The sequence below is a fragment of the Cucumis sativus genome, chromosome 3 (assembly GCF_000004075.3).
Source record: "Cucumis sativus cultivar 9930 chromosome 3, Cucumber_9930_V3, whole genome shotgun sequence".
NCBI classification, from domain to species: domain Eukaryota; kingdom Viridiplantae; phylum Streptophyta; class Magnoliopsida; order Cucurbitales; family Cucurbitaceae; genus Cucumis; species Cucumis sativus.
In genome coordinates this window covers 15,358,994-15,430,435 of record NC_026657.2, presented here as the reverse complement: position 1 = coordinate 15,430,435, position 71,442 = coordinate 15,358,994, and the positions used below count along the sequence as shown (strand labels likewise).

Below are 71,442 nucleotides of genomic sequence, written 5' to 3'. Positions count from 1 at the left end.
CTTTTTCTTTGTTGTGCCTGTTGTCCTCTATAAATGAAATGGTTCGTCCCATGAATGAATTTGAGAAAGAATATTGACAATAAATTACATACATATACATATGTATATGTATGTGTATACATATGTATATGTACGTATAAGGATGGTTTGGTACATCAAGATTTCGTGAGGGTTTATGATACGATGACAACAAAGACTGAAAAACTACGTCGATCAACTAAAACTGATCAAATCAAAGGTGATCTGTCACTCAAACATAATGAAAAGAGTTTCGAAAAAGCACAAACTAACAACATTTTAAAAAAATTTCAAAGACTTCTATTGATGTCAACCAACTATTGGTTTGTATTCCTTCATAAACAAACCTTTGATTTGAACATTTATTAAAACCAATCATAGTCGTTTCGGTGTCGGTTGTATTGAAAACCGAGTTATTTGATAGGGATATTTAATGTGCTTACGTAATAACAATTTTTATTTTTTTTCTATTATTCATTTATTTTTAATAGGAGAGAAATGTATAACCAGAATAAAACTAAAACTAGTTCAACTCACCTAGTTTTCTTATTATCATTATCAATTTTAGGACTTAGGAGTACGATTCCCATCCACCTATTGTGAAAAAGAAGTGATAAATCACTAATATTTTAGTTACATATATTATTTAATTCAACTTTACAAATGAAACACGATGCAATTACACTTACTTTAGTTAATATGTTGATCACTTAAATTAAATCTCTAATTACTAATATAAAAAAACCTATAATTAGAGCAATTATGATTATTGTTACATTCTCTAAAAACAAGTTTAGCTGGGAAGGAAAAACGAGGTAAAATGAGACTAATATAATAGGTTGGCAAAATTTAAGTCTCCATCTTCTTTAGGACCACAAAATATCATCCCAAGAAGTAGTCTTTATATAATCACTCCAACCCCCACAAAATTCTTGCATAAGTTATTTTAAATGATAAAACTTTTAGAAGTATTTACAGTAAAATATTATAAAATTTTTATGTGATAGACTCTAATAGATCGAGATAAATTATTACTATTTGTATCTATTGTGATATAGATAAATTCTTAAATACTAATTAAGTAGTATATTTTATTTTATCATAGTCCATTGTAAATAAATGTATTGTGATATTTTGCTACATTTAAAAATAGTATATCCTTAATTTAAAATAATTTTAAAATTTTAAAATGATACAATAAAATATTAACTATACAAACAATAAGGTAGGAATGATATATAATATTATGAATTGAAGTATTTAAAAGTTGAAAATTAAAAAACTCAAACATAACAAACGAGTATACAACTAAACTCAATGCTATTAATACATGGTTGATAATAATTTTAAAATGGTTAAAATAATGATGGTCATCATGTTTAAAATCATTAGAAAAAACAGACTTTTAAATTGATAATGATGATAGATTTTTAAAATTAAATTTTACACTTTAAAATTTTTTATATTAAAAAAGAATTTTAAAGATTTAGGATTTGAACCACTCTACCTTTTATTCTCAATACATAGCCGATTTAAGCTTTTAACAAATATTTCAATGATTTAAAATATTTTCTAAAAATTTTAATTTGGTTAAAATATGATTGTAGTTAATGTATTCAGATTTTGTTCAATTTTAGTGATTGTATTTTAAATAAATTTTAAAAATATATTTAACGAATTTAACATAGATCCAAAAAAGCTCGAACCTTCGTCATCAACATTATGCTCCCTATATTATATATTACATATAAAAAATAAAATAATACCGATTCTAGAGGTTAGTTGAGTGGTAGTATGTTTTTTCTTGAAAAATATTATGGTTAATTAATAAATTTGGATAAAAATGAGCGTAAAGGAAGTAAAATTAAGATTTAGTATAAAAAAAGAAAAAAAATAGTAAAATAGATGGAAACTAAAATGGTATTTTAATAATTTGAATTTTGAAGATATTAAAAAAAGTTGAGGAAGTGAAAAAAAGCACGCGCTAAAAGTGGAGAGTGGGATATGAAATAGAAGCCAAGTTTTTATTTTTATACCAAATATTTGCCGCCAAATATGTACCCTTTTTTTCTTTCTCTTTTTTTATTTCCCCCAAATTTATCTTTTAATCTTCTCTTCATTTATTTAATATAAAATCTCATATTGCCTTTTTTTTTTTTTTTTATCATTTTCAATCTTTTACAATTATTTAGAAAACATTTAAATTCTTAATCTCTTTTACCTTTTTTTTTTCTTTTTTAAATTTTATTGATTTTCATATTTATCATTTATTTCCTTTCATATTCATAAACCCTAATTTGAAAATCCCTCAATTGAAAGTTCTTGAAAAAATTTTAATGTTACTTTTTTTTTTTTTTTTTTTAAGTTTCTTGAAAATTCCTGCTTCTACCTACAAGAACAAGTTTTGAATTTTTAGAGAAACTTTCTTTATTTAGGTAAGTTTTGAAAAGAAAATGGGTTTTAGAATTTTATGAGAAACATTCATTACATGCATCTAATTTTGGTATTAGTATTATTATTTTCTAAAAACAAAAATGGAAGGGTAAGGAGGATCAAATTCATCACACAAGTAAATTAATTTTTTTTATGTATATCATTTTATTTTAATTTTTATAAATGTCATATTTTTAATCTGTAATTTGAAATCAAACATGACAAAAATAACACATAAAACATCATTTTGTAGATGGTAATTGCTCAACGTATAATATACACTTAAAATAAAATTTAAATTACAAGTTTCATACTTGAATTGAATTCGTATGGTTTGTGTTGTTTAGTTTCTAAACGTTTAATAAAGTTTTATAATTTATATAATATTGTGTCTATTAGATCACGTATATTATTACCTAATCAACCTTTTCTAAAATTAAATATCTAAATAGGTATAAAGTTAAATTTTATATCAAATATGTCTGGTAAAGTTTGCCTCCACACATGGGACATATTTAGTAGGACAACTAAATAAGCTACCCACTCGATATATATTTAGTGTTTATTTTAAAGATTATTTGATTTTGTGGACATTTGAATTAATTAAATATTTGTTGATTAAATATCTAAATACAGTCTATCAATCTTATCCATATACTATAGACCCTTTAGGTTGATCTTAAATATTGATCAATGTATGTCTCTACGTATTATTCATGACTCATTAAACAACTTAAGATGTTATTTTATTGGATTTGGGTCATTAAAACAAAACTAATAATATAATCAATAACAATTATTATAATAATAACACTTTATTAATGACGGTCAATGGATTATATTTACAATATAATCTACGAGTTTTAGGACAGAAATCCCAACACAGTTTACCTCTGTTCTTTTATTTTCATTTTGGTTATGACATTTTCTGAAAAATGGTTTGATTGTTGATTGTAATGGAGTTTGGGGTTGATGGTGATAGTGAGGTGGTGGGAAATTCGAATCTGGTGGACGATAGCAAACCTCTTAATAAAAATGAAGTAGGAGTAAGTTCTATTGGAAGGATTTTTTATCAGGACTAGAATGAGAAATTTTTTTTGCCTTGAGATAAATTTGAATCAATTTTGACGTTTTTTTTTTCCCTTTTCCTTTTTTAGTGACTTTGCCTTATGAGTTTTTCCCCTTCCAATTTGATTTTCTTTTTTCGTAATGGAATTAGTTTTTTAATTTATTTTGATTGCAGGAGCTTGGACTTAGTAGGCTTTTCAGGACCGCTTTCTCCCTTAATTACCAAACTGAAGTGTTTGGTTAGCCGGTAAGCTACCGTATGCATATTACTAAACTCTATTATTATTATTACCATGCATTAATGTGGAAAAGGCTAGGTAATAGAATTCTTATTAAAGAGAAAAAATAATCTAGGGTAGATTTTGTTTAGCTTGATTAAAACTTCAGTCGAGAAGCGTTTTTTAGCATAAAATTTAATTCTTTATTTATTAACTCTTTTGCTTATTTCGTTTCATTTTGGGTTTATCCTGAATATATTCTTCCACCTTTATAATCTACTTGTGAAAATGGATGTGGAGTTATTCAATTCCAACTCACCAGCTTGCTTTAACTTTCTTCAACGACCCCAACTAAGTAGAAAAACAAGGAAGAGGGCGACGAATATCTGCCGACCCAAAGATAGAGGAAACAACTTTCTGGAAGTTGGTTGTTGTGCACCTTTACCAGATACTATAAATATTATTGTTTCTCAAGGTTATCAATTTGATGACTGTGATTGTGCTATTGGTAGGGATGTTGGCAACTATCACTTGGTTGGAGGAGGGCTGAATATGCTATCACAAAAGTTTTGGGCACTCTAGTTATTTTTCTATAATCTCACTATTGTTTTTTTTTTTTCAATCTTACATCAATGGGAGTATTAACTTATGACCTATTGACTGAAGACATGTTTTGTGTGTGCTATTTTCATTGCTTTTTGATTGTGTTGGGAGGGGGTTGGAATGAAGGGTTGGGAGAGGAGGGCTGGAAATTTTATCACAGAAGTTTAGGCACTTTAATTATTCTCCTATAATCTCACTATTATTTTTTTTTTTCTTTCAATCTTACATCAATGGTAATGTTCCTTAATTACCTTTAAATAACTTTAAGTAGAACCTTCTTATAGGTAATGTTCTTTAGTCATATTCTAAAATGAGATTTTGTTTTCGTACTAGGTTTGGAAGAATCCATTGGAGCATTGAAGCCAACTTGGAGCAATTGATCAATAGTTAATCTTTTGTATGGTTGGTAGCAAACTTTTGCTTCAAATGTATTGATTTTAGGCTTCTTGGTAGATAAGGATGTCAATGTATATTTTTTTCTATGGAAACTACCTTTTAACAAAAGCAAATGGTTATTAGTCAATAGGTTTACGAATTCTAAAAAGTGTATCATTACATATATATATATTAAAGTGTTGACTTATTGTTTTCATATGGGTGTGATGTATTAGAACATTGTTGTTATTGAAATTGTTAGTGTAATGGCATAGCAGCAAGAAAAACATAAATTGAGGAACATACAACAGAGAAAAAATGTCATAATATACAAATTCGTAACATTTTTTACTGTTATAAAAACTGTCATGATTGCCTTATATTTGACAGGAAAAAAATGTCGTCAATAGCAAAACAATAACATTTATTTTTAAAAAAACTGGCACGAATGACATATCCTTGATATTTAAAAATGTCATAATAAACGAATTTGCGACATTTTTTAATTGTCGTTAATACGCAAATGATGACAGTTATTTGTTGTCATAAAATAGTAATTAACGACATTTATTTTCTGTCATGAAAAAACTTATTGCGACAGTTTTCGAAAACTGTCGTGGAAGGACTTTTCATGACTCCCGTTACTATGACTGTTAAATAACTGTCGTCGTAAACCATTATTGTTGTAGAGTTACCAAATTCTTTCGGGTTTACTGAGAGCCCAGATGTGTCCCTACGAGATCATTGGATAGCCCTTTCTAACACTTTTTTTTAATATCAGTAATTATAATTACATTTAAGCCCCTCAAACACTCATAGCTTAAGCAATGTCATTATAATTTAGAAGTTTGTACCCCATTATTTGTCTCTTGCATTTTCACTCTCATGTGTTAGAATATAATATGATTTTGATTTAGTTTTAAAGTTTTAAAATTTATATTTGTTTTCTTCCAATTTCACATTATTATTTTTCTCTTGTAATAGAAACGTTTTAATTTTGTTAGTCAAATATATCAAAAGCAAATAGGTTTTTTGAAATTTTAGCATGAATTCTAAACTAATTAAAAGAATTAGATGATTATCATATGAAACCCTTAAACTAATTATATATAATTTAACATGTTGTTATATATACATACATGCATACTTATATTTTGAATAAACACAAAACATATGTTATCTAACCATGCACAAACATCATATTTAATCTTCTGCTACATATCTATCATTGTATGCATAAAAGAAATCTCTTCTGACAAAAGGAATACACAAAGCCCAAAATTTTTGTAATTATATAAACAATATTAACTAATTTGAATTCCCATGAATAAAACTGGAATTTTCAATCTCTAAAAACCCTAACAAGGAATTAAGCTAACGAACCAATCCATAACATCGATGGGAAGCTTCAAAAGGCTTATTGACAAATCTGAAAGTACAGCAAAACATACACAGCAAGGGCAAATGCAGCTCAAAAGAGACCTATATATATGTATATATATATCCAATTATCAAAATCATACCAACGTTAAATAATATTAACCAAAATAAAACAAAAATCCAAAAAGTTACGATTCATATGCAAATACTTAATAATCGATTTTGAGAAGGGTAGAGATTTTATTTTTCCAAAACGAAAAAGGGTAAAGAGAAGAAACTCACCAAAAGATCCAAAGAAGAGCACCAATGAAGGAGAGAACCAAGGAAAGAATGGCAAAAGGAAGGCCTATCAAGAACCCTAATGGTCTGCAACATGCCATAACTTTTTCGGATCAAAAAATATTTATGAGCATTTTTAAGAACCTTTTTTTAATCTCTTTTTGTTTGTGCATAGCAAAATTGAGCCTTCATTTGGGAAGGAGGAATAGGAAAGAAATGTATGATGGAGAATAAAAAACACAATTGTAGGAAGGAGGTTTTTTTTTTTTCTTTTCTTCTTTGTCTCAAAAGTCAAATCTTCTCATTTTAGGATACTTTAGGTTTTGTTAGATAATGATTTGCAAGTTCCATTTGATACCCATTTACTTTTTTTTTTTTTTTTTCTTTTAAAAATTTATAAGCTTATAGACACTAGCATTCGTTCATAAATTTATACAATATTTTATTATCCATTTTCTACTAATGATTTGAAGTTCAAATATTTTTTACAAAACGTGAAAAATGTAAATTAAAAATAAAGAGAGAAAACAATCCTAAATATTTAATGCAAAAAATGAAAAGTTACATTGTTATGGATAGCTATATCATATATGCATTTGCCCCTTCTAGCCGTAGTGTCAAGAGTCAGAGAAAAAGACTTACACCCATCCTTAAGTTTGAAACAATTTTTATGATAGTTATTAAATTCACTATGAAATGTGTTTTTAATCCTTTGAAATAAGTTTTGATTGTATGCAAATTGCATGTAAAAGTGTAAGATTAAATGTTAAGTTAATCGAGAGATCAAAAATATATATTTAAGTTATATTAAACCCTACAAAATTCGTTATATCAATTTCAAAATCACTCTCTCATGTGCGGCTCTATTTAAATAGTGATTTAAGGTTTAGTTTAATGTTAAATTTGAAATTTAGGTTTACTTTTTTTTCAAATCCTTTTATGGACTATTTTTATATCTTTCTTGGCATTTAAATTATTAATCAAATTAAAAAACATAGAACATACCTACCCTTTTTTAAAGCTATATCTTTTAAGTCTCGTTTGGTAACTATGTCGTTTTGGTTTTTGGTTTTAAGAATTAATTGAGTCTATTTTCTCTTCATTTCTTACAGTAACTTGCATCTGAAGTTTTTTAAGTACAGTGATGAATTCTTATAGTCAAATTTCAAAAAGAAAAACAAGTTCTTTATAAGTTACTTATTTTTATAGTTTTCAAAATTTGACTTGATTTTTTAAACAATTGGGAGAAATAAGATAATAAAGGAAGAATTTTATGGAGGTGGAATAGTGTCTATAGATTTAACTTTCAAAATCAAAAACAAATTCAACCCTCCTCTCCTCAAATTCATCCAACAGGCTTAGTCTAGAAACTAAACTCAATTTGTAATCTTTTGAGAGTAATTTCAGCCAAAACGCACAAGTAGATTGGGAGAAATGTTCATGATTATATGAAGTGACCTATTTATACTGAATCCTGCATGAACCTTTATTGACACATCCTACTAGTCGAAATCTAAATTAAGCATGCAAAATCATTGTAAAGCACTTCACTGACTCCACCTTTTTATCATTTCGTCCAACCAAAATGCCAAATGTTCAATGACAAACCAAAACGCCTTGTCAAACCATTGCTAACCTTCATGACTTTCTTGTGTGTCATGCTCCTCACCTAACACCATGTTGCCTAGCCTTCTCGCCTAACCTCTCAAGACCCTAAATAACCTCTAAGTGACAGCCTTCCTCACCTAGTCATAGCCACCCATGACACCCATTTAGAGGTTCTTCTCGTCTAATGCCCAAAAACAACAAGCCTTAGTCACTTACCAAGCCTAAACGCCTAATGAAACTTTTTTAGAGGTTATCCTATGCAATGAGTTTGCATAAGACTGCCAACAAGCCTTAGCCACTTGCCATTTACCAAGCCTTAGCCTAAATTCCTTTCTTTTGATTGCTTATATTGTCGGGATTTATGTCCTAAAACTCATAGATTGTAAATATAATTCATTGACCGTTATTAATAAAGTTTTATTATTATAATAAATGTTATTGATTATATTATTAGTTTTGTCTTAATAACCTCAATTCAATAAACTAACATCCTAAGTTGTTTGATGAGTCTTGACCAATATGTAGACATATAGAGATCAATGTTTGATATTAGCTTAAAGGGTTTATAGTAAAGGCATAAGGTTAGGTACTTTATCCTTGTAACCTATAGATATGACTCACTTTGTATTTAATACAAACGCAATGATCTAACGAGATCGTGTAGGGATAAGGCTGGGTACCTTATCCTGGTAACACTATTGATACGACTCACTTTGTATTTGATACAAACGCAATGAGTTTGCATAAGACCGGATCGTGAATTAGTAACCACTAGATGTAACTTCGTTAACTAATTAGGTTTCTATTTCACTAGGATGACCTAGGTAACTTAGTCTTAATCCTGAGTGTGCTATGAACTCCTGTTCACGAGAGATTGTCCTTTGATTTGTACGGGTGAGAGTAACCAGATCGCCGACTCAATAAGCTTATCATTTTGGGGAGAAGACCAAGTGGGGAGTTGGAAACATAATTACACAAGGTATAATTAACTTTTTCCCTACTTTAGGGTAAATAGATGAGTGTTCCCTTAAATGGTATCTCCAGGTCTTGAACAAAGGGCCCTACCCTCTCCATGGCACGAGAGAGGTTTTTGATTATTGGTAGGACCATAAACAAGTTGTTCATTGGAGGAGCACTGGTATTTAAGTATTAGAGGTAACCCAGGGATAAAACAGTTAATTGACCCAGCTGGTGTTACGAACACTCGTGAAAGACTAACTTACTGTTATTGGTCTATATCCATGGACACAGAAATATATCTACAGTGAGAAGAGTTCAACTGTGAGTCTTTAGTGGAGTCTACACACAGTTAACGAATATTGATTAATGTGGTTAATGAGTTTAGCCTGTTAATCTCAGATTGTTGTAGCTTCTGATCTGTAGGTCCATTAGGTCCCCTTCCTAGCTCGTAAAGGGTAATGAGATTTATTTATTTATATTGGTTGTAATTTGAAATGTTCAAATATACTTAGGGAATTAGTTTAATGTATAGTGATACATTATAATATAAAGTTTGCAAAACTTTATTATAAATTTAATTTTGGATATGATTCAAAATTAATTTACGAGAGATAAAATATTTGAATAAGTTCAAATATTAATGTGAATTGGATTCATATTAAAATTATTGGTTATGAGAGAAACTTATATTTGAATATCATGCAAATTTAATTTAAGTTAAATATCGTATATTTAACTTAGCTATTAATTAATTAAAGAATTAATTAATAATTTAGTTTTATTAAATTAAATTTATAAAATGATATTGCAGAGATATATTAATTAAATATGATTTAATTAATTATATTAATATAAATGTATAAGATATTGGAGAGATATTTATCCAAATAAGATTTGAATGAAATATTAATGAAATATATTTTAATTAATTATTAACTAATTGATTAATTGTTAATTAATTAGTAGATTTGATATTAAGAATCTCATAATTCTCTTCTACTCCTTTTCCTATTCCAAAAAGGAAAAAGAGCTATAAATATCTAGAAGAAAACAATTTTCTTCACCGAAATTCATTAGGAAAAAAACAAAAACTTTTTCTCTATGCAAAAAGAGTTTCTCACAAATTTCTCCAAGTCTTTTCCCATCCCAATTGGTTCCTACAAACCAATCTCATCCCAGAGGATAGGAAGGTTTCCGACGGGTGGTGTCCCAATTTGGAGATTGATTTGTAAATTCAGAGACGTCATCGAAAGCCAGTTCTTGTATCTTATTCTTTAAAAGCATGCTTGGAATTTATTTAGAATTTTGATTCTAAATTTTTGCCAATGTACCGATATTTTAAGATTCCCGAATTAATTTGAGAAACAGTTCTTTAAATTATTCCGCTGCCATAGGGCTTTTATCCATTCCTAGCTTGTAAAGGGTAATGAGATTTATTTATATTTATTGTAATTACAACCAATATAAATAAATAAATTTCATTACCATTTACGAGCTAGGAAGGGGACCTAATGGACCTGCAGATCAGAAGCTACAACAATATGCGATTAATTGGCTAAACTCATTAGCCACATTAATCAATATTCGTTAATGTTGGATCGGTATGGCAACCCTAGAGGGGGTGAATAGGGTTTAAATAAACTTTTTGACAAATAAAAAGTAAAATCAACTAATTAGATATTTTTTAAAATTTAAATAAAAAACTTTGTAAACTTTGTTAAATAACAAGATTGATAAAAAGATATGAATGGAAGTATGCAATCAAACTCAACCAATAAGAATATGTAACTAAAATTAAACTAAAAAAAAAATTAGAAAAGAGTTAGAGAAGAAGACACCGTAATTTTATAATAAACAACACAGTTCGGTTAAACTCAACCTACATCCACTTTCCCAAGCACCTCTTGGGATTTTGATTGAAAATCTTCTTTGGACTCTTTCTACGGATTTGAGCCGAATCGATTCTTGCTCCTTTTTCGGGTTCAAGAGCAAACTCGATCCTTTCCACGGGTTAGGATCCAACCGTTACAATATGTTGAAGTTTTTAAATCACGCAAAAGAAAAACTCTCTAAAAGAGTGAGTATACAATTTGAAGCTCACAAATTTAATATTCACAATATAATAAGAAGCTCTCAAGAATAAGATGAAAAGAATAAAAATTGGAAGCTTTGGAGAGAATAACAATGTTGGCTTTTTGCACTTTTTGAGGATTGTAAAGATTTAATGATCTTATGTAAATGTGAAGTATTTAAAAAGAGAGGAAAGATAAATTCAAAATCATTTGGTCATTAGATATAAGTAAAAGAAAAATGAATGGTTGAGATTTAAACTTAATTAGCCGTTAGACACAATACAAATAATAATATAATAATATGTCTTTTCAAAATACTTTGTTTAAAAAGAAATCAATAAAGCAACTTCACCATCTTTTAAAAAACTAGCCGTTAGACACAAGGAAAAATAATAATATTAAAATCATTTTCTTTTTAAATTCATTTTCTTATAAAAGCCAATAAAACATAACAAAAAGCCACATTTGTTACTCCTTCATTGCTCCAAGTGGCTTTCTCTAATTGGTTCAAATTGAATGCTTTGTCGTCATATCACCATCTCGGGTATTTTTCCGTTAACCTTCTTTTAGCAATATTTTCTTCATTTGAACTTCGATTTGGGTGATTCAAGAGGTGTTAGAATCATTTTTCCAAGCTCTACGATATGGTCTATTCAAATTAATAAAATTGTCAATAAAAAAAATCAGATTTGTTATCATCAAAACATAAATTAATTGAATAATTAAAATAAATTAATTTGAGATTAAGGGTCAAAAAGCCAACAGCTAACTGTGTGTAGACTCCACTAAAGACTCACAGTTGAACTCTTCTCACTGTAGATATATTTCTGTCTCCACGAATATAGACCAATATCAATAAGTTAATCATTCATAAGTGTTTGTAACATCAACTGGTTCAAATTATCGTTTTACCCCTAGGTTAGCTCTAATCCTTAAATATTAGTGCTCCTCTAATGAACAACATGTTTATGGTCCAACCAATAAACATAAACCCTTCTCGTGCTATAGAGAGGGTAGGACCATTTGTTCAAGTTTCGAATACTCTATTTAAGGAAACATTTATCTACTTACCCTAAAGTAGGCAAAGAGTGAATTCCATTTTGGGTAATTATGTTTCCAGCTCCTCACTCAGTCTTGTCTTTGAAATGATAAGCTTATTGAGTTGGCGATCTGACCACTCTCACCCGTATAAATTAAAGGACAATCCCTCATGAACAGAAGTTCATAACACACTTAGGATTAAGACTAAGTTACCTAAGTCATCCTAATGAAATAGAAACCTAACTAGTTAACAAAGTTACATCTAGTGGTTACTATTTTGCGATCCGGTTTTATGCAATCTCATTGCATATGATACCATCACTCACATGTCAACTACACGAACGCGTTGGATCATTGCGTTTATATAAAATACAAAGTGAGTTGCATCCATAATGTTGCTAGGATAAGATACCCAACCTTATTCTTATACTATATACTCTTTAAGCTTATCTCCAACATTGATCCTTGTATGTCTCTACATACTGTTCAAAACTCATCAAACAGCTTAGGATGTTAGTTTATTGTATTTGGGTTATTCAGACAAAATCAATAACACTTTATTAATAACAGTCAATGAATATTTACAATGTACGAGTTTTAGGACATAAATTCCAATCGTGTTACTAGTAAATTTAGTTGGCTCATCGATCATTGCAATATTTTGTTTCTATAACAAAAAGAAGTATTATATATTTACCATCACATATACATAAACACATATATGTATATTTAATAAGCAAAAAAAAAAAAAAAAATCAATTTCTTCAACTTTTGGAGTTCATTATTATGTTAGGATGAAATATCCAACTTTTGATATTGTTGATGCCAATTTTGGTTTAGAGAGAATGCCTAATATCAATAGTAAATTTATAATTTAGAGAAGAAAGAACTTGCAAAATAAAGAAAAATAACTATGATGCCTAAGCTAGTAAGTAAACTAGACAGTAGAGAGAACAAATAAGAATCAAAACTTCTTTGGTGCCTGTCATGAAACCATAATAATGTATTTAAAGGGTATTTGATCTAGCAAATGGCTCATGACGTGCATTTGGCATGCAATGCTGATCTTCAAATTTCGAGGCTCGACCTCGACCAGGATGCGTTGATATCAAGGAGGTTGGTTTGAGTGTTTTGACCTAATTAAGTCATCACTTCTTGAGGCCTGATAGACCATAGTACTCTTTGTTCATCAAAATAAGAGAAGGTTGACCTAGGTTGAGACTGATCGAGCTATTTTGACGCAAAGTTTAAGTAACATTTTTTCTTTAGTCCAATTTATCCTCCCAACCCAGTTGTTTATGTTCTTGTTATAACTCTATTGGTTATACTTTATAAATTTACACTTTTTTTACTAGAACACGGTCATAAATAGTACAGTTGAAAAAAAAACAAGTTTAATGTTTAAAACATATAACTTTTCTCATATTAGTGGCATTGGTTTGACCTTCATTTGAATCTTGGAGATAAAGTGAGTTTGAATTAATGGTATTGACGTGACTTCGATCATTCGAGTCTTACTTTGACTCTTTATTATTGGTAATATCATCAAATTAAAAAGTCTTATTAGTACAATTACATCTAGATATCATGTCAATAACCACTTAGCTAAGCTCGTTTTAAAATTAGAAAAAAATAATCGAGTTATGGACCTTTTTATAAGCATTGCATTTATTGAAGAATTAAGGTTAGAAATAGGTCACTTTCAAAAACCATTTACAAAAGCATATGAGTTGAAAACTATTTATAAAAATAGTATGGTTTTTCGGTCTTTTACTCAATTCAATATTTTTAGAGAGACTTGAAGTTATATTTACATTATTGAGAAAAATTGTTTTCAATTTTAATTACTATAACTTGACCAAGTGTGCATGTATGCACATCACTGCCCTAAAGCAAATTGTTTGCTCACATTACCCCTACAAAATTAATTTTCTAATATATTTATAATACACAAATTACAGTTTTACATTTAATTCAATGATTTCTTTTCTAAAAAAAATTAGAAAATTATCTGACATTATGTTAAAGTGATATATATATATAACTTACTATTCAACACACATATAATTTATTACTTCAAAACTTAAGCATTAAAGTTCATGTAATATTATTGTTATTATTATTGTTATTATTGCGTGCTGCTTTTAAGATGTTTTTAGAAAATTGTTTTAAATGTAGAAATAGCTAGAAATACTTATATATATATTTATATTAAAAAATATCATTTTTTTTTTATCATTTCATATGTTTGGTTTTGTTTATATCCACTAAATGAAAAACATTAAAAGAATAAAAAAGATAAAAGGAAATTTATTATTTATTGACCTTTAGTGGAGTTGGGCCATATGCATATTTAATTGAATTTATATATATTGAAAACGAATATTAAATACTTTTGGGACATTGAATATCTTAGACGTTTATCAATAAAATTTATAAATGTCTCTCTTACAAATTTAAATCAGCATCATATATCCTCATTATAAATTACTTTTTTTTTATATATATAGAAATCATGAATCTCTATAGGTGATATAGATTGTTTGATAGGCAAAGTATATGAACCAAAATTTCTATACTTTTTATCTCTAAAATTCAATTTCAGTTTTTAAATAAAATGTAAAAGGATATTTATACCAAAAATGTATTTTAATTTTCTAAATTTCAATACTTAATTATTATTTAGAATGTAAAGTTAAAGGTTAATGGATATATATTGTCTTTCCAAGTTTCAACTACGTATATGAAGGTTAATGCTCGAGTATTTATAGTGTAAATTCAACTCAACTCAATCAATTTTTTTTGTTACCTTGAATTGGTTGAGAGACTTCTAGTGATTCTTTACGAAAAGAGTTTCAATGACCACTTATTTAATCCTCGTGATGAAAAGGTAACCTTTTTTTATTTTATACTTTATTTTTCCTAATAGGTTGGTTGGCATATCCAACATTTGATTTTAAATTTATTTATACATATATGCTCGTTTTAGCAATATTTAATTGATGTTATTATATATAAACATGTAATAAATTTGGAAAGAGAAATATAATTGTATAAATAAAAAGGTGAAAAAGATAAATTTGAGAGGTAGCACATAGAATTTAGAGAGAGCCTCTCTCTGATAGCTTAGAGTCCATCAAGAAAGCTTAGAAGAAGGAGTTTATATTAGTATTGATGAAAGACCTTTATAGAGAAGATATTTGTGAAGGAATAGAATTCTCATAGCGGAAGCGTGCAAATGCCGTGCAAAAGAAATTCAATTTGAAACACAGAAAAAACACCTAAACATGCTCCTATGGAGGATAAAAAGAAAGAAAACTAACATTTGTAGAACCTCCCAAGAAGTCTCGAACTTCCCAATGAACACCACGAGGAACACCACATAATCTTATTTGTTATTCTCAAGATAAAAAAAAATACAGAGAGTTTGTGGGGCTTCTGTGTTTTTGTTTTGTTTTAAAGGGAAAAAAAATTTGTAGAGAGAATTCTAGAATTTGTATATCACTTCCCTTCTATATCTTAACGAGAAAATATGAAGAGAGATGGAGAGAGAAGTTATCAAAATAACTTCATCCCTCTCCCATTACGTAGAATAACTCGCTTGAAAGTTATTCTTTTAATTAAATTAATATTAATATAAATTCAAATTATATTATATCTTATATTATATTATATTTTATACAATATTAATTTTATATATATATCTTATATAATAAAGATCTATAGTTCTAATATGAATCGAATCCATATTAATTTTTAATATGTAGTTTATTTATGAAACTTCTTCATATTATTATTATTTGAATCATATTCAAATATTAACTTCTCTAATAAAAACTTTATAGTATAATGTATCAAATCCATTATATTAATTGTATCATATATAATTTATCAATTTAATCAATATGAACGATTCAAATTAAACCAAAATAAATTTGATTCTCGTTTATTTTTATTGAGCTAACAAGAGGACCTTATGGACCTACAGATTAAAACTCCAATGATGTGAGATTAATTAATTAAACTCTTTAATTAAATTAACCACTATTTATTAACTATCAGTCATTCCACTAAAGACCAATAGTTGTAGATATATTTTTTTGTCAATCAGATATAACCAATCAACAGTGCAATGACCCTTCACAAATTGCTCATAAGTACAGTTATGCCAAAAATTATTGTTTTGCCCTTGTAGTTACATCTAACTCTTTAAGTATCACCAATCCCTCTAATGCACAATAGTTATAGTCCCAATATAACTAAACTGCTCTCGAGCCAAGAGAGGGTGTGGCGTCACATTGTTCAAGCCTTGGAATCAGCCCTTAAGAGAGCAATTTCTCTACTTACTCTATCTATAGAGAATGAGTGAATTCTTTCTTGTGTAGTTGTGTTCTCAGCTCCCTAATCAAACAAATCTCCAAAATGGTAGGCCTATTGAGTCGACGATATAGGCCACTCTCACCCATGCAAATCAAAGGACTGCCTTTATAGGCAGGAGTTCACAACTCACTCAAGATTCAGGTCAAGTCGCCTATGGTTATCTTGGTGAAATGTAGTCTCAACTAGTAACAGTGTTAATAAGAGATACTATTCATTTCGTGGTCCGATCTTATACAAACTCTTTGTATAGAATACCTCTACTCTAATGTCTCGACATAAATGATTAGGATCAAATCATTTGTAGCACTTTAGAACAATTGTAACAACTACAAAGCATGTCGTATTCGTAGTGTCACCAAAATAAGGTATCCAACCTTATCCATCTACTACGGACTATTTAGGTTATCATTTAAACATGATCCACTTGTATGTCTCCACATACATGTTTAGGTTATATAACATAATCTTGGATGTTAGTTTATTGGTTTTGTGGGTTAGTGCAACTAAATGTCAAATAAAATAACACGCTTTATTTTATTAGATAAATAAAATGTTTGTATAATATATACAATTACAAACTACAAAACCACAAGATTTAGGACATCAATTCCCACAATTTGCATGGTGGAGGACTTAGAAGTCACGTGGAGAAAACCTTGGAGGATCCATGGAGGACTTGGATATATGAAAGACCTTTGTAGGCCTCGTAAAAAAGTCCCTTATAAGACCTATGTCACAAGTCTACAAGTAAAATTGAATTTGAAACCATCTAGATTCTTAGAATGATCCATAAATGTAACTCTTGAAAAATTAAGTGGGGATGCACTTAAGCATCGATTACCATCACAAGTTGTCGTAGATGTAATTGCCCAACAAGTATTAACTCAATAGTTTCAGAATTTTAATCGAGAGAGTTATGAACTCAAGTATCAACTATACATTACATGATTCTATATAAATTATATATCAAATTCATTGGTATAAGGTATGCCTAAAATCCTCTATAAATTTTGGATCAACGTCAAATTACGCACAAACTCCGTGAGCATGTCGGAGTGTGTGTGACTTAATAGCGTACTAGTGCACAATTTCTTTTGCCTTGCAAATATTTGGATTGTTTTCAATCTTTTTTTTTTTTTGGCATCAACCAACACATTTTCTTAAAAATTTTCAAGAAAACAAAATTAATTAGTGTAATAGAGATCAACGAAGACAACTAGGAAACTATTTTTGCAATATATAAAAAGGTTACTTGAAAAGTGATTGAAAGCACTTTCTTTTTAAAATAATTATGGAATTAAGATAAAGATCCAGACCTTCTAACTTTAAAATTATCGTATATCAATTAAGATATCGTTGGATTGTATTGTATTTACTCGCCAAACTAAGGGGAAAAAACATTATATCCCACTGTGATTTTGTGAATATTATATATGTTAGAGTAGAGATGAAAATGTGAAAATGCCCATGTCTTATCCACTCACACTCATTACTTTGGCAGAGATGAACTCAGACACATACAAAGAATAAAGATAAAAATGGCAGACTAAAAAATATAAGGAAGAAAAAAAGTAAAAAGAATGATGTAAAGATTATGCAGAATGAAGGATGTATACGATGGAAGAGACCTTTAGCTGCCTCACAAGAATTCCAAATTTGATTATAAATCGTGTAACATCCAAATAATCTATGCATACTACTCTAACTCAAACTAATATAATCTACCTATTAAATACAATGTATAATATAACTTAATTTTTCATAAATTACTCATTATCTCAAACATTTTATGAAAGATCAAAATTGCCTATTTAATTCTTCTACATCCTTAGCATGGTAAAACAGTATTGAAATTGATACTCTTTTGAGAAAGGGTGAAAAGAAAATGTATGAATTAATATAAAGGTGATTTGATGTATTTGTGTGTATATATGTATGTAATGGTTGTGTAATATTAATACATATGTTTGTGAAGGACAGTGCAGTAAAGCATTTATTATTCCCTTTCAAACCCTTACAATTTTACCTTTTCTTTCTACTTCTTCCCAACACGCAATCTTCCATTTTCTCTTCTCTTTCCCTATCCTTTCATTTCCATTTTCTTTTCACCAAAATTTATATTTTTTTAATAAAAAAATTAAACTTTAGCTTTCCATCATAGTATTGAATTTTCATTATTTATCATATGTTAGTATCATTTTAAAAAAGAATATAAGGTGGATCAACTTTATATGGGGATGTTTTTGTGTGTAAAAGTTAGAATAAATCATGCCACCAAACACTAATTAATTTTGGAAAATGAAATTTTATGTAATCTGTAAGTTGTTTGTTATAATTGCTATTTTTATAAAAATAACCATGTCGTTTTTAAAGTTAAATTTGTTTCTTTAGCTATTCTTTTTTCTATCTTTAACTGTTTTCATGAACCTTTTATAAGAAAAAAATTTAATTAAATAGTTTAATTTAGGTTTTTTCATTAAAAAACCATGGTTAAATAGATTGGACTAGAAAACCACACATCACACAAGATTAAAGTTATAAAAGTTAGTAGATGATGCAATTTTATCACCTTGAAAATTGAGATAAGTTATTTTACTTTAGTGTTATTTAAATGTCGGAGTTTCAATCTCCCATTTCATAATTATTGTACTAAACACGTGTAACTAATTATAAAGTATTTAAATATACAACAGTTCTTCAACTTTATTACATATAGGATAGTAGTACTTGAGTGTGGTCACTGTCCAGGTTGCACATCTATCTCCCTACATAATTATCGATTCTAAAGAGTTTATCACATAATAACTAGAGATTAAAAAGTTGGATATACAAACAGTTTGTGTGTGTATATATATATAAAAAGAAAGCAGTGCTAGGTAAGGATATATATAAAAAGAATTCTGAGGCTTTCTTGCACTTTCATCAATAATTCCCTAAACGCCAATAACACACATACTCTCTCTCTCTCTCTCTCGGTCTCTATACTCCGACTAAAACTTCATGGAAGGTGGCGGCGGACAGCGGAGCTCCGACGGGTACTTGCCTCCGGGGTTCCGGTTCCACCCGACCGATGAAGAGTTGATCGGGCATTACCTCTTGAAGAAGGTTCTGAACTCCCATTTCTCTTCACCGGCCATTGCTCATGTCGACCTCAACAAGTCCGAGCCATGGGACCTCCCTGGTCAACTCCTCTCTCTCTCTCTTTTTCTTTTAAATTAAGTTCTGTTCGTATTTTTTTCGATACCTACAATATTTTTTTTTCCCTTTTCGAATTTATTTTGAATGAAAATTTTCAAGTCTTTGTTTGATAACCAATTAAACTTTTTTTTTCTATTTTTAAAAATGATATATATTTTCTCCTATTTCATATTATTACCATATTTTGAAACTTCATTCTGAATTTTTTTTTTTTATTCAAGTACATTTTATTACAATTTCTTACTATGATCGACATAAATATTAAGTACACTGTAGTAGTCAAATTCATACAACACATTTTTAAGAACTACTTTTTAAAATCTAGTTTGGTTTTTTAAAACGTTGATAAAGTTAGTTAACAAAAATAAACAAATGAAAACATCGTTATGAAATGTAAATTGAAGAAAGTTTTGAAGTAGTAGTAATAATATATATATATATATATATATATATATATATATAAAACTAATTGCAATAGTAATTGAATTAAAATAAAAAGGTTGAATTAATTAATAAATTGTTGTTGTTAAACATAAACAGAGAAAGCATTGATGGGGGAGAAAGAGTGGTATTTCTTCAGCGTGAGAGACCGGAAATACCCAACCGGATTGAGAACAAACCGGGCGACGGAAGCCGGGTACTGGAAAGCGACCGGGAAAGACCGGGAAATAATGAGCTCAAAAACCAACTCCTTGATTGGAATGAAGAAGACCCTTGTTTTCTACAGAGGCAGAGCTCCCAAAGGCCAAAAATCCAATTGGGTTATGCATGAATTTCGTCTCGCCGGCAAATTCTCTTACCATTTCCTCTCCGCCGCTACTTCCAAGGTTCCTCTCTCTCTCATCTCCACCCCTCGCCGTCGATGTTGACAGTTTCATTAATTCACTTTATTTGTTTTTTAAATACAACCCTTCCTCATATCAACGTCAAATCACCCATCTCTATTCTAATTTCATGCTTCCATTCAATTAATACTTTATTTATTTACTGCTTTTCTTTTTCCTTTTCCTTTTTTTTTTATAAAATAAAGTAAACCCATTTGAATTCTCCAAATTTAGTAAAAAACATTTAATTTTTTTATATTTGAAAACGTTTCAATTTTGTGTAATTTTTGTATTATGGTGGGTTTTTTTGTTTTTATTTTAGAAATATACCATTAACTTCTATTTTTAGAAAATATTAAAGAATTTTTTATTTAAAGTTAGGTTAATTTTTTAAGTGTGTTTTCAAATATATTGAAAAATCAATCAAAATATTTATTTAAATATTTATAAATGTAGCAAAATATTTATAAATGTAGCAAAATATATTTGTATTTAACAAACGATGATTTGCTTAAAAAAAAAAAGTTTAATGATATATCTTTTATACCATAATTTTTTTTTGTTATATTTATAAATATTTTAAACAGTTTTGTAATTGATTTTTGTTAATTTTTATTGTAATTAAATTTTTAGATTAAAACTACAAGTTTAGCCTTTTAGTTTCACGTTTATATTTATTTGATATTTTGTCCGTACAATGTCGTACTTTGATACGTCGTGTCTATAATAAATTTTAAAACTATTAATGTTATATATAAATAATAATATTTATTATTTAAAAAATATGATTGATTTATTAATTAATGTAAATTTGAATCTTATATCTAAGTCTAACAGTTAAACGTCAAAGTAAATGGGTGAATTTAGAGTAATTTAGAGTGAAGATAAAAATTGGAAATTTAGAAACTTTGTTAAACTTAATATTACTTTGGAAGTTTAAAGTTGTATTGAATATTTTTAAAAATGTAGAAACTAAATGGGTACTAAGAATAAATTAGGAGAGATTATTTTGAGGAAAGATCGATTATATTTACTTGATTTACTAAATTAGGAAGCAGTAAATAATGTTTTGAGTAGGTGAAGTAATTATAATAAAGATTTATTACATAAATGTAATTTATAATATATGGTATTTCAGTGCATTTATTGCACATTATTTTGATGGATGAGGACCAATTTGAATGAAGGGATTTTAATGTTTCTTTTGGATTAAATGTGGTTTATTTAATGTTTGGGAATAATAATAATAATTTCATAAATGAAATTTATGTTATGTCCCATTCCATTATTTATTTTCCTCATCAATCATACAGACCTATGGGTGGTGTGTATTTATTCTTTTATTGTTGTTATTTATTTTCTTTTTAACCTTCTTAAATTTTGCTACACCAAAGGGAACATCATCATCCCTTGTTTTTCTTTCATTTTATTTCGTCCTCATTTTAATATTTTCAACAAAAATATTTATGATCAATATATAAAAATATATATTGATCATAGACTCTACCAAAAACTATTTGTGTTTATTTGGTTTTCAAACTTTTTATTTGGTATTTAATAACTCACCTTAAACCCCTGTATTTAGTACATATGTGAAAGCTTAATTTATAATACTAAAACTTATAAGGACTAAAAAACTAAAAATTTAAAACTTTGTTTAATTAATTAAGTATCTTCTCGTCAAAAGTTTAAAAAGTATTACTACTTTCAGATTGGTTTGCTAATTAATTGAGCTTATTTTTCTTTTCTTTTTTTTTGAACAAATTAAATCTAGCTTATAGATTTTTTACAATATATGTTATAGCTTTTTAATTATTATAGTATATATATGTTTGTTGTTTAGAAAAATAAAAAGAGGTCAATTATCATGGAGTTCTTTATGTTTTTTTTTTTTTTTAACATGGATCGGTTTATTATCATTTTTTATAATTTCAAATATTTTACTTAAGCATTTTTCTGTAAAATCAATTAGTTTCGCTAAGACCAACAGACTATTAATCTTCTTTTTTTTTTTTTTTTTTTTTTTTTTTTTTTTTTTTATAAAAAGTGACATGTTAAAAATTGAAAAGTACTCATGTACATCATAGATATCATCTATTTTTATATTTTACTAAATTGTCTAACTATAATATAGTAAATTTTGTTATTTTTTCTTTTTAGAATATTTTTAATTTTTTTATATGAATGTGAAAATAAATTCACAAAGATAGGTGATATGGAGATGTATCAAATATTACCAATATTACATTTAAGAAATATTATATATAAAAAATATTTTGGGGTGTTAGAGAAGGTTTTGATGACATTGAAGTGGTTGGGAAGCAGGATGAATGGGTGATATCAAGAGTTTTCAAGAAGACCGGCTCTGGCAACGGGGCTACCATGCACGGCGGTGCAATGAAGAAGACTTGCCCGAATCCCGAACCCAGTTCCCCTTCCTCGGTATCTCTGCCTCCTCTTCTCGACTCATCCCCCTACCCCTCTGCCGCCGTCGCAGCCGACGCTACCGTCAGCTCGGCCGCTTATGCGGACGGCGACGACACAAGGGAGCACGAGCTGCACGTGACCTGTTTCTCCACCAACAACCTCAACTACTGCTCCGCTTCAGCCTTTCCGAGCTTTCAGGAGAATCTACAGGCGCCGTTCTTGATCTCCCCTGTGGGTCCGTCGCTGGTTCATCTCGTGGGGGAGGCAGCCAATTTGGATGGGTATGGCGGTGGTCCGACACCAGAGGGTTCTGCCGACGTGAATGCTTCAGCTTATGTGTGGAGATTCTGAGATAAAATTATTCTCAATAGAATCTGATATATATAAAATGTGCTTTTAAAATCTCTTTTTGTTTTCTTATCAAATAATTTTGTGGACAAATGAAGAAACAAACCTTTTTATTATTATTACCACTTAAATATTTGTATATTATTTTATAATTAATTCACCCTTTTAGATGAGATAATCCAAAAAGATAAAAAAAAATATAAAAAGAAAGGAGATTATAATTTAAATTTTAAATTTTAAACTTTTTAAGTCTTATCCATTTAAATCCTAAACTAGTATAATTTATCGATTTAAATTTCAAACTAAGTATGAGTTTTAAAAATTGTAACAATTTAAACTTTGAACTTTCATAATTGTATCGAAGAAGTAAGAGAAGAAGAAAAAACTAATTATTTTTATTGTTTTGTTTGGATACACTTATAAAAGTCTTAAGAGTTTAAATTGATGCACTTATAAAAGTTAGGATCTAGTTTGATCAATATAACTATTAATTTGAGGTGTTCGCATGAGATTTTTGGAGAAATTTGATTCGTAGAGTTGAACTTGAGTTGATGTTGTATTTTTGTTAATTTGATGTGATGTGGTTCGATCTCTATAATTTGATCTTACGAGTCTCTCTTGATTGGATTTGCTTACGCTTGATTTGAGGACGCGGAGCACGTGATGTTCTTGAAGTTAGAGTCTTGGAAGAAAATTTGTACATTCAAAGGAACTTCAATCTTCGAGGGAAGTTGGATGGAGTCTTAGAAGAAAGCTTATAGAAGTTGAAGTCTTGGAAGAAAGTTTGTATCTTCAAAGGAGCTTCAATCTTCGAGGACAACCAGTTTTGGGAGTTAGGGAGTCTTCTTGTTTCTTTTCTCCTTTTTATGAGAGTTACTTCCTTTTCCACATGCTTCTAATGGAAGTGCGACTTCATTTGAATAGAATTTTGTGGTCTTCCTTTTTTACGAGTCACGACTATCTATCCTTCGCAATCATCTTTAGCAGACTTTTCTTTGTTTTGAGAGTCCAACTTCACGATCTTTTGTTGGAATCGAATAAGCTAAGTATAGAATTGAAAGTCCCAAACTGAATCAAGTTTTTCCTTTGATCATAAGGCAGTGTTGATGGCGGAACACTTGAAGTCATCTCAACTGCAACATGATTCGTCTGAGCTACTTCATCTATATCCAACTCGATCTTCTTTACACGAGCAAACTTTAGAATCAGCTCCTTCAACACAAAACATTTTCCAACTGGATGACTAATGACCTGATGGTACTTACAGTAGTTAGGATCATCTACTTTTCCTGTTTGTTTCGGTTATTTGCATTATGACAGTTGAATAAGTTGTTCATTTAGTAGCTGCTCTAACATGTCTGCAACATCAGAGTCAAAAATTTAATAACATGTCTGCTCTAACATGTCTAGTAGCTGCTCTAACATGTCAACATCAAACAATGCTTCTCTTTGTCATCATGCTTTTATTCCATTTTTGTTTCTTTTCTTTTGGAGAAATATTTCAATGGAGACTCATGAACAACCATAAACTCATTAATGACACTATTTGTGATCTTTCTAGTGTCGTTGATTTCATTCTTCCCCCTTTTTACTTCAGAGATTAAGAAATCTTTAGTTCCCCTAGCAATGCTCAACTCCATGTCATGGGCGCAAGTTGCTAATTCATCAAATGTATGAGGTTTTATTTCATGTAAAATATAGAGAAGTTCCCAGTGCATGTCTTCGGTGCACATCTCCACTATAGACATTCTTGTGAGCTTGTCTTTGCAATCCAAGCTTAGAGCTCTCCATCGGTTTATGTAGTAAATGATTGGCGCTCCATTTTGTTGTCTCGTATTTGTAATCTCTATCATGCTTACAGTGCGTCTGGTGCTGTAGAAGCGGTCAAGGAACTCCTTTTCCAGTTGTTACCAACTGTCATTGACTTCTAGCTCCAGATCAGTATACCACTCGAAAGCATTTTCCTTCAAGCTTCAAACGATCTGCCTTACTAGTTGGTTTTCTCTTGATCTTGTGTTCTCATATGTTTCAACAAAGTGAGCAATGTGCTGTTTTGGATTGCCCTTTTCGTCGAATTGTTGGAACTTTGGAGGTTGATACCCAATAGGCATTCATAGGTCATCGATTCTCATGGTATATGGCTTGGACTACATAAAAGAAGTTTGTGGCGATCCTCCATACTGAATTCTTATGGAGCTTGTGATCATATCCTGTAGTTGTTAGACTGATAGGGAGGTGACAAAAATGGACTGTTGTGTTTGATTTTTCTGCAACATAGCTTTTCCTTTATCGCTAGCTTTGACAACAGGAGTTTTGCTTGACTCGATAGTTTCACAGGAGTTTTGCTCGACTCGATAGTTTCACAAGCTTTCATTTGGTCTTTCAAGACAACAATTTCATGTTCTGGCTCCTTGACAGCTTTCCTTCGAAAATTTATTTTCCTCTCCATATCCGTCATGGCGGCCTCAACAGTTACATTGGCCACCATGATAGACACTACTTCAAGGTCTAATTCTTGCTCTGATAGATCAGACACAGAAGTAGAGTTGTGAAACGAAAGAGTTTCTTTGATGATGATCCTGCCTTTAGAAGATTCCAACAATTGCTTAAGGATGCTCTACGCGATGATAGAACCTTGATTCTACCCTTGGATGATCCCCTTTGAACGACTACAGATGATAGATCCCGTGTAAGTGTCGCTTGAAACATGAAATTCAGATGCAACTTTCTTTAATGCCATTAGTTGGTTTGTTGAGTTAGTTTTGAGAGTGAGAGATGAGAGGTAGAGATGTTCCACCAAACGTGCCAATTTGTTCGCATAAGATTTCCGAAGAAATTTGATTCGTGGAGTTGAACTTGAGTTGATGTTGTATTTTTGTTAATTTGATGCGATGTGGTTCAATCTCTAGAATTTGATCTTTTGGTTCTCTCTCGATTGGATGCTTACGTTTGATTTGAGAAGCGGAGCACATGATATTCTTGAAGATGGAGTCTTGAAAGAAAGTTTGTATCTTTAAAGAAGCTTCAATCTTCGAGGGCGATCGACTTCGGGAGTTAGGGAGCCCTCTAGCTCTTGGAAGAATTCTCTCTAGAGCTGAATAAAAAAATTTCTGAACTCTTACAAATGAGGAGAACAGAGTTCTCTGGTGGATTTTATAGGTTTGAGCCTGGTTGGACAATGGACTAGACCCATGGGCTTATTTACATGGATTTGGGTCATATTTAGCCTTTAGCCACAATTAAGCTCATTTTTTTGCACAATTGAATTTAGCTCAAGTAAATAATATTTAATTGAACCAAAATAATTAACTTGATTCAATGGTTACCATGAAAACATGTGATATCATCAGAATTGGCCAATTTACGTTTTCAATTTTAATTGGGACACATGTCAATTTTTAATTAGTTCCAAATTCAATTATTTATACTTTTCATCATTAATTTAGTAAACGATGTGGCAATTTATAATTGGTCTAGAAATTTCCTATTCAACATGAAGTTTAAATTGAGACAACTTCAAAGTTCATGATTTAAATTGATATGATTGTTCATTTATTGTTATTGATATTACCTCCAAACTTTAAGGTATTTGAACTCTCCCCGAGGAAAAAATCTCTTTGATATAGAGGCAATCAGCCATATAACTCAACTTTTTTTTTTTTTTAATATTTAAAATTATTTTACAAGGTAGAAACATAATTTAAATTGTTGTTTGAATTAATTTAAGTACGAAGGAAGAGTTTAATAAGGTTGACTATTAACATTTATTTGATAATATTATCCACGTCACTAATTGTTGAAAGAATGTTAACTTTAAACATACATATATTGCTAAAATTTAACATAACTCAATTAGAATTAATATTTTTTTTTTTGTTAAACTTTTTGAAACTTACAAAACTATATCTTTCTTGCTTACATTCATTCTTATCAACCAAATTATTTTCTTCTTCTTAATTTTCGTGGCTAGAGTGTGACAGGAAGACAAAGAAATTCGACGGAGGAGCATGCAAAATATAGGTGATAGGAGATCAGGACAAGGTGTGGCTAGCTAAAGAAGAGCTCGAAATATTAAAGAGTCGTTTGGGGCAAAGGTTATCTAGGACTATAATCACCAGACCTGCTACCAAAAATATTATTTAAAAGTCTCATAATTAGCTACATTAAACATTATTTTAAATCTCTCAATTTGCTTCCGTATTTACTATTTGATATTTATCACTTTTTATTCTTTATTACAATATTTACTATTTCCTCATGAAACTAAAATAGTTTACAAAACTTTTTTCTCAAATAATGTAAATGTATAAAGTAATGACAAAAATAAGGTTGGGCAAAACTATTGACCAAAATAGGATAGTTTTGGACCTCATATATTTTTTTGGGTGTCAAGAAGAATAGCAAATTATGAGTTTTATTTTGAGAAAATAACAAAAGTAATTATAAATCCTTTGAAAATAGTGGATTAGTGATTGCCACTATTTTCAAAATATTATGAAATCTAAGGAAAGGGGAACGGTTGAAAATCTTTTAGGGAAAATATTTATTAAACATAAGTTTTATGAATTAAATAAATAATGTTAATTAATTTGATTTGAATATTAAAAATCCAATTTTTTTTTTAATGAATTATAGACATGTATTTAGGAGATATTGAGAAAATCTGGTGAATCTCGAAAATATCTTAAATTAGTTAATATTTTTCAAAAGTTTGTAAATATACTATATAATATGGTATTTGGTCTCATTATTTGTATCATGTAAATACAAGTAAAACACGTATTATCCTACATAAAGAGATGTAACACATGTATTATACTTCTTGATTACACATGCATAACAATGATGATTGGAAATAAAACGTCACATACAAAATAAAACGTCTAATTAAAATAAATATGAATATTAACGTAATTAAAAAACACAATGTGAAAAATAATTATCTGATACAAGAGGCACAATAAATTATATTTTTAATAAAAATCAATCAAAATAAGTGTATAATCATAAATTAGCACGATTGTAATGATGAAAAAACTTTGTTTTTAAATTATTATTAACTATATCTACTATGTATTATCTAATAATTTTATTTAAATAACTTGGTTAATTTATGTTTGCTATTGAGAATATGATGTAATATTTGAAATCAAAATACTATCGAATATAATGATTTGAAAATTGTTGAAATTCTCATACCCATTTTTTTATTAACCATAGGTATTATGTATTATAATATAAAAATAATGAAGTAGTGATTGTCATTGTTTTAGGGATTAGATTTCATGATATTATGAAATCTAATTAACAAGAAACTTTAGCAATTTTGTAGGAAAAATCTTTATTAAACATGAAATAAATAAATAAATATTAATTAACTTGATTTAAATACTAAAAATTCAAAAATTTGTTATGAGTTATAGGGATATAGGAAAAATGTTGTTAATCCAAATTAGTTAATATTTTTCAAAACTAATTAGTTTGCAAATATACTGTGTTCCTTGACAAATACATTGTATCTATTTATCCTAGTATAAACGGGTAAAAAAAAATTTAAAAAATTCTATAATCACTGGTTTTGCTCAAATTCTTAATATTTTTTAGATTTGTTATTTTTAAATTTGTTATACTAAATTTTGCTATTCTTATCTCAAAAAATAAGGTGTGAGGCCCAAAACTACTATATTTCTGTCAATAGTTTGACGAAACCTTATTTTAGTCGTTACTTTCTCCATTTACATTATTTGAGAAAAAAGTTCTAGTTTTACACACCAAACAGACTATTTTAATATAATTCAACTATTTTAATATAATTCAACTATTTTAATATAATTCGGCGAAATAGTAATAAAATAATAATAAGCAAAGAGGTTATGAAGAGTATGAGAAGGAAGGAAGGGTTCCTTTTCATGGAAGAAGATGGTGACAACAATTCAAAGGTTTTGTTTGGATTTGACGCTTTCTTGTGGAATAAGGAATCATTTTCTCAGTGATTCTTCGTCTTCACCTCCTTCAAACTTCATCACCTTCAACTCTCCCTCCTTCTCTGCTACCCTCTCGCTCACGCTCACCTTCCTTCCCAATCTCAAAGGTATTTCCCAACACGAGAAAGATCGGGAATCAAGAATGAGTGAGTATCATAATCGAGAATCTCTGTGGGGGAGAATTCTTTTGGTGGGGTTTGTTTAAAGTGTATTTTTTCTCCTAACAAACCAAACAGAATCCGGACAAATTTAACATTCGGCGGTCTGTTGGAATTTTCAGGATTGTTGTCACAGAGGGCTCTGGAAAGATCAATTCGCTATGAATCCGTAATTTGCATGGCCAAAAGATATGCTCCTGAGACTACAAAGAGAAAGGTATGACAATTGTTTCTTTTGGATTGATTGGTTCTTTATCTCGACTATGTGTGGATTATCATCGTAATTTGCTAATCAAGAGAAGAGTGATGGATGGTATATGTTTTCGTATGTGTCTGTACATGTTTACCCCATTTATGCTAACCTATATGATATCCTTCAAAATTCCCGCATTCTGACTGGTATCAGTTCCGTATGGTATACAAAACATATACTTATCTGATTGAGATTGTATCTTTGAAATGAGATGATGGTGAAAATCTGATACATCTTCTGTTGGGATTATTCTACATGGAAGTTTGGTACATTTTCTGTTTTAATTTTAATTTTTACAACAATACAAAAGTCATTGGGAATAATGTTTGTGTAATTTTTTCGTTATGTTAATGTGATTGTTGATTTGATCATGTAACTAATTTCGATTGCATTCAAATGCAGAGGTTGAGTAGGAAGCGGGGTGGTGATCCAGCCAAGAAAAAGAAGACAAGGAGGAAAGGGGGAGGGAAAGATTTCAAAATAGTCCGGCTCTCCTCAACTGCTAGGACTGGTTTTTTCTATGCCAAGAAGAAAAGTAGGAAGGTGGCTGATAAGATTGAGGTCCAGAAATATGACCCTATTGCAAATCGCCATGTTCTGTTTACTGAAGTCAAGTGAGTCAGATTGTTCTTTGTGATGGATATATACAAAAGATAGACAGATAGCTGGATGGATAGATAGGTAAAACTTTGTTATTATTGAATATGAATGCTTAATGGTTTCGTGAAAACACTGCTTGCTTCACATTTTGAATTCAAAGCTGAAAGTTAGGAAAGATGTTATCGAATGCCGAGCACATTTCCATGACCTTATTTGAATAAGATTTGTTCAATAGGTTTTACAGTTGTCTTTGAATTCTAAGAATACTGAATACGTAGCCATATATAGAAACATACAATTGAAGGAAATACAGAAGAAACTTTTGGACACCGTATTAAAAAAGATTCAATCTTTGGCATTGGTCACGTCTCTTGGATTTAGTTGGGGGCTCATAAAAGGTCGCTGACACATTTTGAGTTATGGCTACTTTGATTACTGTAATCTTTTGTGCTAGTTGAAATGTGAACTGTTGACTATTGAACTTAGCCTGAAAGATACAATGCTGTCAAAATGAAATCTCTAAGCAAAGAAACTTACATTTCTAAAATTGACCCAAACGAACTGATTTAGTGGGCACCTTCTAAACATGTCTATTCTAAATAAATGGAAAACAGAAAAACATGTTAAAGAAAAAAAACTTCGTTTTGGACTCAGTTACAACTGTAAGTATTCAACCCCCACCCACAAAAAAGAAAAATACATTCATTGTACATTCGTCATTCGATGGTGTTGCGTTGTGCCTCATAGATTTCAATGGCTTAGCTGTACAAAATTCAGTTTGATACGAGGGATGAAATGCAAACCAAACATTTAATGTTAAAAAGACTTACGATGTTACACCATCTAGCCATGAAGAAACTTCTTCAATCGAAGGTCTCTTCCTTGGATCTTGTTCTATGCATTTACAAGTAATACCAAGAACCTCTAAAATCTGTTTTTTGCTATTTGTATTCCAAAGTGCAGGATCAATAATCTCCTCTTCTCTCTTTTCTGATTTCTTTTGAATCACCCAAGACACCAAATCCCTGCAGGCTTTACCTTTGCATACCTCTACAGGCCTACGACCAGTAAGAAGCTCAAGGAGAACAACGCCAAAACTGTAAACATCACCCCTGCAGGTTGCAGTCAATGTCTGGCTGTATTCAGGAGGAATATAACCCAAAGTCCCAACCAAGTCCGTGGTAACATGAGTGTCATACGGACGGAGTAATCGTGAAAGACCAAAATCAGCTAAATGAGCCTCAAATCTGTCATCTAGAAGTATGTTGCTGGATTTTACATCTCGGTGAATTATGTTGGGCTGACATTCCTTATGCAAGTAAGCCAATCCGTGAGCAGCACCCTGTGCAATTTTGAGTCTTGTTTCCCATTTTAGTATTGAATCATTATCAACAACCTCGTGAAGCCAATAGTCCAAACTTCCATTTTCCATGTAGGAGTAAATTAATAGCCTGTCATTTCCATGTTTGCAATAACCTTGAAGAGAAACAAGGTTCTTATGCTGCGCTCGAGAAAGAGCTTCTACTTCAGCTTGGAATTCCCGTTCCATTTGACCACAATCTCCTGTAAGCCTCTTGACTGCAGCTTTTGAACCATTGGGAAGGCTGGCTTTGTAAACCAAGCCAAATCCACCACAGCCGATTATGTTTGCTTGGTTGAAATTGCAAGTGGCTTTTAACAACTCAGCAACTGTAAGATCCTTGCATTCTGAATTCTGAAAGAGCACCAACTTTGACGATCCAAGAGCTCCAGATAACCTGTCAGCCCTGTCAAATTCCTCATCAAAACGATTATTTCGTCTATCTCCAACATCTTTTCTGGAAATTTTGAGTAGAACCACTGTAAGCAGCAGGAGGATTGCTGCAGCTGCACCGACTGTAAGGCAAAGAATGAAATTGACTCTTCTCTTTGAAAATTTGTTGGTTTCGGGTTTTGTTTCTAACCCATCACCAGAGTGACAAGGGTTATCAATTTCCCCACAAAGTCCTATATTACCGTCAAAGCTGGAGCTGGGAAAGCTTAAGAATTGCCCTCCACTAGGAATTGGTCCCACCAAGTGATTATTTGCCACGCTAAACTTTGACAAGAATGTGAGCTTGTTGAGTGATGGTGGAATTTGTCCATAAAGGTCATTATTTGACAAATCTAGTGTTTCCAAGTTCTCCATTTCTGATATGGTGCCTGGGATGAAGCCAGTAATATTATTCCTACTCAAATCCAAGACGTGCAGCCATTTTAATCTGCCAATTTCCGGAAAAATAGTTCCATTAATTCTGTTGTAGCTCAAGTAAATCGATGGTGGAAAGCTTGATGCTTGGTTGTATTGCAGACCAGTGGCACTTTGATTTCGTTTGACAAAAAGGGGGATTCCAGCAGAAGATGTCGAACCCGACAAGCTGCCATTTTTGGAAATTAGTGCTTTCATCTGTGTCAAGCTTTTTGGGATTTCTCCAGTCAGTGAATTGTTGGATAAGTCCAAGTAAAACAAATTCTCCAGCTGACCTATCCAAGCAGGGATACTTCCATTTAAGTGATTCCAAGACAAGTCGAGGATGCTTAGTTTCTTGCAACCAACTAACCAACCTGGAATTTGTCCTTTTAGACCACAGTTACCAAATGCCAAAAGCATCAAATTGTTGAAAACAGTTTCGCTCTGTGGGATTTCCTCATTACGAAAGTTCTTTGTAAGAATGAGAACAGTGAGGTTTTTGCAATTCTGTAAAGTAGATAGTGCACCACTCAAATCTATGATACTGTTGTTCGACAAAGATAGAAACGACAGAGAGGAGAGCTTTGCATAATCTCGAGGAATTTGACCAGTTAACTTGTTCCTGGCAAGGCTAAGAGTTTTCAGTTCATGGCAATCAGATAGAGAATTTGGTAGAGGGCCGGAAAAGTGATTTGAGGCTAGATCAAGCATTTGAAGATCTGGTAGCGTAGAAAAGTTAAGATCTACAGTACCAGTTAAAGAATTATTTCTAAGATCAAACACTCTAAGCTTTGAGCACAATGACAGAGATGAAGGCAATAATCCAGAGAACTTGTTGGAGTGTGCAACTAACTCCTCTAATTCTGAAAAATTACCAAATACATTTGGAAGTTCACCAGAAAACTTGTTTCCAAATACTATAAAGGATTTAAGCCTAGAAAGCTTACTCAGTTCCATGCTTAACTGGCCAAAGAAGCTGTTCCCAGGAATTGAAAAATACTCCATGGATGATAATGAATACAACGAACCTGGCAGATGGCCGGTAAGTAAATTACTGTCTGCACGGAAATGTTTGAGAGATTTGCTGCAACTGTCAACACCTCGAAGATTGCCGGATATTTGGTTCAGTGAAATATCAACAAACTGAATCATGTTGGAGGAATTGCAAATCTGTGATGAAAGCTGGCCTGTGAAAGAATTGTTACTTATGTTGAAGGCAACAAGATTTTGAAATCCCACAAGCTGAGGAAAATCCCCAACGAATAAATTGCTGGAAATATTCAGAACACGAACAGATATCAATCCTGAAGTTGCATTTGTGACTGGTCCTGACAGTTTGTTGTAACTTAAATCCAAAACCTGGAGTTGCTTCAAGCTTGAGAATTCTGTTGGCAATACACCTTCAAGCTGATTGTATGATAGATTCAGCCAAATTAACTGATCTAAACCACCAAGTGATTGTGAAACCTTGCCTTTCAGATTCAAATTAGGCAGTTCCAACTTGGTAACTCTGTTAGTAATCGAGCTGTTGCCATCATATCCACAATCCACACCGTCCCAATTGCAGCAGTTGGATTCATTTAACCAAACAGAGAGAACAGAATTATTTGCGAGGCTATTCACAAAGCCCCTCAATGCCAATAAATCTTTTGAATCACAGATTTGATTAGACTGTTTCAAACCCAGAGAAAAAGAGAGCAAAGAACTCAATAATATCCATACGAGGAAAGATAAAGATGGTTTGAGAAGATTAAGCACCATCACCTCTGAGACCAGTAGAGATCTCATGTTGAAAAATAAAAAAGCAGAGCCACTGTAGTAAACTCAGTCAAAACTCCATTTGGTCATACTCAGCTTTTCAGGAAAATGAGAAGAATCCAAATAAAGAAACCTTGCAAACTCAACATGAGAAGGAGGAGAATCCCAAGTTGGGCAACTTGCAAAAGAAGCAAAAAGTGAAAAAGGTAAAATTAAAAAAAAAAAAGAAAAGAAAAGAAAACTGGAATCACCGATCCCTATTCGATACCAAACCCTTTTCCCAATAAACAAAAACAGATGAACCCAGAATTGAACTTCAAACTTCAAACTGAAAGTTTTTTGTTTTCTATGTTCCAGGGAGAAAGACAAATAAAGAAAAAAACCCTTCAACAGAGAGGCAAGAAGATCTCAGATCCCAAAGACAAGAGAAGAGAAGAAGGAGAAGAAGGAGAAGAAGAAGAAAAAGGTTGAAAAGGAAGAGAGAAGGAAATAAAGAAATGATTTCCTAGTTTCCCAGTAGCAACTCCAGTGAAAATCATGACTTGCAAATGAAGTAAAGCAAGTAAAGAGGGAGCAGCGTCAGAAACGCCTTCTTTTATGGGTTATCTGTTTAATTTTAGAGAAACAATGTCAAATCTGGGTTTGGGAAAAAAGATATGGAGACATTGTCCATATCAGGAGAAACCCAAAAGAGAGGGGAAAAGATTAAGAACAGTGGCTGTTGAACAGAGAGGGCAAGAGCAGTGTACTTTACAATATATAATTGGAGAGGCAAGTAAGGGATTGGGTGAAGCTATTTTTTTTTTTTCTTTCTTTCTTTTTCTTTTTCTTGTTCCAGATGAAGACAGAGAGAGCTGACTTGAGGAAAGTTTTGTGTGTTCTTTATGGAGGTAAAATTTCTAAAAGCTTGTCTCTTTTTTATTCTATGGTTTGTTGTGATTGTCAGCACCTACGACGCTAATCAGTTTCTCTCTCTCAATCTCTCTAGAAGAAGAAAAATGCAGAGAAAAAGAGGAAAGGTTGAAAGTGGAGATGGAAAAAAAAATTGGGAAGCGCAGCGCAAGGACCGATGTGAGTTTTCTATTCTTCACGCCTACTCCATCTTTCATGCACGTGTTCACACCAATTATGTCCCTTTTTTTCATTTTCTTTTCTAAAACAAATAGCAATTACGTCTAAAATATTAACAAATATTGTACCAATACAAAATCATTTAATAAATATAATAATGCCACTTCATGATTGACTATACAAAATACTCTCATACCCTAAATCACTACTAAAGTCTATGAATTTTAGTATATTTTTAATTTTTAAAATACTCAACTAAAAATTAAAATATCATTTTTAGTATTTTTATTTTCTTGTTTGTTTGATTTTAATTTATCTAAATTAGAAAAATTGTAAAAATTCCGAATTAAGTGGGATGAACTTTTGTCACTTAGTAGTTTTTGTTAGGTAATGTAAATTTTAAATTTAGTTTTTCTTAAAGTTTTTTCTTCTTTTTTTTAAGTAGAATATCTTAATTTGTTTTTAAAAGTTATTTGACAAATTTTAATTAAAAATTAAAACAAAACTAATAGTGAGTAAATTAAAAATAGAGTACCAAAATAGTAGATTAACCAAAAAGGGGAATTGCTTTCACTTATAAACTTCTCGTCTTGTATACCATTTAGATAAGTGTTGTAATATTATATATTTAAACATGAAAAGACATTTCAATTTTTACACTTTAATAAGCTTTCCTCATTTCAAAATTTACCTTTTGCTTTTAATTTTTTTAATACCATCTTAAATTAAAAAGATTTCGACCAAAGTTGCTTAAAATCTTTCCCAAAGTTAACTAAATAATCTTTCCCAAATTATTTTTAGATGGAGATGAATGGATAGATTGAAAAATTGAGTCGACTAACTAAATTCGATCAAATCAAAAGTTGTCGATTAAAGATAAGAAGAGATTTGATTGGGACGTTTGGAAAAATTTCAAACCAACTTGAATTGTGGTTGGTTTAATTTGATTAATGTTGAGGTGCAGTATTAAATAAAATATATGCGTAGAAGAAAAGGCAATGTAATATATAATGAAATGTAGAAGAAGAAAATGAAGGAAATGAAATGTTAGTTAATGAATGGTAATAATGTGTCCCTAAGTGAGATTAATAATTCTTTGCTTTTCTTTTCGTAAAAAGAAAAAAAAAATAATAATAATAATGGAGACATCATAAAGATCTCTCGACAAACTTAAAATAATTATTTTAAAACGACAATAATAATAATAATAATTAAGAAAAGGAATAAATGGTGATTTGAGGTGATGTCCACGCGATTGGAAAGCGCGAGTTGGGGGGGGAGAGAGGATAAAAAAAAGTCAAAAAAAGAGGTTTTAGCGGTGGAGGTTGACCGGTAATAGCCGGTGGTGGGGAAAGAGCTTTAGGCGAGTATCACGGGCTATCGGCCGTTTCCTCCCTCCCCCACATTAATCAGATTTAGGTGAACTGCCACGCACTTCTTCCCCACCCCACCCATTTGTCCTTTCTTCCTTTCTTTCTTTCTTTCTTTCATTGATAAAATAAATATCTATACTCTCTCTCTCTTCATGTGATCTCACCAAACCCTCTCCTCTCTTTCTCCATCACAATTTAACTGAAGAAGCTTACTCTAACTCTCCTCTGTTTCCATACTTCATTTATTTTCTTAATCAACTCGGTTGGTTCATCATAATAAAACCATATCACTACTGCTTCCAGTTTCTAACTCATACACCCTCTATGCTACTACAACTCTACTACTAATAAAGTTTATTCTACTTCTTCTTCGAAATATTACCAAATGCAATTCTCATGGAATTAAGATAAAATAAAACTTTTAGGTGCTCTTTAGGGTAAAGATTCTTTATAATTATTATAATTACTCCTTGCTATAGTAAATGTTATCTAACTCTCCAATCACTTGTAGTAGGCACCGTTTCAAAACTCCTAATTTCCTAACATATTTGCTATTTGACATTTTTTTTATCCTTTACTACAATGTTTATTATTTTTTTATTAAACTAAAATAATCTACACACCAAACACATATTGTTATAACTCGAACTAAAACAATCTACACTACAAACATCAACTATTTTAATCAAACACCAAAAACGTAAGAATTATATTTTTTGGTTTTGTAATTTTTCTCACCTCAATATTGATATTAATTATATCTATATTTTTAACACAAAATTAAAAATTAGTATTATGGTGAAAATACATGCCTATTATTATTTATTTTGTTATATTTAAAAACAATTTATATTTTAAAATCGAGAACATTGGAGTTGATCCACAAAAATAACTCTTTTCCATACCCATACCTAAATTTCTAATCTTATTGTATTGCATCATTAATTTATATTATATTGATCAACTTCAGCTTTTTTTTTTTTTGGATTGAATTGAAATATAGTTTGTCCCTAAACCAATATTATATTTTTAGGCTTTTAGGGGAAATATCCATTTTTAGTTTTCAACTTGGTGAGATGTATTATTTTTACTCCAAATATCATCTCCACTCAATTCAACTTTGGATCTATATTTTACTACTAAAAACCAAAAAAAAAAGAAAAAGAAAAAGGATCTATTTATAAAAACGGTGCAATTTTATATTATTATTTTTGTTTAGATTTCCTTTATTTTCCTACTAATTTTTAATACACTAATAAGGTTTTTTTTTCTTTCTAAATCTGTTGTTTCTCAACAATAGTAAATTATTGCACATAATTAGTTTTAATCAATCGCACAGAATTGACCACTCAAAACCTTTTTTAAAGAAAAAAATGAAATTTCTTTTCCAAGTCATCAAAGTTGAATAAGATATATGAAATGGCAATAGGGTGAAAATTTTGAATAATTATAAATAAAAAATCCTAATATAAATATCCGTGGTTTAATTTAATTTCATCCATATAATGGTTTAGGGTTAAAATTGATTTTTTCCCCTCCATTTTTTGAAATTAATTATTTAGAGAAAACATTTAAAAAATGAAAGATTTAATTGAATGAAAACAATAATTAATTAATAAGATGAAACAAATAAATTATTCGAGTTTAAAATATTAGAATGAAAATTATTGCATTACATATATTACAATACAGTGGAGTATTAACGTATTAATTCAATAATTTAATTACTAGAATACCTTTTCTTCTATCTCTTTTTAAAGAAGATAATACGAAAACATTAAAATTACTATTAAAAATTTAATTGAAACTATAAGATTTCACGTGTACTACACATATTGCTTAACTAGTCTTTTATAAATGCTTGTAAAACCTTAAAAACGATGATTCTACTCGGTTTAATACTAATAAAAATATTCATAAAGAGAAATATCTATCAATATTGACATGTTATCGATGTATCTATTATAATGAAATCTTGATATTGATATTGACATTGATATTGTAATCATTTTTTACACTTAAGTATGGACATTACTTTTCTGGGTATTAACGTAGTTTTAACCATGCAATTACCAACAACTTGTTATGTTAATGTTACAATTAATTAAAATTGGAAGTTTGTGTGTATCACTAACTTTACATAATTAAATTTGTTTCTTAATGTTCAATAATTTGTCTTTTGAAGTATAGAAAAAATCCCATCTGTCATTAATTTTCTTTTGTATGATATTTCACAAAATTGGGATATTCTCACACATTTCACTTTTGCAAATACTTCCAAAATCTTTAACTATAAGGAATTTTATTAATTAAATGTTAAAATCTTTTTAATTTGTCACAGTCTCTTAATTCCATTTCAAGCATTGTTGTTAAGAGTGACAACATCTTAGAAAACTAAACATTTGAAGGTAAAATCCAGGCTTTCAAAACATTATTATAAACAAAATCAAGAGAATAATGTTACAGAGTAATTATATATAGAAAATTAGCAACGGGGAGCCTATAATCATCAAAGATATTATAATTATAGAGTAAGCAAAATGTTGGGTTTAGAAATGCAGTCGTCCCACGTCGAAAAGCTTTAACAAAGTCATATGGACTCCGAGCGTTATAAAAATAATCCATACCTTGGATTTTATCAATTATTTCTATTAAAAACACTTAAAATCCTGATGTATTATGTAGTTTGAGCGTGAGAAGAACGTATGAGCGAGTAGTCAAAGGCTTTGAAAAAGTGCGCTATTATAATTAAAATCGTAAGAGAGGATTACATGAGTAAATTAAATTTGCTTTATTTGAATTTTGTAAGAAAGAAGTGGGGTTGTTTTTGGGAAGAGAAAAGAAGAAGTAGAATTTGATATAATGATGGATAGAGAGGTTTGAGTGAAGGTAATGATAAAGATGATCACAAAGAGAGAAAGGCATGAGAGAAAGAAATTGATGAAAGTTAGGCACTTATGCTAACATATGGCACCACCACTTTCCACTTGACTCTTCTTTTTACTAACTTCTTTACCTACTTTTCATTTCTTATCATTATTCATCATTTAACTTTTTGACATCAATGGACTACCTCTCCTTTTCTATTTCCATCTTAATCCATTTCCTTTTTGTTTTCATGCTTTCTTAACTAAGGATTATATTTTAATTAATACTTAAAAGTATCATGTAACGTTTCAACTCACAATTTACTATATTTTTCTTTTATTCTCGTTCACTTGTTAATACTAAAACTTTTAGCCAATTGAAATTGACATCGTTTTTAAGTTGGGAATCCTTTATTACCGATACCCAAAATCAATTAGCACAATAACTCCAATGAATGATGGATTGGCGATGAATCTTTGTCATCGATGTAAAGGAAAATTATTTGAATTTTGTTATGTACAATCAACCTAATGATGACTTTAGACATTTTTTTTGTCAAAACCCTAATGAGCACACTTTCTCTCTTCGATATTTGTGTTCTTCACTCGAGAAATAGAATTTGAGTTTTTTTTTTTTAAAATGCAAGTCTTGGAAGAATAATGTTTTGTATCTTAGGGAGTTTACGGTGGTTGATATGAATTCTCTTTATGTCTTACTTTTAAGCTTTAAATTTATGAACAAAATAAAAAATAAAAAATAAAATAAGGAAAATTCCTCTATTAATTACATCCTTCAAGGGAATTAATAAGTACATGGGTACCACTCTAAGTTCTCTAATGCTTTATTTATCCGGTTAAAATAAATTACATGTACTTATTTAGATGTCAGGCTTAGTTGAAATAAATTGTATGTACTTATTTAGGTGTTAGAAATTTGTCTAACTCAACACAACACTAGTACGAGTTATTTTACAAAGTTAGGTTAAGAAAAAAAATAAAATAAAAATGTGTGATCGACATGTTGAGATGTACGTGCTTAGTATGTATATCATTATTATTAATAAGATATGTTAAACATGTAAGTTATACAAGTAATTACTCTAATTTCAAACATAAAATGTGGAAATTGCACATTTATTAGATTTAAAATATAGTTTTAAAATTGTGGCCTTTTTCTTGTTCATTGACAACAATATAATCTTTTTCACCTAAAAAATAAAATAACAATCCATAAAATAAAATTAAAAAAAAGCATAATTTTTCTTTAGACCATCTACAATTTTTAGGGTTTCAAATTTTCCAACAATATATTATTCCAACTTTCTTCTTGTCTTCTCTAAGAATTGCATAATTTCTTTTTCATGAGAATTAATAAATTTAAAAGTTATTAAAAAAAACTTTGGATAATATGAGGTTGTGAATATATTTATTATGAGAGCTAATGGTTTTTTTTTTTCAATTTAGGACAATTGTGAGTGACAGCAACATTTACCTAACAAATGTTATTTAATTTACTATAAAGTTCCCTTATATCATAATGCTTCATCTTTTCATCATTATTGGAGCATTTCTTTTGGGTCAAAATATTAGTTGGATGGTGTTGAAAACAACTTATTATTGGACTAAACAATCTAAAAAAAATTTGAGAGTTGAAACGATCTAAAAAGACCAAAAGACAATTTTACCATTAGAGTATTAGTTATGATAGTAATTAAATACATACTATACTCATATAAAACTAGCATGCATATATTATATTATATGACTACACTAGTGGTTAATTAGATTAAAACTAACATCTCAAATATGCCTAAGTAGTTGGGATATTTGCCCTGTTAATTTATCATTAAAAGTAAATTTTTTTTTTAATACTATATTTGTAGAGAAAAAAAAAAACTATTTTAATACTATTTATTGTTGAAAAATGAACTATTAAATATTAAACCATAGGTAGATTTATAAGATATAGTATAATATAAAAAATGTACATTTGGTAGAGAGCATGCAATGAATTAATATTATAGTTTTAATTAAGTTTTAGTTAAAAGGGTGTGGAGAATTAAGCTTGAATTAGTTTTAATTAAGTTTAATATGTTTGTATAAATAGTAGTGAAACTAGCTAATTCAAGTTTAGGGCATATTTCTAATTTATGTTTAGGACTAATTAATAGACATCCTCTTCATTTATCTTTTAAATAAAATTTAAGATATTTGTTAGTTTTATTTTTGTACGCACGACAATTTTTTTTGGTGTTAAGAGATATAAATTTTCCGCCACCGGTCCATTTTAGTGTTGGCTTTCTTGATGATCAAAATAGCTACTTATTGATAAAAAGAACACATTTTTAAATCTAAAAGGATCGAACTCAATCTACTTTTAAATATTACAAAATGAACAAAATATTTACAAATACGATTTAGGGTTGAGGGTTTAAGCTTTTTGTTATTATTTTTAAAAATTGTTTTAATATTTTGATACTTTAAAATAATGCCTCTTTAATGAATGTGACATCTACCCTTCTTTCAATTTTACTATTGAATATTGTCAACACATATATGATATATCAATATTTCTATAAATATATATGATTTTTATATAGTATATTCTGCCTAATGGTATACCATCAATCATTATACAATGATGTAAATTTGAATATATGATTAACAATAAAGATTATCAATTAATTTTGATAAAAATTAATTTCAACGTAAAAATATGCAGACTAAAATTGAATGTACCAAAATTATAGTTTTAGAGATAATTTTTAATAAAAGAAAAAAAATTAAAAAAAATGCATTTGAAATATAAATTTATCCCATTTAAATTAGGTTATAAATTTAGTGCAATCTATTTTCTCATTAACTCCATTACTTAATAATTTAGTTTTTGTAGTTTGAAATTAATAATAATTTAGTTTCAATGGTAGAAATTAGTACTATGGTTTAATGAAATTTGTTGCATAAATGAACTATAAACAAATTGGTTAAGACTCACTATTTTTACAATAGAAAATAATAATTAATTATGGATAAAAATATTTTTTAAAATTATAATTTTGGTAAAGTCAATTAGTGATAGCCTATTATAAACCAGTATTTACAATATGATCTGTTAGTAATAGATTTTTATCGTTATAGTCTATGATGGATTTTGATGTGTTTACAACTTTTTTAAAATGTTGTTATATATGTTAATGTTTTGAATCTAATTGCTATATTTACAATTGTCTCTTCTACCAAAGCTAGCTAGTCCACGTCATAAAGTAATAAAAAAATTATCTAAAATTAAAGATTTTTTGGTTACAAGTTTAAAAATATAAGGATTAATTAAATTGTTATCTTCAAAAATAATTTTAAATCAAATAAACTCCTTTTTTTCTTAAAGAAATATTTGAATGTGTAACGTTAAACTCTTTCATGTATATTTGAAAATGTATTTTTTAAATAGTTTGAATATATTTGAATGATGATTAACAATTTCGTATGGACTAAGCAATTTAGGGTTATTACCAATTTTAATTTGTAAATACTAATCGGTGGCATTTTATTTTGTCCTTATCAATCGAGCTTTCAATTCCCTACCAACTGTTCCTTCCCCGCAACAAATTCTTACCCGAGGCTAATCGGATGCGATCTCATTCATCGTTGCCTGAATTGGATTTTCTCGATGACGGAAATCAAGGCCATTGGAGTCGTCGGCGGCGGTCAAATGGGCTCTGGAATTGCCCAACTCGCCGCCACATACGGCCATCAAGTTTGGTTAATTGATTCAGACTCTGCTGCTCTTGCTAAAGCAACCGATTCAATTTCTTCCTCAATCCAACGCCTGGTCTCTAGAAACCTTCTCTCTCGAGTAAGAATTCTTTTCATTTACTCCAGGGCTTTGAGTGTAATCGGATCCTTTATTAGTTTTTTTATGTTACCCTTGAGTTATCTTTTATTGGGTGTTTTGTGTTGTTCATTTTATAAGAATTGCTCTTAACTAATCCAATTGCAGTGTTAGGGATTGTTATGGAGTGATTTTGAAATGTTTTTATCCGAATTGTGCACTTAAACGCCAGTTATATAGCATTAAAATTGATTTGGAATTATTAAAGAAATTTTTCGAAGTGATTTTGAGAATGACAACTAGTGATTTTAAACTATTGCCAAATCAATCTCAAGCACCCTGTTAATAATGATTAGGGTGGAAAATGCTTGATTTAGTATTATTTGGTTTACTTATGAACAACCTATAGCAGTAGGAGATTGCAGTCTCTTGGCCCTGTTTACCTTTTCTACTCAGGATAGCACTGATCTACTGTTTTAGGAAAATGAATCCTAGAGAATCCTTTCCATATTTCATGTCTCTGCAGAGAAGCTTGTGATATTATTGTACTCTCCTCCCTTACTGATGGACTAGGAACATCTGGTTTAAAGAATTTCGATCAGCTGTCGTGATGACTTCATGTTTCGATGCCAGTGTTCATACCATAGATGACAAATATTAGTGAGAGCTTGGCTAAATCATCTTGAATATAGATCAATAATTGGATTTGAAAATAGACTCGTTCAATGACATTTGATCACTGGGGAATTGGATTTGATTGGAGGGAGTAAATGAAACAAGAGTGAACCTTGATGTGCTTCTCTATAAGCCATAAGATGATGGATTGAACCCAATCTACTTTCTTACAGCTCTTCAATTTTATGCATTAAACAATAATAACTTGCAGGCTTATGTAAGCCATGAATAGTATGTACTAAATCAGTAGAGGAAAGATTTTAGAAGTGGAGAATGTTGAATGTTGAATGAAAGCCTCAGTACATTTTTTCTGGATTAGCATCCTTTTAATTTTCTATGGCGGTAAAATTGGAATGCAATTGACAGGAAAGTTTATAGGCAGCTATTGCAATATATTATAGTGCATTGTAATAAAGTGATTATAATAAATTTCTAACACTTATAGCGACTATAGATTCAACTCAAGGTAACTACCTATTTCTATACAAGCTTCTTTAACGTCAAGGTTAGGAGACTATAAATAATACAATTGGGGGGGGGGGGGAGGTTTAGTTGGTTGTTGTGTAGTGTGTGGGATATAGAACTGAGCCTCTTGCAAAGAGTTAATCTTTGTCTTTTCATTTCTTTTATTACTTGGACCAATTAATATCTTCAAAGTAAATGTTTAGTCTGCATTGAGCACAATCTGATTCCAAGTTAAAACTGATTTGTTGTATGGGTTTGACATTGATAATGAAAAGGCTGAGTTCTACCGTTCAAATGAAATTTTCTGTTTCTCTATTGAAGTTTTGCCGTCCAAATGGTAGACATTTGACCAGCTTACGAAATCACTTAACAGGAAATTGGTGCCAATGCTCTTCAACGTCTAAAATTTTCAACTGATTTAAAAGAGCTTCATTCAGCAGACGTCATCATTGAAGCTATCCTGGAATCGGAAGATGTTAAAAGAAAGCTATTTGTTGAATTAGATAAGATTGCAAAACGGTCTTCCATTCTAGCTTCTAATACAAGTTCCATCCCGATTACTCGCTTAGCATCGGCAACCACACGTCCTGAGCAGGTTTCAGCTTGTCTAATGTCTCCTCTCACATGCACGAGTGCTGATACATAATCATTAATCTTGTACAGTAAACTGTTGTTTTTCTCTTAAAGTGTCATTTACATATAGTTATACCATTTAGCGATGTGGTTTTAGCATGCATTGAATGAAAAAACCATGACCAACTAAATTGCTTGCAATAAGGGTTATATTGCTCGTGATTTCCCATATTTGATAAACATGGGATTTCATAGGAGTAATCTATATAGAATATAAAGACTGAGATGTTTCTATCTCTCCATCGTGGGATCTTCAGCATTGCAAGCTTGCCAGTGAAACTTTTGGTGCTATTGCAGGTCATTGGCATGCATTTCATGAATCCTCCACCTGTAATGAAGTTGGTTGAGATTGTGCGAGGTGCGGATACATCCAATGAAACGTTTGATGCCATAAAAATCTTGGCCGAGAGGTGATTCACTTCATTGATTGCTCTCAAATTCACCTCCGTTCCTTTTCCACCATTAGCTGTTATCTGATCTACTAACACAGGAGTACTTCACTTGACAATAGTTTAAACTTTCTTTACTTTCAGGCTTGGCAAAACAGTGATATGCTCTCAGGACTACTCTGGCTTCATCGTGAACAGAATTCTAATGCCAATGATTAACGAGGCGTTTTTTGCACTCTACACGGGAGTGGCAACCAAGGAAGACATCGACACAGGAATGAAGCTAGGAACAAATCATCCCATGGGTCCCTTGGAGCTTGCAGACTTCATTGGTTTGGATGTTTGTTTATCAATCATGAAGGTTCTTCATTCTGGGCTTGGTGACAATAAATATGCTCCCTGCCCTCTTCTTGTGCAGTATGTCGATGCTGGTCGTTTGGGAAGAAAGCGGAGAATAGGCGTATATGATTACCGTAAACTACCAGAACCAGATAAATCCAAGTCTCGACTTTGAACTATTCGAAATCGGTGAAGGATGGTTTTCTAGATGGAAATTGACACGACAGGCTAAACTTATATCTATTATATGGCTTTCAACACTGTACATGAAAATAAGCTATATTCATGCATCTTTTTTTCTTGAACAATAAAATGTGGATTTTCCTTTTCTTTATACATCATCTACTAGTTACAAGTTGGTATGCCTATCACAAACAAAGCTCATTTTATAAAATTTGGATACAAATGACAAACTTAGGAAATTCAATGGTGATTAAGCTCAATGTTGATTTATTTGGGCTTGAAATTCTAAATTGGATGGGGTTTAATAATTAAAGTTGTCTTGGCCCTAAAAAGTACGTGTGAAATGTGAAGAGCGGAGAGCGTTGAGGATTGTGTGAAATAACCCTGTCTCAAATTGAAAGTTATCAATAATAATAGTATATATCATTGATAACAATTATCATATTCTACAAAAGAAACGACTAAAATGGTGAGTATTTTATTATTTTACTTTTTTTGTATTGTATTTATAATTATTTTATCGTTGTGCTGTATGTGCTAAGATTTTTTTTTTCTTTTTTTTTTTTGCCATTTATGCAACTAACCATAAAAGAAAAGACACCTTAGAACGAACACATGTGCTTAGCCTGCGTATGAATCCCTACCGTTGTCTTACTTGAAATTTTTTATAGTTAAAAACACCTTTTTACCAATTTAGTCTATCTTTTTCACTCTATTTCTAAATTTGCGATTTTAACTTTCTAACAATTAAGCTCATAATATCTAGTAAGTACTGAACCATCTCTCTTAGTTTAGTAATTTATAATTATTTAGGCATAGTTTGAAAATTATTTAGTTTTATATGGGTGGACTTAACTTTATTTTTTTTGTCATTTTTGCAAATGAAAAGTATGTACACTATGTATTTAATTATTATAACGTGTTTTGTCATTTTTACGAGTGTCTCTAAAATGTATATAATAAAGAGAGAAAGTTAAAGCGAAAACAGTGTTTACAGGCCTAATTTAAAAAACAAAATGAATACGAAACATGACTTTAGTTTTTATTGTGAAAAATATTATTAAGGTATATAACGAATTTTTTCACACATGTAGATGGTAGAATATGGTGTAGGATGTGTTAACGGATCCATTTTCTTCTTTTTTGTGTGTGTAAAATATCATTAGTTAACCATTTATGATTTTTTTAAAAAATTGAATTATTGAAACAAAATGTCAAATGGTCAATAAAACAAATAATTATATATATTTGTAATGTTTTTCATTATATATATATATATATATAAACATATATCATTCGTGCATATAATACTTTAACAATACAATAAATAGAAATGAACTTTACCATAATTACTCAGTTAAACAATCATTTCTCAAACCCAAAACATAACTTTTAATCCCTAAATTAACTTTTAGAACTAAATATAACGATTGAAAATCAATTCTAAATATATGCAAATTACTTTTAATAGTTTTGTATCAAACATAAATTTGACTGTTTAAAAATCAATTTTACAAATTCAAATATACCTAAATCTCTTTTTTTAAAATCAACACTCCACTCATCACTTTCGAAAAAAAAGTGATTTCGCATGAATTATATAAATTTGATTTTAGAATAATATAAACTCATTTCAAATTGATTTTGAATAAATTAGTCAATAGGTGACTTTTGTTAAGTGATTAAACAAGAATAAATCCTCAATAAGGCGGTTGGAGTAAGGAGTGAGTTATATATTATAGTTTTAGGTTATTATAGTTTAGTGATACTAGTTTGTGTTTGGGACGTAGATTATTTTAGTTTGAATTATAATATTATATATTTGCAGAGTGTATTATTTTAATTAGTCTGAAAAGAAAATAGTAAATATTGTAACAAAAAATAAAAAATGTTGAATGTCAAATAGTAAAAACAGTAACAAATGGAAACTTTGGAACATCGTTTACTATAGCTAATTGAAGATTTTTAAATAGTATTTAATGTACTAGAGGTTATTATAGTCTTGTATAACCCTCGTCTCAAATCACCCCAAATAGTTATCTAATTCGATTTTTGTGTAAAATATGGTTGGTTTGTTATTTGTGAAAGCTTTTCTTTTTATTTTAAACATTGGAACAATAGATTGCAAACATTATATGTCATTGAATTGTTAATAGAACAAATGTTTTGAATTTTTCCTTACTCAAAGTATTGATTATGCATACAAAAATTTAACAATAAACAATTAGAAATACATCTTTACCAAAATTATTTAGTTAAACAATTATTTATCAAATAAATAATACAACCACTAATTTTGGATATTTTTTTAAAATTAATTTTTGGAACCAAACGTTTAATTGAAAATCTAACATAAATTTGATAGCTTAAAAATTAATTTTATAAAATCAATGGTACCAAAATCTCTATCTATAAAATTAATACTCTATCACTCCTAAGTACACCATGGAAGTAATTTTGACAGGGTTAAAATCATATTGATATTTGTTGAAATCAATTTTCTCTAAAATAGTCATATTTAAAAGAAAGAAAAAATCAAATTAAATTTTGAAAAGAAAAAATCACTTCAAACTCATTTATAAACCATCTCTAGCCAATTGATTTTTCTCTCAGTGATGATAAAATTGTCAAAATTGTTTAAAAATTATTCAAAACTAAAAATTAAGTTTGATTAATTTTTTACATTAAGAACTAAAGTTGTTATACTAAAAGTGATTTGGAAAGTGATTTTTCACCAAAAATTAAAGTTATATTAGAATAGTCTCAAATCCAAATCCAAATAAAGTTTGTGGTCTTTTCAGATATTGTTCTAGAAAGATAGTAAAATAAATTAAAATATTTATAAATTTGTCGTAAAACTATATCACAATTTATTTATAATGGATCGTGATAAATCAAGATAGACTATTATCTATGTCTATTTGTATCATGATAAATACATATAATAGTTTATCTTAGTCTATCAATTGTTTTATTTTTCTATATTTGTAAATATTTTTAAAAGTTTTTTTTGCTTTATTTATTAGTATCGTTTTTATATAGCATCATTTCATATGGTTGTGTGATTAATTTTTATTCTTCAACTAATTACACCTTTTTTTTCGTTTGATTATATTTTTTATAAAATTGAAGCTAAATGATGCGAAACAAATTAAGGAGGTCACGTGATCAGAGCAAGAAACTCTAGTTTTGAATTAGTAATTGAATTTAATCAAACAATAAGTCATTTTTTTCAATTTAATTAATCAAAAATTTTACATCCCATTTTGGGTAGGGAAATTTTTAAAAATAGTAGATTTTACAAAATATTTACGACTTATAGCAAATTCTATCACTGATGGTCATTAATATACTATAATAATAGAAAACTATAATGATAGAATCCAAAATTTTGCTATAGCTTATAAATATTTTAATTTATCTTTTTATTTTAAAAAATGCCTTTTCGATTATCTAATTTCGACTAATATTGGCCATCGTCCCAGATCTAATACACACAACTCATATTCAATCTCACCAACTTTCCCTCTCTTAGGTTTTTCTATTCCTTTCTTTTCTTTTTCTTTCTTTCTTCTTTTTAATATTTTGAAATTTTGCTTGTTTTATTTTGGGATATTATTGCTTTTCTTTCTTTTATTATTTATTTTGGAGTGTTCTAGTTTCATTTTAGTTGAGATTTTTTTTGTTCACCTATTTTAAATTTTGGTTGCATTTTGTATCATGGGTTGTTTTGAAAATTTGAGTTTCTTTTTTTCTCTTCTTAAAATGAACATCATTTAATAAATTGACATGACATGTGTACCCAAGTCAGAATGAAAGGTTAAAAGATGGCATTGAATAACCTCTAGTTCAAATCAAACTTTTTTCTAATCTTTATTATTATTATTATTTGACAAAGTCTTTGTGCTTTTCCTCTCTCTCACAATTTGTTTTGTCACATATTTACAACTTTTTTTAAATAACTTTAGTGCTATGCTTTAGAGTCTTGGTCCATGTAGTTTAAAGTGCCAATCATTTGAATGTTTACGTTCCATTTTTTTATCAAATGTGTTGGAACTTTCAAAAATCTAGTAATTTTTATTGTTTAATTCGAGATTGTTCTTAGAATTCTTTTATTTATTTGATGATTCTATAGTTGTAAGCATCTAAGATATAGAATGGAACATTAGTAGCGAAATAATAGAGCTAAAGCGGGTCAAAACGGAGTTTAAATGCATCAATTGAGAAAGATAGGGCTAGAATGATAAAAATGTGTCATTTTCTTGTCCTAGTGTTTGCAATGTTTCAAAGACAAGGTGCATGTACAAGTTTGTTAGCACTGAAATGCTCTACTCTCACGTTGTTGTTTCTTAAATAACCTTAGAAAGGCTGGAGAGGACTCACCCATAGAATCTATAAAAAGATGGTGGTTCATCGTAAAAAAAAAACATGGAGAAAGAGCAAAGAAGATGGAAGATTGTAGAGAGCCATTCTTGTTGGAGCTTAGTGGGTTTGAAGGAAAAAAAGAGAGATGGTGGAAGAATCAAAGCTTCAACTTTTACTTTCCCTTCCATTGATTCTTACAAATGTATTCTACTATATGATAACTTTGGTCTCTGTTATGTTTGCTGATCATCTTGGTGAACTTGAGCTTGCTGCATGCTGCTACTCTTGCTAATAAATACTTTGGCTAGTATTACTGCCTTTGCTTTCGTGGTATCTCACTTTCTCTCTTTCTTTTTGTGATTTCATGATTTTGGGAAATGAGTCTTTAACTATCTCATTTATGCTGTTAAGAGATGAAAATGGAAGAAATTGGAAATGGGTTGTGTTTACAATGATAAGAAGCTCACTCTTTTTCTTCTTAAGGTCATTATTGTTCCCACCAAAATTGCAGACAAAGGTTAAGAGATCATAGGTTGAATTCAAACTCAAGGATTAATAGGTATTGATCGCTGCCTACTTAGAATTTAATATCTCATGGTTTTATTTACACTCATATATTTTAGAGTTCAGGCAACTTGTGTTGTGAGATTAGTTTAAGGGTAAATAAGCTGACTTTGATAGTCATGAATATCAATAAAAAAAAATTCAGATAAAAATCGTTTTGTGTTAGCCTATGGAACAAAATCTTTATCTCAGAGAAGATGAGTGAATTTCTAATTCTTCTTCATCAATAGTTAGGGAGAATAGTTTGATGTCCAAGATTTTTGTTTTAGGTCCACATAGGCCTCAGTTACTGCTTTTTTTTTTAAAAAAAATGAAAGAATGTAGGTTCTTTTGAAACAAAGGAGAAAGTAAAGTTCAGGGTACTTTTATAATTAAAGTTATAATTAATTATGATTCTGAAAAAATTCTTGTGAACTTGATGGGTAACTTCTCATTTCTCTACATGTTGAAGGGAAGCAAGCAAGGATTGGATGACTGAAAAGATTGTCAACATCTATATAGAATCACAAAATTCTCCTTTTATTGGCATAGTTGAAACTTTCTAAAGTTAAGGATCAACACAACTATGAAAGTTGAAGCATCAAATTTGCTATTAATAGCATATCAAGCCATTAAAAGATGCCTCTACTTGGTGGTATGATCTGTTGTGTGGTAATCTCTAATATTTACAATATTTCAGCCCATAGCATATAAGAAATGGAGTATTCAACTATTATGAGGATGTCAAAATTTGTTGCATTTTCCTATCCAAAGCTCATTAACAACACTAAAACTCAACTTTACCTCGTTAAAATTTGTTCTAAATTCCAAAGAGAATTTGCCTATGATTATGATAACTCGGCTTTATCTGTTTTGGTTTTAGTAGTGTACCTCTTTAGGCAGTTAACTTGTTTCTTGTTCTTTAGACTGGACTGAGCGGAGCGCTTGAAACACTTTGTGGCCAGGCATTTGGTAGGAAGTTTTATGGGAAGATGGAGTTGTATCTTCAAGGCTCTTGCATCTTAACATTCTTTTGTTCCATCATTCTATCGGTTTTATGGATTTACACAGAACAAATTCTAGTGTTGCTCTATCAAGAACCAGAAATTTCAAGGATATCTGCAATGTATATGAAGTTTCTCATCCCAAAATTATTTGCATATGGCTTACTCCAAAACATCATGAGATTCCTCCAAACACAGTTTGTTGTCATGCCTTTGGTTCTCTTTTCTACTGTCCCAATGCTCATCCACATACCTATTGCATACGGTCTTGTTCACTAGACACATCTCGGTTTCAATGGAGCTTCATTAGCTGCTTTAATCTCATTATGGGTGGCATGCCTGATTTTGGCCATATGTGTACTTAAAGCAAACAAGTTTGAGAAATCTTAGAATGGCTTCTCATTAGAAGCTTTTAGCTATAGTCTTTCAAGCTTAAAGCTAGCTATTCATCTGCAGCAATGTTATGGTAAGCATCCTCCACTTTTTGCCTTGAATGAAGCTTATGGAATAACATGTCGATTGGTCAACCAATTGGTAACTCATGGGTCTTTCTTGCTTTCTGTTATTATAATCGGTTAAAGTTTGGAGTATTGGACGGTCGAGGTTATGGTTTTCTTAGTTGGACTGATGCCAAACTCGAAAACAAGTACTTCACTGGTAGCAATGTGGTAAGTAAATTCTATTTGTCATGTTGTTCTCAGTCCTTCCCATTTTTCTTATTTAATTTTCCTTTTCTTGATCCTTTAGTGACAGTACACAAACCATTGCCTACATGATCACTTGTGGACTCAGTGCTACAGCAAGGTTTGTTATTTCTACATAGATTGAATTGGGTTTTAATTTTATCTCAATTGAAGTATTGATATGATTAAGTGATTTTTAATCCATCAGCTTAAACTTCTAGGCATTTCCAACTAATTAACTATAATAATACTATTCCAAAATCCTTTTTATTACAATGTTCATTATTTTCTGCCCATTCTCATTTTCTTTTATGTTATAGAATTTATTATTTTCTAGATAGACTAAAATAGTTTGAATCACAAACACAAACAATTATAACCCACAACTTATGGTAATTACTAGCTATAATAACACACTTAACGTTCGAACATTCCCTAGTTTATTGAACTCAAATCTTAATATAATTTCCTAATTTAACCTTCACATGTACCTTATTTTATTTTTTTCACCATCTCCTTCTGCAACACTAAATATATTGGAAGTTTTCCTTCTCAAACAAATGATACTTTCCGACAGCACAAGGGTTTCAAATGAATTGGGAGCAGGCAATTTTGACAAAGCCAAAACTGCCATGTTTGCAACTCTCAAGCTTTCTGTTCTCCTTCCTCTGCTGGTTGTTTTAGCACTTGCATTTGGTCATAACACCTGGTCTAGCTTCTTCATCAACAATATTACAATAATGGATGAGTTTTCTTCCATGGTGCCATTTCTTGCTATCTCCATAACGCTGGACTCAGTGCAGGGCGCATATCAGGTTCGGTGCTAAAGAAAACATCCTTCCCATTCATCATTGCCATCGTTCTTATAATTACCATTCAAGTGCAAGGGTAGCTAGAGGCTATGGGTGGCAGCACTTGGTTGTATACATAAACTTGTCCATGTTCTACTTTATCGGTGTCACAATATCGATCCTTCTTGGGTTTAAGCTTAGATTATATGCTAAGGTGACAAACTTTACACACAATGTTCATAACTTCATCGTTAAAGACATTGGTATAGTTGTTTGCTCTTCATTTTCTTGTTGATTTGATATTGATGCAGGATTTATGGATTAGGTACATATGTGGTCTCTCGTCACAAGTGAGTTCTCCTTTTAGTTGCTTTATCTGCAAAATGGATTAAAATGGATCAACCTGATTATGAAGTAAAAAATATTTCTAATCTAGTTTAATAGAAGTTTTTAGGAGTGAGTGTAAACAGAAATGCTTGAAAAGGAACCTTCAAATCTTGTTTGATAATAATTAGTCGTCAATTTTCTATTTTTGAAAATTAGACTTACATATTTATGTCTTCCTTTTCTAAGTTCTGTTCTTGAAAACAATCTTGTAAAATATTCTCCAAGTTTTAAAAGTAGACAATAGATTCTAAAAACCTCCCTTTGAAGTTGAAAGCATTTTTAAAAATTTTAAATATGATTTTGATATTTAAAATAAAAGGTTTGAAAGCTTTTTAAAAATTTATCCAAAAGCCTTTTTGACTTTGGCCTATTGATTCAAGTTTTAATTCACTTGTAACAATTTAAAAACCGAATTAGAAGAGATGGAAGAAAAGATAACTAAACAAGTACAATAGAATGTTGTTTTATCATTTTTTTAAAACGTCAAATTTAACCATTTAAAACTTCGAAAGATATTTATAAATTTTAAAAAAGTAAATCATTTTAAATAACAAAATTTCGAAAGATATTTATAAATATATCAAAATATCACAATATATTTGATCTATCTTAATATAGTGTAAATAAATGTGATATTTTATTATGTTTTGGCTCATTTTTGTTATATTGCAGTTTATAAAATTTATTTAAATTAATAATTAAATTATTTTTACTCTAAAATTAAGTTATAAACATTGTTATTAGTATTGTTTAGAGTAGGTAAATGACATTTTTATGTATTACAATCATTTGTAATTGATCCTAGCGATAACCACACACGTATATATATAACATTTCAATTAGTGATAAATTAGTATAGTATATGGACGAATATTTTTATTATTAAGAAATCCTTATTAGTCTTAAACATGTTACCCACCCAGTGCAATTATCCTAAGGTATAAAGTTCACATTTCACATTTCACATTTGATAACTCCGCTCGTTACCCTAAACAAAGAGCTAAAATACTAATCCAAAAATCTCTTTTTGAAAGTAAAAAAAAAAAAGAAAGGCAGCCAAGGTTTATCTGTTCTATATCCTCCTCTGCTCTCATTTGAATCGCTCAAATGGCAATGGCTTCAGCTATGGCCCTCAATCCCCTCAAATTGGCTTCCACTTCTCAGGCATGTCTGGAGAAGAAGGCTGCAAACGACACCAAGGCTTTGTTATCGGACCTCTCCCGCCAATTCTACACCCTTAGATGCGTCTCCGGCACCGGCAGTAGCATTGCGATCAAGGTTCACGACCATTCCATTCCCAGGAGACAACAGCTAATCGCTACGTCGCTTTCTGGTAAGTGATTTTAGAGGTTCCCCTAATTTCCCTCTAGTCTTTTTGGTTCAAAGTTAAGGTATAATTCCCTCTGTCTCAACTCTGCTTTCAGTTGCGTTTGCTTCTCCTTTCTCTGAATTTGCTAGGAAATCTAAAATGGGAAAGCTATTATTAACTTTTGTTTGTTTTCAATCCCACTTGAAAGTGGTTTTGAAATTACTTAGTAAATAATATTCTTTAGACAAACACTTGATTAGTCTTTCTCGAACAAGAGTTTCATTGAAGAAGTACCATCTCAAAATTATCTATCTAATCCACCCTGAACGGGTGTATTTAGGCGTGCTTTTAAAACAGGCGCTCAATAGCTAATCACTCTAATGTTTGACTCTATCATTTTCTAAGTATTTATTAGATGCTTCAATCAAACATGAACTAAAATTAAATGCTTTCTTACTGAACAACTTAAAGTGATTTTTTTACTTTTCTACAACCATGTTTGTGTTACTTTCAAACATGACTGAATTTGAATGGGGTGCTTCTGGCCACTTTCCAAATATGCCCCTTACTCTTCCCTGTTTAACAGCCTTGGCTGTTTGTAACAAGCAGATGAATATGGCCAGCCAACCATATAATTCAAACTAGTGCTTGTTAGTAAGGAAGGTATACAATTTCCCCTTCTTTTCTCAGAAGAAGATGAACTTGTTATTCTTATGAACCAAAAATGTTTTGCAAGGGTTCAAGCCGTCAAGAACTAGACTCTGGAGTATTTTCTTCATGGTGCAAGATCAGCTTTTCCAATTTTTTCCCCTATCCTTTTCTGTTTGGCAAGAGGGTATTCTATAGAACTTAACTCCTTGCATAAGAGTAGTCTACTGTTTTCTCTAATAACATGTTTGATAACCTGACTTCTCTATTGGTTGGTCACCCTTTCCATGGACATAAGAAAACTTTATGACTGGCTATCACTCGTGCTTTTACTTGGATTCTTTGGGGGGAACGCAATAAGAACCTTTTTCGGGACGAAAGCTCCAGTTTTAAGCTTTTCATGGACGCTGTTATTTCTACTGCCCTGTTCTAGTGCAAATATAAGCACCCTTTTAAGATTTTAAGTCTTTTTTATCTTGTCACTCACTGGCGTTCTTTCATGTGAACCTTTGGGTATGTTGGGCTCTGCCCGTTATTTCATTCTATCAATGAAATGTTTCTTTTTCTAAAGAAGTCCTTGCTAAGAGTAAAAAGAGCCTGCTCCTTCTCTCTTTTCTTTCCCCTAAAAATTGATTGCTTGGAATGGAATTCATGGATTTAGATGATGAATATTCTTTTGTTTTTGTTGAATTTTACATAGGTGTTAAGAAGAGAAGAATGGTACGTGAGGATACCTACATGTTATCTTATGGTGGGTCAATCTTATATTCACCACCTCCAAAACCATTTTCACACAAACTCCCGAACTGTTTTGATTCTAGGCCTCTTTTTATGAAGGTCAGTTACCCGTACTCTGTAGATTTGGATAAAGACTCCAAAAACGTCATAAGCCAATTATAAATGACCTTGCTTGAACTGGATATGTTCTATAGATTATACAGTTGTGTTCTTGAGTTCTAGAGGAAAGATATAGTTGTGCTATAAATGGCCTAATGATCATATAAACAATTTCTCCTGCACCAAGTGACATTAACTTCACTGATATCTGCATAAGGGACCAAACTTTCCCATGCCTATTTTATTGCCAAATCCATCCACCACAACCAAATTTTGTTTCCTTTTTCCCAGATGCGCAATGCTGGAGGTGTTATCCACAGACATAGTAAGGAATCCTATCTTGTAACACTGAGGAACCATCATCAGGTACGGTCAAACTCATGGCATCAAAAATTAAACAAATTCTACATTTTAATCAGGGTTTTCCAGGTCAAAGTTGTTTAATCAAAACGGTCAAATGGAAGTCAGTTTCACTTTCTGTACTGTTTTGGATTATCTGGCATATATAGCATTGCTAAATGTCAACTAGCAGATAAGGATTGAATGGAAAAGGTTCTTTCATACTACAACCTAGAAAGTTAAAATTGGATGTAGATTAAATATTTTCAGATTGGTACTCTATTACTAAAGAATTTTACAACATTTTCTTGGCTTTACATATCTGTCTGGAGAGTGTTTTCTAGTCTATATGGCTCTTACACAGCTTGAGTGATTCCCGATTCTCTCTTCCTTCTCTTGTGCATTTTATGATTACAGTGTTTTTTTTATTAAACACTTACCTATAGTTGTGGCATTGATAAAGAGCAGGTTTGTTTTTGTGATTTTGCACCTTAAATCTCAAGGTTATTCAGCACTGTATATACCTTTTATCGTCCCCTTATGTCTTTTAAAATAATTCTAACAAGTTACTTTGAACTTTGTAGACGATGAAACCTCTGATTTTGTACAATTTCAAGAAATGGATTGATTCTGTCTTAATCATTCATTTGTTGCAGTTTAATCAATAACTTAATTTTACAGGCTGACTGTTATCTTTCTCTCTTTGATTCATCAACTAGGCATTGATTAGTCTTCTCCAACTCAGGGTCGGATTGGGAGCATCAAAGGAATCTCAAGCAACATTTCCGTTAAGGCTGGGGCTCAAGGTTTAGATAATAAAAATGAATGGTTGCCAGTGAGTTGACTTGCACCCTACTTAATTGGGAAGCTTAAGATTTGAGGTTTTAGTTTTTCATTCTTTTCTTTCTTTTCCCTTTGAGGTATGCCACTTTTTATCTGGGCTAAGGGATTTTGTTTATAGTTTGAGCTATACCGATTTGTGGTTCATTTTTCATTTATATTTTGGATGCAGCGTTGCATAGTTCTTGATATTGAAGGGACTACTACTCCAATCTCTTTTGTTACCGATGTCCTCTTTCCATATGCTCGTGATAATGTTGAAAAGCATTTGATTTTAACATATGAAACTGGAGAAACTCAAGATGACATCAAGTTGTTGCGTTCACAAGTAAGATTGTTTTATTATGTTGCAATCAGTAGAATGTTTATTCTGTCTGTACTTTACACTACTTACCTGTGCCTTGCAAGTCTTAATTAAACCAGAAAACAGCCTGCCTGCCATGGTAGTTGAGAGGCTATCTGGGAGTTGTCTCTTGAATTTTATGTTTATCAACAAAAATCTTTTTAGGTTGAAGAAGACTTGGAAAAAGGAGTTGCTGGAGCTGTGCCTATTCCTCCTGATAATGCTGGGAAAGAGGAAGTCATTGCAGCAGTGGTTGGTAATGTTGAAGGAATGATAAAAGCTGACCGCAAGATAACTGCCTTGAAACAATTGCAGGTAAGCAAGTAAAAATAATTCTCTAATTATCTTACTGCAATTCATTTGGCAGATTTTCTGAGTGAGCTGACTTCTAGCTATGCAGGGTCACATATGGAGAACAGGATTTTCCGTCAATGAATTGGAGGGAGTAGTTTTTGACGATGTGCCTGAGGCTCTTGAGAGATGGCATGCTTCGGGCATTAAGGTAATTCTCTCTCCCCTCTTGATTCTTGTTAAAACCTGTACAAGTTGCTATTTGAGATTAACTAGGGAAAGATCCTCCAATGCTCTTATTCCCACACTAGATTAGATGTTACTAGATTAGACATAACTATCACTAGAGGGCCGTTCGGAGCACCAACTAGAAGTTGGTTAAACGGGTTATTGTAGTTCACTCCATGTTTGAGGTACCAACTATAATATCGGTTTGTACAACTATTTATAATTTACAATTAAATATAGTAAATACTATTTCAAAACCCTTATTGCTAAAGTATTTACTATTGTCTCATCTTCTATTTTCTTCTTTGCTATAGTGTTTACTATTTCCTATCCAAATAAAAATAGTTTATATCCAAACACAAACTATTACAATCCAGACTAAAATAGTATTGCACCCCAAAAGACTAACTATTATAACCTATGGATTATTAGAACTTAATGACTATAATAACTATTCACTATAACAACTAAACATCCTAAACGCCCCTAGATGTTTAGATCCCGACTCAAATCTTGCTTTAATAGAAAAAAATCCCAACTTTTTTCAACAAATTATTGGCCCAGGTGGGGAAGAGATGATGTAATTACCAATAAGATCAAAATTATTTGAATCTTTCTTGATTTCTTCCAATTCAGTGATTCAAGATTTGAATCCAGTCCTTTAAATCACATTGGTATGTAGAGAAGACTAAACACAAGCTTACTTAAATCACTTTGAGGCGGAATTTTTGCAGATGTGCTTCAATTTTCCTCACAATGGAATCTATTTAGGGAAAACTACATTAGTTTATTAGACGAGAGTCTGAGACGGATGATTTTATAAATGAGTTAGAAGATGACAGCCCTGTCTCATAAAAGATGACTTGTGATTGATTTGCCTTCATTAAGAGGATCTCCCAACTAGAATTAAGAATGCAAGGCCCCTAGTTAGGAAAATAGTAGAATTATTAGTAGAATAATTGAATCGATTTGAGGAGGGCATATTAGCAATTAGCTAGTAAGTTGGTTAGGCTATTTTGCTATAAGTAGGAGAGGGGTCGGGTGGAAAATTTTGAGTTGAAGAAGCTGTTTGGGAGAAGGAGATGCTCTAGAATGTGCCGATGTCTTTTCCTTTTGTTTATCCTTCTGCTCTTGTTCTTTTCTCTATGAACTTGTTGCTTAGGGAAGTCTTAAGAGCTTGTTTGTTCTGTGCTTGACTCATCTGAGGTTATCTGGAAATATATTGCCATTGTGGCTTGTTGTTCTTGTCTCTTGTTGCCTATTTTCTGAGTGCAGGGATTAGATGCCTAACAAACATCTGGAATATATTGAAAAATAAAGAAACAACTACGAGATCACTCCACAAATTCTCCCCATACTAACTAGTCACTCACCCTCCTATTTATAACAAGATTCACCAACTTCCAATCTAATTACCCTTGTAACCCATACTAATATTCTTATCTAGTACCTTACAGAAGTCTAGTGATATTTGAACAAAATTTCTCCAACAGATATAATAAACAAAGAATAACTTCTAGTATTTCTGACATGAACAGGTGTACATATACTCGAGCGGCAGCAGGTTGGCACAAAGGCTCATATTTGGAAAGACTAATTATGGTGATCTAAGAAAATACCTATCAGGATTCTTTGACACTGCTGTGGGGTAAGCAATTGCTGCTATTTTGTTTTCCATTTTTTAATCATACTCAATATCACAAACATGATGGTGGAACTGCTCTTGTATCTCAGGAACAAAAGAGAAACAAGCAGTTATGTTGAGATCTCAGAATCTGTTGGAGTTGATTCACCATCAGAGATATTGTTCATCACAGATGTCTGTCAGGAAGCTAAAGCAGCAAAAGCAGCAGGTAATGAGTCTACTTTAAGCTATTCTTTGTTCCTTAAATGTAAAGAAAACGAATAAAATCCATTCCTGCTGTAACCGAACTGCATTTGGCTGAAGTTCTTTCTAAAACGATCATATAAAATTCCAAAAGAATTGCAAATTTACTAATTTTATACTTATTCGAATGCGAACTACAACAACGTTTCAGGGCTGCAGGTGGCAATCTCAATCCGACCAGGAAATGGTCCATTGTCTGACAATCACGGATTCCAGACAATCACTTCCTTCTCAGAAATCTGAAATGAGAAACTACATTTTGTAATTACATCCAAAGAATCCTGAAAATGATCAATAACATCACAGCTTGACAATTTTACCCTGAGAGACTGTTCCATTCAGCAAGTTTCCCCTATTTACTCCCTCTCTCGGCGATTGTTGTTCAAAGTTTAAACTGAAGAAATATTTTTCTGTCTGTACAACAGTGGTTCTACTTATCTTGCTTGGTCAAACCTATGTAATGTAATAAAACTCGGTTCAAAATGCCAATCTTTCACTTTTGAAGTATTGGAAGTAAAGCAAATAACAGATAATGTAGTCCATTTAGCATCAAGTTTCAGTTAGGATTCGTTTGGTATTCCTTATAAAAACTATTTAACTACATCCAAATCATCAATTCATCCAGTTTTTGAACCCCCAACTAAATATAATGGTAGTGTTTACAATTATTTATAATCTAAATTATCCACCGTAATTTTATTTGAAATTTGACTGTTGTCATGCTTTAGTATTTTCTATCTATACTCTTTCATTTCATTTATCCTCTTTCACTTTCATTTTCACAAACTATTATAATCCATAGACTACAACCAACTCATCCCAAACACCTAAGTTTTATCCTTACGAAGGTTAGAAAATTGCTATCTTATGCATATTTTGGAAATTTGAAATTCTGCTTTTTTTTCTTAATTAGCTGTTGAAAAAGATATATTGATTTCCACTTTTGCATGAACTTCAATCAACCAATATATTAAAAACAAATTAGAAAAAATCAGAGTCAACTAACAAATCGAGACTTGTACACCAAGTAATACACAACAATAACAGCATATTAGGAGATGGAGATGGGATAAGTCATTGGAATAACAAATAGTAAATGTGAAGCTATAACTTTGTGCTTAAATTCCCTCATTAGACAAACATTAGTTTGAACGAATTCGTTCCAGAAAAGAAGGCAACACAACCAGAAACAAAGAACTAAAAAGCACTGACATTGAAATGCTGAGACAGATTTTCCCAATGAAATTTTTAAGAATGGATGAATCAGTGTTTGGATTTTCACATATACAATCATATTAATGTCATGTTGAATAATGACTTACTTCAGTTATTCCAAAGGAAGCAATCCTAATTTCACCCCACAAAGAGGCTCCTGTGAAGACTTACCCAGTTCATCTCCAATAGACAATATCTCTAGAGCTTACACATATCTGATAAGCTCAACAGCAAATTTTCCCTTTTTTGTTGAATTTATTTCTCCAATCTGAATGAGGAAAATAACCAGAAGTCAGAAATCCTAAGCTAGAAAATTTATGAACCCAGTGCAACTAGTTTTGGTTTCGATTCAACTGAAAAAACTCACCTTTAGTCTCCCTTTGCCACTAACAGAAACAATATCGCCAGTCTTTAAAATGGTTCCATTTTTTGTAATTGACGTCCAATTGACACGAACATCCCCGCTACTGCTCATATAACAGTTTCAGGTTAATATACTTTCACAAAAGAAATAGGAGATAAGGTATTGCAACACCTTATTTCCCAGAAACTTTAAGAAAGTTGTGTATTTATCATTCATATTAAGGCATAATGTAACCATCTACAAATACAACAAATGATGTCTAAAGTTTCAGATTATGTTCAAATAGGCAAATCAACGGAGGATAGAAGGAAACCTATACATTATTAAAATCTGTCATGTATCACCAATTAATGTAGTCTCAAATTCTTTCATCAGTATTGAGCATAAGGTGTAAAGTTTTGGATCAAGTCAACTATATTCCACTAGTAAAAATGGAAAATAGAAGGGAAGCACTATTGCGTAAGATTCAACAACATATTCTCTTTAGGGATTGGAACTTAGACAATAGTTCTTCAAATTGTTTGTTCCAAAAGTTGAATCCTTCTTATATAATGATTACTTGCCAAATAATAGAATTTTGAAGGAACAATGTCAGTATTTTTAATCTGTGAGATATAATATGTTCGAAATTGTGGGCTTAAGCTCAAGGAAAGATTAACCCTAATATTCTTTTCTAGCTCATTGTCTATTTATTTTTCTCTATTGTACCCTTTGTTAACATGAGAAATTAACAAGTCAAATCGTGGTTTTTCTTCCGGTTCTCATGTTTCCACGTAACTTGGTGTCATATTTCCTTCTTTAAATATGGTATCAGAGCGGGACAATGACGAAATACTAGACAACAATATTGATGAAACTCAAACAAAGGACGACAACGAGACAGCCACCTCCGGGATGAGTGCCGTCCCCGCCGTCATGGCCAATCTGTTCCTTCAGCTTCAGAAATTGCCGGTGAGTAGTCCTAGCCAACCCTCGCAGCCAACCGTGCTGCCGAATGAAGTTACCAGCCGCACGCGCCAAGCGAATCCTTCCACGTGCCGCTATTGCCAAGCCCGTCCGTCCACGCGCCACCACCAACCCACTCCACCATTCAACCAGTCCAGCCCCTTTCATTCTTTTCCCAGCTGCATAACACTTTTGTTCAGTCGCCCATACACACACCACAAATCCAGCCAGACAGAGCTGATATTCTCACCAAGGGGCTTCTCAGACAAAGTTTTGATTCATGTGTTAGCAAGTTGGGCCTTGTTGATATTAGCATCCAACTCGGGGGAGGTTAGAATTAGTGGGCTTAACCTAATATTCTTTTCTTTTTTACATTAAGGTTGTTGATTATTTATTTTCCCCTATTGTACATTTTGTTAATATGAGAAATTAATAAGAAAGTCAAATCATGGTTTTTCTCCCGATTCTCGGGTTTCTAGGAAACTTGGTGACATATTTCCTGTTTATCACTTTCAATAAAATATGGTAGCAGAAACCAGAAGCCACGTCACCTGATTAAATCCACTAGTTTAGATCTTGAAATCTTGAATCCAGCACTTGCTATAGCATCTACCCTAAGAGATGCCTCAATGGTTTTAAATGTCTTAGTCCTGCACATGAAAGAAGAAAACACTAAATTAAAATAATCATAAACCAACATGAAAATTTACCAACATAAACTCATACTTCGGTGGTTCATATTCAAGAGCTGTCAATGGAATCCTCGTACAAGAAACTGTGACATTGCCAACCTGACATTAAGAATGGCATGACAAATAAAGAGATAAATGAAGAAAATTTTCAAAAAGTTTGATTATCTATTAGGTCATGCAGGCTTCACCAATATGTACCTTAACTTATTTAATACACACAAGAAATACAATCAGAGGTAACACATTTTTTCATTCGCATATTAATTTATGTAACATAATGTTAGAAGCAACCATCCAAGACAATGACACTACCTTGCGCAGTGATGATATCAGGAAGTCAACAAGCTCTGGAACAATGACTACTTGAGCTCCCGTTTCTTCCTGAAAATAAGGGAATGCTAAGAGAATAAAGAAATCTGGCCCACGATGGCTAGGTGGCCATTTTTTATCAAAAACCTATAAAATTTACACAAAACTACTGCTGGAAACAGACAAGGCATGCAGTTAGACGTTGTAGTATTTATCTAAATTGAATCTTTTTCATAAGTTCTATTCCACATGAAATGATTAAAAAAATGTATATGCCCACATTTCTGACCAAACTTTTAGTCACTGCGGGATGCACCAAGCGCATGATAACCCAAAGCAAAACTTTTACCATCAGTTTTTGGGGATTTGACAAAGAAAATTAGATTCCTCAACATAAAATAAAACCAACCTATAGATGACCAAAGTTTAATGCATTTATAATACTTCATCAGTCACAAGTTCAAATAGTCATTATAAGATAATACATCATTAAAAAATGCCATCAATAGCAGCACGCGAAGCTTCAAATGTGCAGCAAGAATGAGAACAAAATAGTTGTGATTATACTTCATATTTAATATGATTATACCTGGAGCATGATATCACCAAGCTTTTCTCTAGCAATGCCAGTACCAAGAATTGATCCAAGGAAGTCCCCATGTGAACAAGGGTGAAACGTAAAATTTCCTGTGATACTAGGAAAAAAATTAAAAATAAAAAATAAAACCCTTCAGAAAGAAGAAAGTTAGAAACAACAAAAAAATAATTGATTCCACCGCTCAAATAAGTGGACTAAAGTGAAAGATTAAAGAACAATACCTCAATGCTGAAATTATGTCTGGATCACTTGTTAGTTCATCTGCATGACCAACAGAAATCCGGCAGCGCTCTGCCTGAAAATTTTGGCAACTTGAAATACATGTGGTATCAGCAATATATCTTAGATTCATATACTCAAGCCCCAACTGAAGAAAACAAACAAGGCTTCTATATTTTCACCTCTGGGTATCCTCCCTGAGCTATTGCTTTCACGTCAGCTAATTTTTGTATAGCTAGCATTGACTCTTTCACCACAGGTGGGGTAAGAAAGTTTGTATGGAGAACTTCTCGTCTTGATAATGAACGTTTAGCCTAGATGAAACCAAAAGATTTAAAGAACCAAAATCATCCCTCACAAGTCACAACCAAGAGACAAAAGGGTTACTATATTGATGTTTCTTTTTCAAATTTCATAAGAATGAAAGGTGAAGAAAAAGGATTGACTTTTTCCCTTTAAATCTATAGAAATTTGTGGAGTCGTGCTAATTCAGTCTTCACAGCATGAATAAAGAATGCAAGGTAAAAGAATATATAGATAGTTAAAGCTCTAGTCTTGCATACTAACATGTCATTAAAAGTTTATCAGGCAATACCATCACAAGAATTTGTTTCACGTCTACAATAACACCTTTATCTCCAACTCCATTGAGTAAAACATCAATATCTCCCTTTACAGCTTGCACTAATTGGCATATTCCTGAAATCACATTTGGATGATTATTAACATGCAACTATTGAAACGTATGAGTAAAAATACTTGGGTTAACATTAAGGATTAGAAGAATTACTTATCTTTTCCCTTATCTCATGTACAGCATGTTCATTTTTTGACTTATAATGCAAGTGACATAATTTAAGGATTTGATAGATAAGACGGGCTGGTGGATACATAGTTTAAAAGGAAGTACTTTTTTTCCAAACCAAGGTTATTTTATTCATAATTTATTACGAATCTGCAAGTTCAACATATAATTTTCCTTTTCTCGTATTTGAGGTATCTATCAACTGCCCCACATGGACTTCAATAGACAACAGGGATATTAAGTTACTATGTTTTCAACACGAAGATGGAGGCCTGAAACCCAATAGGCACCCCTTCCGAAAACATCTCTAACCATTACTGCCCAAGCGTAATGCTGCAGCACTTCATACAGTAGTAAACGTTGTCCTAAATGAAAGCATACCTTATAAGTTAAACACTTTTAAGAAAGCATTTTTGTTAAAACATTGTCTACAAAATTGATTACAATTAAAATCCTGGTTGACATTTCAAACAAAAGTTGTTTAGTTGAAAAACAATTAAAAGTAATTCTATAAGTGCTAAATCACCATACAGTGATTGCTGATCAATCACTTTAGGGATTATCCACTTTAAGAAATGATTTTAAACCAATATGATTGCTTTTTTTAAAACAGAGGTGAGCTTCTTTATTAAAATAAAACTCAAAGTACAATAAAGAAGCAAAAGGAAGGATCAAGAGGTGCATCGGACATTTCAACTAGGTTGAGACCACTTTAGTGTCGTCAGCATATCCAATAGTACATCCAAAAACATTGAAACTCCAACTACACCAATTCAACCAACGCAAATACAAAACAGAAAGTAAAGAACAACAGGAGATAAACAAGCCCAAAAATAAAATCTACTATAGAGAACGAAAGAAGTAGAAGTAGGAGGTTTTCCACAAAAAATCAGCAAGCTTGAGTGTCTTGAGCTTCTGGCATTGATTGCTTTACTCTCGGTGGAATCCATTTCCAACTCTGTGTGATTTCTCATTTTAACTTCACACTAAACCTGTTATCTATCCAGATGAATTCATTATCCATCCATGAGTGTGAATGGATTTTTACATATTATCTACACTATGAATCCAGTCCTCGTTCTGTCATCATTAATTTCACTCGCTTCTCGTCTTCCGATCTCCCGGCATTGCCATAAATCTTTACCAGAAGCTCAAAATTGAGCTCATTATCTGGCTCCAATTCGAATAGACTTTCAGCAGTAATCTCAGCGATATCTACATTGGTATGGAGATAGGATGCATACAGCAGCGCCCCTCCCCCAATAAGGTCGATTAATTCCAATCGATGCCCAATAGAAAACTAATATCACCTGAACTAAGTGCTCGATTACTTTGATCTTAGCAAGCAATCACAGTGGAATTAAAGAATAAACAGCCCACTAAACAATAATAATCCATAATTTTCTATAACATTGAGATGAAGGAGCGAATCGAAACCTGAGGTCCCCAGAGGAGAAGAGGGAAACCGGGCCTCGTTAAAGCAGAGCCTATTGAGATTAAGGGCAAGGGGTCTTCGGAAACTCGAAAACTGAGCCGCCCTTCTTAAACTCCACAGAGCTGCAATGCTCGTTGCCGTTGCGGCCATGGCTCAGTAAGTGCCAACGCGCAACCGTTCCAAACTCAATGGTTTATATAAGGATTATCCTCTTTAAAGTTAAAAGATTGACATAGCAATAACTATAAAAACTAAAAATGGGCCGGGTTACAGAAAGAAAAGGAAACACACCCCCAAATAAAAAGAGCCATCACATTTACAGGCCCAAACACAAAAATTGAGCCCAAAACGAGTGCTACATCAAATGAGCCCATTTGCTGGTGCATCCCATCCACGACAATATGCATTATTTGCTTTAACCCAAACTTTGCACATTTGGTTGTTTCTCTAAATTCAAAGTTGTACTTAAACATTAACTTCCTGTTTGGGTTATTAGTCTCTATAGTTAACATGATTAGTTCATTCTTGTTTTCTTCAAAAGCAAAAATCATTATCCATTATCATCAATTTTGAAATACATTTTCAAATATTTAACAAGTCCACTCAAAATAGCTTTTAAAAAAATATATATGTATATATATTTATAGGAGTCACAAAATAAAGAAATAAATAAAATAGAAGAGACGATGAGCGGTAAAAGAGAAAGGGCATTTAAAAGCCGACGGGGGAACAACTGTTTCAAATAATCACGTGGTGGATAATGAAACTTGATCTAAACACTGCTTTAAAGGTCGCCAAGTGATACAATTACGTGAGTGGTGGTGTCAGCTCCCACCTCCCAATTACCATCTCATTAATGTCATTATTTTTCTAAAATACACTTTTAACTATTTCCACCAATATGTCTCTATACAATCTCTAGATTAAAATCCTTAACTTACATACACCATTCATTTTACATTTTTCTCAAAAATATAAATTCATCATAATCAACCTAAACAAACTTAATCTTGAATTTTTTTTTGTCTAATTTTTACATTCATGTATCGTTTGGGAGAAAAATAATGTTGAATTATAAGTTTAGGCCTATTTCGAGGTTTGTGTCTTTCCAAATTTAAATTTTCAATTATATGTTTACCCTCTATTCTTAATTCTTAATGGATGGGACCAACAATATACTAACCTAACCTAGCTAGCTGATAAAACTATTTTGTCAATTTTAGAAGATTTTCTGTAACATGATAGATAGTCGTTGGGGACCTAGAAACTATTTAATGCACTTTAATTTGAAAGAAAAAAGAAATGGTTAAAATAGGAAAGAACCTGAATTACTACGGTAAAAAGGCATTAAATCCTTATTTTAGTGAAATCCACATTTAATGAATAATTTGGCAACGAAACACCTATGACGTTTAATTCCGACGACTTTGAGATAACTTCAACCACCATTTTTGTTGTTCACTTTGACCAAACAATATTTGTAGTGTTTAATAATAATCCTTATTAGTTTGTTTATCTTATTTTAAAATAAACAAACTACCTCTTTCAATTAATTAAGTTACCTAGATTATAGAAAGATAGATATTAATGGAAGCATCAAGAAGACCTTCAAACTTCAATGTTTTAGCAATATTGTATTCATGTTAACACTTTCTTTCTAAGGTTTGAAGTATTACTACGACTTTTAAAAGTTTAAAAGTATTTTTTAAGCAAGTATTAATTATTTATATGAATGTACTAATTAACCATACATATTTGTATTTTATCATATAATAATTGAAACAAAATTTATTCAAAACTTTTATAGTAAAAGTACTTTTAAAAATGGAAGGATATTCTATTTACACAAAATCCAAATTAAAGCTTAGGAATATTTTACATAATTTAGTCATTTTATTTTACAATGCTGTATAATTTGTAATGTACATATGTCTTATACATAGTTTAAAATTAACAAATTGAAGTGATTAATAATATTATACTTATGAAATTATGAATTTTTATGTGTAATTATACACTTTCAAATAAATTAAAATACCGTCGTTCAGTTTTAGTTAACATATTTTTAATATAAATTTTAAATTTCATCTATCGAACTTAATTTTTATGAAAATGACTAAATAATATTAATAAAAAGAACAATGAATAAAAATATATATTGTTGGGAAAAATATAGCATTGTAACTAAACTTGACACTTATTAAAACTTTATAAACTAAAGTTGAACATTTAAAAATACATAGATTAAAACTAAACAAACTCCAAAAGTACACAAATTAGATTAAATGGTTAAGTAATAAAGGTTTCCAAAATTTGATATGGACATGAAATGGTTAAGTAATAAAGGTTTTCCACTAAATTAACCAATTTTTTTAAGCTTAAAACATGTATAATAAATTTTAAAAATTTTAATTTTAAAAAAATTAATTATTCAAATTTCATTCACTTTTGAACGTAAACTAATTAATTAAAACATATATTTTCGAGCAAGAAGTAACAATAATCTCTAAGAATAAGAATAAGAATAAAAATGATGAGACTATACCAAACTTATTGAAATAATTAATCTTTAATAAGAATGATGTGTGTACCAAACCTATTGAAACAATCTAACTTGAGTTTGTTTGTTTGTTTTTTTTTTTTTTCTTTTTTCTCTTTTTCTTCCTTCACTAAAATTTAAAATTAGGTCAAAATTCATAATCTATTTAGTAAAATTTAATTCATTGTTAGGAATGTCTTTATAATATACTTTCTATAATTGTATAGATACAGGAAGGGTAATAAAAGTGATTTCAACCATCAGTTAACTTTATGTTAAGTTTAATTATTCATCTTTATTTCAACCTAAACCCAACTTAATTAATGAATTCTTTTAAAAATATATAAAAAGCGACAAAATATTTAAAACAACGGAAAAAGTTCATAAGCCCATAATGAGATTTAAAAATTTTCATTTGATCCATTGGTACTCAAATAATATATTTGGTAAACAATCGTTTACATTTAGCTGTTCTTTCCTATTTTATTATTTCAAATCTAAACGATTGTTTTTCTCAAAATTCTTTGTACATGACTATTTTGCTATTTTAGGTAGACGACAGTTTAAATTTAAGTATCATAATTTAAACAATTTTTTTTCAAAATTTTTTGGTTCAATATCGATTTATATTTGGTGCACGGTCGTTTAGATTTGATTTAAATTTGGATAGTCAAATCTCAATCATTTTTCTTAAATATTTTTTGGTACACATCATTTAGATTTGGTACACGATTGTTTATATTTAATATACAATCATTTGTATTTGATCGTTTAAATTTGACTACTCAAATCTACGATTTTTTATAAATTTTTTTATATATATTTTGCACGCGATCTTAAACGACCAATTTGCAAAAGAAAATTTTTAAAAATATATTTTATACCAAATAACAGTTTTTTATTAAAAAAAGGAAAAAATGTAGAAAAAGAAAAAAAATGACAATATAAATATTTAAAAAAAATGCACAAAAACAGAAAAGATGAGAAAAAAATTGTAGAAGAGAAAGAAAAGAAGAAAAAAATAAAATGTAAACCTAAAATATTTTTAAAAAATGTCCACTTTAGGGGCGTAAATATTTGGATGATTTATTATATTTAATTATGGAAAATTCTTAATCTAAATAATTATTTAAAAGTTTGTTAGTTATAAAAATATTAATAGACAGCAATTGATATTTTAATATATTATTGGTGTAGAGTAGAGAAGTGGTTATAAGCGGTGAGAAGGATGGAAAAATTAATTAATAATTGCATGACCATAAATAATTATAATATTTGGTAAAGGAAAATGAAAATAATTAATTAGAATTGGAAACATTGAACACTTGAAAGAAAAGCATTATGGTTGGTTGAATGGAAAGAAGCATAAGAACAACCATGACATTCAACTTGGAATCACACATATCCAATCATTCTTCTTCTCTTTTTTTTTCCTCATCAATTAAAAATATATCCATTTGGTTCTTACAACCTAGTAGTATTGTTTTTATTTTATTTGAATAATTCTATCCAATTTTTAATTAGTGTATAAATGACTTATTATCTTTTTTTAAGTGTCATGTAAATTATTTTAAATAATAAAAAGATTACGAAGAGACCTGTTTTTTAAAATCTCAAGAATAAAACATGTGTGTATTTTGAATTTTCAAGAACAGAAAGATTTTTAAAACTTGAACGCAAACATGTTCATTATTCATCTACATGAAATATGGTTTCTCTACAAGAAAATTATGATTCTATTTCAACATTTTAATACTTTTTGTCTTTCTTTCAGTTAATATTTAAAATTTTCCTCCAATTTCATAAA

At 30.5% G+C, this 71,442-nt stretch overlaps 6 protein-coding genes and 1 pseudogene across 11 annotated transcripts; 5 read left to right on the top strand and 2 right to left on the bottom strand.

Annotated features, from left to right (window-relative positions):
• Positions 1-5,999: 5,999 nt before the first annotated feature.
• Positions 6,000-6,509, bottom strand: LOC101208811 (signaling peptide TAXIMIN 1-like). Its single transcript, XM_004146228.2, has 2 exons — positions 6,378-6,509; positions 6,000-6,197 (listed from the first exon to the last, which is right to left on the bottom strand). The coding sequence occupies exons 1-2, from the start codon at positions 6,473-6,475 to the stop codon at positions 6,074-6,076; spliced, it is 222 nt and encodes a 73-aa protein (XP_004146276.1). The 5' UTR covers positions 6,476-6,509; the 3' UTR covers positions 6,000-6,073.
• A 12,802-nt stretch (positions 6,510-19,311) lies between these two features.
• LOC101209052 (protein CUP-SHAPED COTYLEDON 2) lies at positions 19,312-23,300 on the top strand. The gene is made up of 3 exons (XM_011652994.2): positions 19,312-19,616; positions 20,174-20,460; positions 22,783-23,300. Exons 1-3 carry the CDS (start codon positions 19,436-19,438, stop codon positions 23,233-23,235), a joined length of 921 nt encoding a protein of 306 aa, XP_011651296.1. The 5' UTR covers positions 19,312-19,435; the 3' UTR covers positions 23,236-23,300.
• A 5,797-nt stretch (positions 23,301-29,097) lies between these two features.
• LOC105434866 lies at positions 29,098-35,445 on the top strand. 2 transcript variants are annotated; one of them, XR_004215689.1, is made up of 5 exons: positions 29,105-29,362; positions 29,497-29,591; positions 30,030-30,308; positions 34,552-35,084; positions 35,183-35,445. XR_004215689.1 is itself a non-coding variant. In XM_031883565.1 (3 exons), exons 1-3 carry the CDS (start codon positions 29,152-29,154, stop codon positions 30,243-30,245), a joined length of 522 nt encoding a protein of 173 aa, XP_031739425.1. In that variant the 5' UTR covers positions 29,098-29,151; the 3' UTR covers positions 30,246-30,482. The 2 variants fall into 2 exon arrangements, 1 of the variants encoding a protein (XP_031739425.1); XM_031883565.1 differs by lacking the exons at positions 34,552-35,084; positions 35,183-35,445 and having other exon boundaries at positions 29,098-29,362; positions 30,030-30,482.
• Positions 35,446-43,021: 7,576 nt separating this feature from the next.
• On the top strand, positions 43,022-46,190 carry LOC101221475 (3-hydroxybutyryl-CoA dehydrogenase). Of its 2 annotated transcripts, XM_031883564.1 has the most exons (5): positions 43,022-43,358; positions 44,848-45,069; positions 45,405-45,517; positions 45,641-45,828; positions 45,915-46,190. In XM_031883564.1, exons 1-5 carry the CDS (start codon positions 43,173-43,175, stop codon positions 45,962-45,964), a joined length of 759 nt encoding a protein of 252 aa, XP_031739424.1. In that variant the 5' UTR covers positions 43,022-43,172; the 3' UTR covers positions 45,965-46,190. The 2 variants fall into 2 exon arrangements, with proteins under 2 accessions (XP_031739424.1, XP_004146246.1); XM_004146198.3 differs by having other exon boundaries at positions 45,641-46,190.
• A 4,536-nt stretch (positions 46,191-50,726) lies between these two features.
• On the top strand, positions 50,727-54,312 carry LOC101209299 (annotated as a pseudogene).
• Positions 54,313-54,706: 394 nt separating this feature from the next.
• On the top strand, positions 54,707-61,077 carry LOC101221712 (probable bifunctional methylthioribulose-1-phosphate dehydratase/enolase-phosphatase E1 1). Its single transcript, XM_011652991.2, has 10 exons — positions 54,707-55,124; positions 56,449-56,585; positions 56,877-56,951; positions 57,670-57,759; positions 57,937-58,092; positions 58,273-58,422; positions 58,508-58,609; positions 60,165-60,274; positions 60,361-60,479; positions 60,666-61,077. The coding sequence occupies exons 1-10, from the start codon at positions 54,899-54,901 to the stop codon at positions 60,755-60,757; spliced, it is 1,257 nt and encodes a 418-aa protein (XP_011651293.1). The 5' UTR covers positions 54,707-54,898; the 3' UTR covers positions 60,758-61,077.
• Positions 58,081-67,292, bottom strand: LOC101221944 (putative RNA-binding protein YlmH). 4 transcript variants are annotated; one of them, XR_004215182.1, is made up of 12 exons: positions 67,099-67,292; positions 65,452-65,555; positions 65,039-65,170; positions 64,859-64,932; positions 64,629-64,734; positions 64,043-64,111; positions 63,765-63,829; positions 63,590-63,688; positions 62,097-62,196; positions 61,837-61,997; positions 60,835-60,967; positions 60,393-60,753 (listed from the first exon to the last, which is right to left on the bottom strand). XR_004215182.1 is itself a non-coding variant. In XM_031882431.1 (11 exons), the coding sequence occupies exons 1-10, from the start codon at positions 67,244-67,246 to the stop codon at positions 61,935-61,937; spliced, it is 960 nt and encodes a 319-aa protein (XP_031738291.1). In that variant the 5' UTR covers positions 67,247-67,292; the 3' UTR covers positions 58,081-58,644; positions 61,901-61,934. The 4 variants fall into 4 exon arrangements, 2 of the variants coding, with proteins under 2 accessions (XP_031738291.1, XP_004146247.1); XR_004215183.1 differs by having other exon boundaries at positions 61,901-61,997; XM_031882431.1 differs by lacking the exons at positions 60,393-60,753; positions 60,835-60,967 and adding an exon at positions 58,081-58,644 and having other exon boundaries at positions 61,901-61,997.
• Between the last annotated feature and the right edge of the window lie 4,150 nt (positions 67,293-71,442).

Coding starts and splice junctions, on each gene's coding strand:
- LOC101208811 (XM_004146228.2), bottom strand. CDS start 6,475: ATGGCATGTTGCAGACCATTAGGGTTCTTGATAGGCCTTCCTTTTGCC. Junction 6,198..6,377: donor GCTCTTCTTTGGATCTTTTG/GTGAGTTTCTTC, acceptor ACATATATATAG/GTCTCTTTTGAGCTGCATTT.
- LOC101209052 (XM_011652994.2), top strand. CDS start 19,436: ATGGAAGGTGGCGGCGGACAGCGGAGCTCCGACGGGTACTTGCCTCCG. Junction 19,617..20,173: donor CGAGCCATGGGACCTCCCTG/GTCAACTCCTCT, acceptor AAACATAAACAG/AGAAAGCATTGATGGGGGAG. Junction 20,461..22,782: donor TCTCCGCCGCTACTTCCAAG/GTTCCTCTCTCT, acceptor GTTGGGAAGCAG/GATGAATGGGTGATATCAAG.
- LOC105434866 (XM_031883565.1), top strand. CDS start 29,152: ATGGTGACAACAATTCAAAGGTTTTGTTTGGATTTGACGCTTTCTTGT. Junction 29,363..29,496: donor AGATCGGGAATCAAGAATGA/GTGAGTATCATA, acceptor TGGAATTTTCAG/GATTGTTGTCACAGAGGGCT. Junction 29,592..30,029: donor CTGAGACTACAAAGAGAAAG/GTATGACAATTG, acceptor ATTCAAATGCAG/AGGTTGAGTAGGAAGCGGGG.
- LOC101221475 (XM_004146198.3), top strand. CDS start 43,173: ATGACGGAAATCAAGGCCATTGGAGTCGTCGGCGGCGGTCAAATGGGC. Junction 43,359..44,847: donor CTAGAAACCTTCTCTCTCGA/GTAAGAATTCTT, acceptor ATCACTTAACAG/GAAATTGGTGCCAATGCTCT. Junction 45,518..45,640: donor ATAAAAATCTTGGCCGAGAG/GTGATTCACTTC, acceptor CTTTACTTTCAG/GCTTGGCAAAACAGTGATAT.
- LOC101221712 (XM_011652991.2), top strand. CDS start 54,899: ATGGCAATGGCTTCAGCTATGGCCCTCAATCCCCTCAAATTGGCTTCC. Junction 58,423..58,507: donor CTGCCTTGAAACAATTGCAG/GTAAGCAAGTAA, acceptor CTAGCTATGCAG/GGTCACATATGGAGAACAGG. Junction 58,610..60,164: donor GGCATGCTTCGGGCATTAAG/GTAATTCTCTCT, acceptor TGACATGAACAG/GTGTACATATACTCGAGCGG.
- LOC101221944 (XM_031882431.1), bottom strand. CDS start 67,246: ATGGCCGCAACGGCAACGAGCATTGCAGCTCTGTGGAGTTTAAGAAGG. Junction 65,556..67,098: donor TTCTCCTCTGGGGACCTCAG/GTTTCGATTCGC, acceptor ATGTGATTTCAG/GAATATGCCAATTAGTGCAA. Junction 64,112..64,628: donor TTGGTGATATCATGCTCCAG/GTATAATCATAT, acceptor CCTTATTTTCAG/GAAGAAACGGGAGCTCAAGT.